This window comes from Platichthys flesus, chromosome 5 (assembly GCF_949316205.1).
Source record: "Platichthys flesus chromosome 5, fPlaFle2.1, whole genome shotgun sequence".
Taxonomy (NCBI): domain Eukaryota; kingdom Metazoa; phylum Chordata; class Actinopteri; order Pleuronectiformes; family Pleuronectidae; genus Platichthys; species Platichthys flesus.
Window position 1 is genome coordinate 17,392,098 of NC_084949.1, and position 72,089 is coordinate 17,464,186.

The 72,089-nt window shown below is 42.1% G+C and overlaps 2 protein-coding genes across 2 annotated transcripts in view; both read left to right on the top strand.

Annotated features, from left to right (window-relative positions):
- LOC133953533 (2-hydroxyacylsphingosine 1-beta-galactosyltransferase-like) overlaps positions 1-6,353 on the top strand; it is a 10,535-nt gene extending 4,182 nt beyond the window's left edge. Inside the window, exons 3-5 of the mRNA XM_062387468.1 lie at positions 3,689-3,765; positions 4,614-4,833; positions 5,153-6,353. Coding sequence (XP_062243452.1) covers positions 3,689-3,765; positions 4,614-4,833; positions 5,153-5,534 — 679 coding nt within the window. The 3' untranslated portion in view covers positions 5,535-6,353. The remainder of the gene's footprint in view (positions 1-3,688; positions 3,766-4,613; positions 4,834-5,152) is intronic.
- Positions 6,354-13,074: 6,721 nt separating this feature from the next.
- LOC133953662 (2-hydroxyacylsphingosine 1-beta-galactosyltransferase-like) lies at positions 13,075-33,302 on the top strand. Its single transcript, XM_062387698.1, has 6 exons — positions 13,075-13,262; positions 19,624-20,456; positions 24,038-24,180; positions 27,690-27,766; positions 28,880-29,099; positions 29,729-33,302. Exons 2-6 carry the CDS (start codon positions 19,626-19,628, stop codon positions 30,108-30,110), a joined length of 1,653 nt encoding a protein of 550 aa, XP_062243682.1. The 5' UTR covers positions 13,075-13,262; positions 19,624-19,625; the 3' UTR covers positions 30,111-33,302.
- The last annotated feature ends 38,787 nt before the right edge of the window (positions 33,303-72,089 follow it).

The following is a 72,089-nucleotide window of genomic DNA, read 5'->3' on the forward strand; positions in this document are numbered from 1 at the left end:
TTACTTTGAAGCACTTGTCATACAGCTGTCATCGGATCAAATTAAAATTTAGATGGGTGTCATCAAAACAAGATGGCGATCTAAAATTTCAACTTTTCTTCATACCGTGTGACCGAGGTGTGGCGGAGAAGTTTGATTGCACGCCATCAAAACACGGGCCTCTGTATCTTGGACATATTTGGTCCAATCGAGTCCAAACTACACACATAAAACGAGAGGCGCGACCTGAAGACATCTACAAAGACACCATGACTCAAATCATAGCACCACCTGCTGGCTACAGGAAGTGAAGCATTTATCCTTGCCGCAGTGCGCAAACACATGCAATGCGGAGACGAGCGCTTGGTCATCGAACGCTCTCTCTTCACCGACCGCAACAGATTTGAAATTGCCTGTGCTCGGGTGCTTAGTGCTACAACGTAGCCCTAGTTATTATTATTATCATCTCATATCATTTAGCTGAAGCTTTTATCCCAAACTACTTCTAATTAGTGCATTCAACACACTCACTATGTGGGTATGTAGCCAGACAGATAAGTTGCAAGTTAAACACACTTAAGAAAGAAAACAGTTTCTACTGAAAATAACTGGGAAACTAAAAGATCTATTCAGAATGAGATACTAAAAGTTATGTTTAGATAAAAGATTACAACAATTACATTTCTTTGTGCATAGCAAGGAAACTAAAAGTATGAAAATGAAAAGTAGCTGTCTCTCACATTTCTTACATTGTAATTCATGCTAAGATGAGTCCACAAGTATAAAAGTAAAATGATTATGTACAAAAAAAATTGCCAAAAAAATGATCTTTTTTTGGCAAATGCCTGGCTCGAGCTCGGAAATGTCCCTGTTTGTAACTGTGAATAAAACAGACCAGAGAGAAACAACGGGCATATGTTCCCCAACTAAGTGGGGAACATCTGCCTTAGGGTAAAGAGAAGAAAAGGAAGAAAGAAGCCTAATAAAAAAGAGGATAAAATGGAGCCAAGTAGAGTCACTTTAGTCAAGTATTTCTTTCCCAATTGTCTTTATTTACTGAATGATCCATGTGTCAGAGCTGCAAAAAAAAATAACATGAAACCTTTTTTAATCCTATGGTTAAAATCATTGGACAGTTTAATATCTTAATCATGACGTTGGTATTATTATGTTGTTATGTTAGTCAATGAACTGTTTTCATTTAAGAAATCTGGTCACCTTATTTCTAATGTATTTCTACAGTATTAGCCTCAGAGAGTAGCCTGACGCTGTCAGACTCACAATTCTAGTTCGAATGTGAGTCTGAGACCGCTCAGTCTGAGTCTGAGACCGCTCAATTGGATAGACCTAAAACCAATCAGAGCAACGTAGTATGTGACGTATGTTAAGCAACGCATTGTGAGTTATTTACTAATGCCGGGTTCACACCAGACGCTGAAGCGATGCCGAAGCGACCCTTCAGCGCAGCGTCAAGCCTTAAATAACTGCTGGCTCCCATCCACTCCCATGTTAAAACTTTGTGCGGGTCACACCGGAGGCTGAAACGCCGCCCTGCGCCAAGGCTGCCTCGCACCGTGCAGCGATCGTTTCGGCGTCGAGTCTATTTTTTGCGCTTGACTCGAGTGTATCGCACCAGAAAAACGATCTTAAACTATATAGATGACATATTTTATATGATATAAATGATCATATATGCATCCCATACTTTGAAGTCCCCTACTGTTGTCCTGGAGTTTTAATTTGAACAATGATATTATTAAATGTCCCCCTCTGCCCATCCACTACAGCCACACAAGCAGTGATACAGATAAAAAGAGAGAGAGGGGGGGCTACGTATTCTCCACATAGGCTTGAGTGGATAATACGTAATTTACCCCAGTCACCCGACATTTAACCGAGCAAATAGGGATTAGCGCGCTGCTTTGGCGTCGCCTCCACGTTCTGTGTTCCTCTTTCAAAATGAATGCGCTGTCGATGTCTTCTAAAACAGACTCAATGGCAGCATCTACACATCTCAGCTCTCCAGTGGTAGGCATGTTTGTTGAAAACGAATTCAACCCAAGGGCACTTTGATGACGTGGTTGATTAAGGTACCGTTGATCATCTGTCCATCATCGTATAAAGCCCGCCCTGCCAATCTGATTGGTCCGGATGATTTTGAACCGGGCATAAATTCTCCCCAACGGAGTGACTCCAGACCGAACTTCCCGACCTCAAATGTTGTGGGCGGGGCTAAGTTTGTCTGGCATCCAGGCTACTCAGAGAGAGTATTAGCACTGAACCTGGCAAGAAAGCGACTTGCCATTTAATGTTGAATACGCTGGCAACCTGTCCAGGATGTACCCCACTGCTTGTCCAATGTCGGCTGTGATTGGCTCTGGCGCCCCCTGCGACCTTTCGGAGGATGAGCGGTGGAGATCTCAACACCACCTGAAGATTAACCTTGACAAAACCGAACTTCTTTTCCTTCCAGGGAAAGACTCTCCCATCCACGACCTGACTATTAACTTTGACAACTCTGTGTTAACCCCCACTCCGACGGCTAGGAACCTGGGCGTAACACTCGACAGCCAACTCTCCCTTACTGCCAACATTTCTGCAACAACACGGTCCTGTAGATTCATGCTGTACAACATCAGGAGAATACGCCCCCTTCTCACTCAGAAGGCGGTGCAGGTTCTGGTCCAGGCTTTGATCATCTCACGTCTAGATTACTGTAACTCGCTCCTGGCAGGTCTACCTGCTACTGCCATCCGACCTTTGCAGCTCATCCAGAATGCAGCAGCTCGACTGGTTTTTAACCAACCTAAATTCACTCACACTACTCCTCTCCTCCGCTCCCTTCACTGGTTACCAGTGGCTGCTCTCATCCGGTTCAAAACACTAGTACTTGCGTACCATGCTGTGAACGGATCCGGTCCAGTCTACATCCAGGACATGGTCAAACGTTACACCCCACCCCGTTCACTCCGCTCTGCTTCTGCCAATCAGCTCGTTGCTCCCTCACTGCGAGCTAAACAATCATCAAAAACACGACTGTTTTCCGTCCTGGCTCCTAAATGGTGGAATGAGCTCCCCATTGACATCCGGACATCAGAAAGTCTACACATCTTCCGCCGAAAACTAAAAACATACCTCTTCCGACTTTACCTTGAATAAATAAAAAAAAAAAAAAAAAAAAAACACTAACAACTTTTTGAAACTAGCACTTTAGTAGCACTTAAATGGCACTTACTTATAGCACTTTGTAGTTTTGCTTTATTTGAAGAAATTGTATTTTCTTGATTCTTGTCGTCCTTGGTATGTACCCTCGGGTTTGAATGCACTTATTGTAAGTCGCTTTGGATAAAAGCGTCAGCTAAATGAAATGTAATGTAATGTAATGTAGATAATGGATGGATGGGTGGATTGATTGTTGAAGTTAAGCTGGCCTTTTTATATGGTGTAATAGAGAATACGTTTCAACTCACCCAATGAGAGTGCTGTTGTTACCGCCAGGGAAAGGTCCTTTCTGCGAGTCCTCTTTTTAGTATTGAATGATTCAGTTTGACTTATAAGGTGTAATAGAAAATAAGTTTCAAAATCAAAGAATGCAACTCACAAAGTGTATTAGTTTCACACTGTGATGAAAACAGGATCAGGTAAAAATACATATAAACAGTCACAGCTTTCTGTTTCTCTTTCATTCATTGTTTCCTGTGATCCTCAGATTGTCTGGAGTTCCACCCAGTAACCTTGGCAACAACACCAAGCTTGTGGACTGGATGCCTCAGAACGACTTATTGGGTGAGCACATTAAGAAAGCAACATGTGACAGGAAGTTCTCCTATCATCCGTCAAACTCACTCATTTTACAAATACTGAAAACGTCTGTGTCACTAATAGACATTTTTAAGATGCGGGTCACCTCAAATTTATCTTTTCACATATGTCTGCTGTGGCTCCTCCTACCACAGGGGGTGTACTGGAGTTAAACGGACCATGGATATGTTACATGACATATCAACATATCTTGTGAGCTATTTTAAATCATAGACGAGTTTAAACGAGTTTACGGACTGCTAGAAATATGTGGATTTCTGTACTTCAGTAAATCATACTGAAACTATATAAATGGAGTGATACCACCCCAATTCATTCTGTGTTTGTTGACAAATTTTGGTAGGGATCTGGAAATTCTTTTCTGTTTCTTTAACATTGTGCGAACATTCTCGTGGATTTCTCAGAGAGCAATGTATTTTAATAATCTGATGGTAAAGGGAGTGATTTTTTTGAGTGTGTGCAATTTGCATAAACCAAATATTAATTCCAGATCTATTTGATTTGAATGTGGTTTCATATGGGGATTGTTGGGCCCTGGCAGAGGTACGCATTCGATTGTGTGCCATTATGGTTTGAACATTTCATTTTATTGGGTTTTGGGTGAATTCATTTTTTTAAATAAATATATAAATAGACATAGAGGAAGTAAATTATTTTAATTTAAAATTGTTCTTTCACAAACACACTTACTGAGGCTTCACCTTCATGAATTGCGGAGAGACAAACTTACTAGTCTAAAAACTAATGTCAAAATGAAACTATTCATAACCAAACACACAAAATAACCACCCTCATGCTTCCGGTCAATCTAGGCCACGCAAACACAAGGGCCTTCCTGAGCCACGGCGGCCTGAACAGCATCTACGAGGCCATGTACCACGGTGTGCCAGTGGTGGGCGTGCCCCTGTTCGGAGACCACTATGACACCATGACTCGTGTGGCAGCCAAAGGTATGGGTGTCATGCTACACTGGAAGTACATGACCGAGGAAGACCTCTATACAGCCTTGAACAGTGTCATCAAAGAAACCAGGTGAGAAGTGAATGTCATAAAGTTCGAAAACCTTATCAAAGCATGGACACGTATACGATATTTGGTTAATTCCTGATATAGTTGTGTCCACTAGAGAAGCCATTCCCAAACTTAAGAAGGGCGCAGTCCAATTTGAAAACTGGCTTACTTACGAATCTGAAACTTTATTTATTTTCTGATGACCTCTCACGGCCCACCTGCAGTGGCTTCACGGCCCACCTGGGGGCCACAGCCCACACTTTGTGAATGACTGCTCTAGAGTATAGATATAGTCCAATGAGACATCTAACTCTTGTTTCCCTTCTCTGTACCGACGCAGGTACCGCCAACAAGCGCGTCTTCTCTCCAACATTCACAAAGACCAGCCAGGCCACCCCGTGACCAGAGCAGCCTACTGGATCAGCTACCTCATCCGTCACAACGGTGCAAGCCACCTGCGCCCCGCCGCATACGAGGTGTCCCTCTACCAGTACTTCCTACTGGACGTGATTGTCACCGTAGCATCTGCCTTGGCTCTGAGCATCTTCGCCATCCAGAAGTTGGCACAGTTGTTGAGAGGAAAAGTGGAGGACCAGGGCAGAGGAGGCGGTAACACCAGGGATGATGCTAGCATGGCGAAAGGACATTGCCATAATGGCCGCATGGCCGACGGGAAACACAAACGCAATGGCTCCTTGAAAAACGAGAAGAAGATGAATTAACTTACCGCATCAAAGTCTAAAAATATAATATATTAAAAAAAAATTAAAAACAAACACAAGAGGGTGTTGGAGAATGCACAATGCAATGTGTGTGGGGACTGTTTGAATTTTAGCTTGTCTGTGTGTGTGAGTCTGTGAAGATGGCAATATAACTGTACTATAAACACATGCAGGAGGGTGGGGGCAGGAGCAGTTAGGACCAGATATATGGCCTTCACACATTGATTTATAATAACCGTTGCTGCTTGGTGTTCATCTTGAAGTTAGTAAGCATGTGTGCGTCACATTGCTGTACAGTCTCACACCTGTCTTAATAAGAGGTCTGATAGGAACCGCTGCCTGTTGTGGGAACTGTGAATCTGTGACACTGTACTTGAACTTATTCTCATTTCTAACTTTTTATATTAAAGCATAACTCCCTTAGATTTATTCAACATCACAGAGAGTTCAAGCAGCTGCTTAAGGTTCTAGAGGGAAGATAGAAAGGCGTTATCTTGTCTGGGAAATGTGCACTTTTACTCAAACAGAACATTCAGCCGATAAAGCAGGAACACAATATTCTTTACTCCAATGAACAACAACACCCTCAAACAAGGCATCAGCTGAGTCAAGGCTTGTGTATGAAACACAAAACTAAAGCTGTCATGAAGTGAAGATTTGCCTGGTGGCTGTCAGAGGGGGGCCTGACTGGTAGCGGCTGCTCGTCATTTCCTGATTCAAGTGCCAAGAGGCTGGAACTACCCCTGCGCACCATCAAGGAAGAACCAAGTCTCGACTTCCCTTCATTATTGACCAATCAAATGATACCTACTGTAATAAAATATTTCAACCGCCGACCGTGCGGTGCGACTCTTTATTGTTCGGTGCTGCTAAAGGGCCGAGGCTGTGCGTTGGGTGCCAATTGCTTTACTGTAACTTTTCATAGCTTCTTAATAAACACTTGATTGAACCAAACCGCGACCAGCTCTTCTCATATTTTGGTTAAGAGAACACAACAGTGTGCGGGGGGGCAGATGCATAAACAAATGGATCGCTGTTAGAGAAGAAGCATCCATTTGTCTTAAACCAAACACAGTATGGGGCTAGTCTCTCCAACCCCACCTACCCGAAAAGTGGTGTGCATTCCCTTAACTCTCTGTGTGTGCGTATGTTTGTGTGTGTGTGTGTTTTCCGCTCTGTCAACTTTTACGTCAGTTGGGAGTAGACCTGTCCCCTACTCCCAGGCTGCCTCCCAGAGATGATTCAAGCTAATAAAACAACAGCTTTCTTTACTTCACAGTATGTGTGTGTGTTAATGGAATTGTGATGCATTTCTGTTAATAAATGAGTTGTTGGATGAATAAAACTATCAATTAAACCCTCTTCACATTCATTACAGGATACTGAAAACAGGCATTTCTGTTGATCTGGAAAATACAGTACATACACACTTGCACACACACAAGGCCTGTAGTGCAGACGGTGGAATAATGTGGCTCAGCACAATACTTTGCTGAGGAAAGCTAATTATCTCCCTGATTATTAAGATATATTACAAAGCAGTAGCAGTTTAGTAGCAAAGAGAGTTGGATTCCAGAAAGAACGTTTTTCCAACAATATAGAAATTTAACAGACAGACAGAGAGACGGAGAGAAAGAGAGATCGATAGATAGATAGACAGAAAGGGTGGTAGGTAAGAAGGTAGATAAATGAAGAGAGACACCCAATTTAACTTTTGTTAATCAAAATTTATGACTGGCACCACTGCAACTCCTATCATACACATGTTATACCACGACATGCTGCTTCTATCATGCACATAGGGTGGGTGTGGCTGAGGGGGTAGAGCGGACGTTCCCTTACCAGCAGGTCGTGGGTTTGATCCCAGTTAATTTTTAAGGCAAGGCTGGCAGCAAGATGGCCGGGGTCATCTCCAAGTTAAATATTCTGAGTAGGGGCTGCAAGGAGAAGTTGGCTGAGCTTGAGACAATTTAAAAGGAGATTGTGGCCTAGGCAGCAGAGCTGAGAAGATAGAGGTTTATGTAGTGTTGGGGTGGGATGTTTAATTTTCTTCTATGGCCTTTTTTTTTAAACATACTTTTTTCTCTATCCTGAAAGAACTTTTATTGAACTCATTCTTGGTAACTGTTTGACAAACAAAAGCATCTCTATTGACTAGAAGGCTCAGTTTTTTCTGATTCTATTTGTTACTATTTTGGACCTGTTTGTTTTTCCAACTGCTGTAAGTCCAAAGATTCAGTCTTTGCCTCAGTGCAGGGCCAGCTAGCTGTCGCCTGCATTCCTTCTCAACCAGGTCTACAGACACATGCAAACACACAGTTCTGTGAACTGTTATGTTCAGTCATTGTTATGTTGAACATGAATACATTTACTTTGCAAGTAATTCTGGGACTTATTTCTTCTTTCATATAATTTTCCTTCATACTTTTTTGCCAGTATGGCCGTGAAATAGTACAATTTAACTTGTTAAAACTTGTAGGAACCCTGTATGTAGCATCTGGTATTAGGGTAACCTCTGGTTTGATCTCTATACTGACCATGGCAGTACCCTCCTCTTGGTCTGAACGGAGGGGAACCCTGTCCCCACTGAACGTAGCTGGGTGGTTGGGGCTTTGGGGCGTCTGCAGTGGTTTTCATAGCCTGTGCTACTGCCTCTAATAATTCCAAATGTAATCCTGACACGGCCAACATTTTATTAAGGGGCTTGTTTTTCTTGTTGCCGTTGATGCCGTGCCTATTCTCTGCCAGTTGGGTATGGAAGTAAATCTGTGTCATCGGGATTTGAAACAAAAAAGACATTGAATTTCTAGCACTGAATATTTATGCATGGAAATTATGTATTTGAATGTTTTTCAAGGTTTAAAATTCAACCGCACAAAAAGCGAATGTCGCTCACCCAGCTCTCTCTCTCTCTCCCTCCACTGTCTCTCTCTCCTGTTACTACATGTGTTAAAGCAAATGCACGAAAAGCCAAATCAAATCAGAAATACGTAGACCACTTCTTTTTAACTCGCATACATATTTATTTTCATCAATGCTGCCTACCACACAATCAAATCCGAACATCCCTTCCTCTCTTTGGAAAAGACGGTCGCTCGGTGTCGACGTCGGGACACAATATTGCTCTGATGTTGCATGTCGAAGGTGAGTTAGCTTCAGCGTTGTCAGAGCTGTCAAAGCGTCTTGGTGTAACGTGTCTCCCACATACCTGGGACACCGTTCTCCACCGGCGGCGTGAGGGCGGAGGACGGGCACGGCTGGGCTGGGGAACTTTATTTTGAAAGGTTTCCCGGCCCTGTCAGCTGTTTTAAGATATAATATATTTTAATTTTTGGGCTCGGCGCAGTTTTTGGCACCCCCGTCTGAGTGGCTCCCTAGGCAACTGCCTATGTCGCCTGTAGGAAAGACCGGCCCTGTCCTTACTGTTTCGGCTGTAGCTTCAGCGTTGTCAGAGCTGTCAAAGCGTCTTGGTGTGACGTGTCTTAAAACAGATGAGGGTTACAGCTGACAGTGGAGCGAGAGAGAGAGAGAGCTGGGTGAGCGACATTCACTTTTAACGGGAGAGAGAGCGGCGCACCGCGCTGTTAAAGCTCGTCTACAGCAGATAAACACAAACAAGTCAGGGAGGGATCATAAAATAATTCAATATATTATTTTTCCTATTAAATAGTGGCCCATCCAAAATTGAAATCCTGGCGTTACCCATGCCAGTCACTGGCCCGTTCGGAAAAAAAAAAATCCGAACGTCATCTTGTTTAAGTTCCACTTAGTTTATGTCCAATAAAGTCCGTGAATGTACACGTCAGCTGTCTGAAACAAACTACACCGATGGCATATAGAAGAGTTTAAACACTCACCGAAGCACCTCGTTGCTTGACGCACGCTCCCGATCTTGAATCGATTGCTCCTCCTTGGATCCCCGGATGTTGCAGTTGAATTTTTTGAGGTTGAATTTTTGAGGTTGAATTTTTTGAGTTGAATTTTAAACGTTGAAAAACATTCAAATACATAATTTCCATGGATAAATATTCAGTGCTAGAAATTCAATGTCTGTTTTGTTTCAAATCCCGATGACACAGATTTACTTCCATAGTTGGGCCTTTAATAGCTGTCTAGTGAGATTCTTGTCCTCGCCCGCCTCAGTTTTTCCTGTCGCCGATATTTGGTGAGATTATATGTCACGGTGCGTCTCCAGTCTAGATCGGTCCGGGTGTCCAGGTTAAGGACGTCTTCTAGGTTTTGTTGACTGTTCCAGGAAGCCTACTCACCACCTGGCGGCGCCAGAGAACAAGGGTCTGGTCTGATGCATTTCATCAGTAGACTTTAACCCAGAGACATCTGTATGATACTTGACATAATATGAGCATTTTCTTTCTTCAAGACTTGTGTATTACACACATTACCACATATAAGTGTATAAACATGCACACACGTAATCATTTTATGTATATATAGCACAATAGCACTTTCTTTTGACTCAACTCAACAATGTAATCAGCACATCAATGATTATTCCTTGAAAACAACTCTGAAAATGTGGGATTCATTGTCTATAAACTTTGGTATGTTAATGATGCATTACCCATTAATTGACAGATGTTTTGTGTGGAATCACTGTTTTTTTCCTGTATCTTAACTGCGATACACTGGCTTGTGATGCAATACTACAACTTGGCCACTAGGGAGCAGGAGAGAGCATTTGGGGAAGCAGTCTCATCACATTTTATGTTCACAAGAAAAAAGATAAAAGAAAAACAATCGGTCTGTCTCCGAGTGCAGTCCATCTATTTGTCTGTAGAGCCGTGCAGCTTGAAGCAGTTCACATTCCCTGTTTAATTCAGTTCTTTCTTTAGCTACAACAGCTAGTATTTATTCATTTTTAATCCATTATGATTAATTATCTGTCCCCATCGAAGGCATCCATCAAATCATTGTGCTGTCACTTTTATTGCATTTCTCTGCACAATCTAAACTTCCACTGCTTCCTCATCGTTTCCCGCTTTTTTCCTGATATCTCGTTGTTTGCAGTCTTCCTGCCAGTTCTCCCTCTAGGCTCTCTCAACAGTTTTTTTACTTCTCTCAGAATATTCAAGTCTTAGCACCCCCACTCACACTCACACACACACACACACACACACACACACACACACACACACACACACACACACACACACACACACACACACACACACACACACACACACTGTGGCCGCCGCAATTCTCCATGGGAGAGTTGTGTCACGCTCTGTAGATTGGGTGTCCCAGGGTGATTAACTATTGATATTGAGCTCAGGTAACACACCTGATATCTGGGGGTTGGGACAAGGAGAAAGGAAGGGAGGGGGGAAGGGAGGAGGAGAACAGTAAAGGAAGAGCCAGGTGGTGGCTGGGGGCATGGAACAGAGAGAAATAGAGGCTGAGGGGCAAATAAGGAAAGAGACACATGACGAGCGAGAGTGAACGCAGGAGCCAAAATGGCTGCATGTACTGCTTGGTCCGTCCACACCCTTCTTGGATTGGACGACTCAGTGGATGCTGAGGCCCAGTGGCCAGCAGCCGTGTGGCATATAACTGTTAATGTGCTGACTCAGAGCATAGCTGAGGAAATGGGATTGTGAGGGCAGTGAATGTATCGAGAGAGATAACCAGTGTGTGAGTGTGTGTGTGTGTGTGTGTGGGGGGGGGGGGCAGATGCATAAACAAATGGATCGCTGTTAGAGAAGAAGCATCTGTTTGTCTAAAACCACACACAGTATGGGGCTCGGCAGTCCAACCCCCACCTACCCCCAAATTTGTGTGAATTCCCTTAACTCTGTATGTGTGTGTGTGTGTGTGTTTGTGTGTGTGTAAACACAGCCACTTCTTGGCGACAGTCAAATCTTGGTATCAGCACAATCACAATGAACCCCCTCTTTACATTCTTTATGTCCATCACTGGCAGTGTTTTGATGCCTGATAAGCATCAGTGCTCTGTCGACTTTTACGTCAGTTGGGAGTTGACCCATCCCCCATTCCCAGGCTGCATCCCGGAGGGGATTTCAAACTAATAACACACAAGGTTTCTTTGCTTCATAGTGTGTGAATGTCGGTGTGTGTGTGTGTGTGTGTGTTATTCAAATAGTGATGCATTTCTGTTAATAAATGAGTTGTTGGATGAATAAAGACTAAACTATCAATCAAACCCTCTTCACATTCATTACAGGATACTGAAAACGGGCGTTTTTTGTGGATCTGGAAAATACAGTACATACACACTTGCACACACACAAGGCCTGTAGTGCAGATGGTGGAATAATGTGGCTCAGCACAACACTTTGCTGAGGAAAGCTAATAATCTCCCTGATTATTAAGATATATTACAACACAGTTTTTGCCAAAGCGGTTTAGTAGAAAAGAGAGGTGGATTCCAGAAGGAAGGTTTTTAGAACACTATAGAAATTTATCAGACAGACAGAGAGACGGACAGAAAGATAGATAGATAGATAGATAGATAGATAGATAGATAGATAGATAGATAGATAGACAGACAGGCTGGAAGGTAGGAAGATAGATAAATAAAGACAGAAACACAAATGAACTGTTGCTAATCGCCATTTATGAAAGGTTTGTCCTATAATACACATGTTCTCCCACAACATGCTGCTTCTATCATGCACATAAGTTTGGTGTGGCTGAGGGGGTAGAGCGGTCATTCCCTAACCAGCAAGTCGCTGGTTTGATACCAGTCTTTCTACACTGGTTGTCCTGGTGTCCTTTGGCAAGATACTGAACCAAAAATTGCCCATCATAGAATAAATGAGATGGCCACCCGTCTTGTATCAAATAGCAGATAGATTTAAAAAGATTCAGGAAAATGTATAAGATGACGTCTCGCTTTTAAATCATTTTAAACGGACTATCTTTGAGTTCCGGTCTGTTCCTTTGGAACTAATCGATGAATCACTTCATAGGTAATCAGAGCATTTTAAGAATACAGATTATCAGACAAGCATTTCATCTTTCAAAATCTATACACGAAGATCAGATTTTTATATATTTACTTTACAGACAAACAGACGGACAGATTGACAGATAGATAGATAGATATAAATAGATAGACAGGTGAACATTTACAGTATGACTGCCTTACTATGAAATACAGAGGGATTATATAAATCCTATATCAGATATAACTATAGCATCAGCAAATGCCAATAATACACAATCTATTACACGAGACCTCACAATTGGAAATTGTGAAACCGGCGTTTTGGACGTGAGACCTTTTAATAATTAAAGACTCCTCAGACTTTGGAGAATTTGAATGAGAAGACAATTTAAATCGCTCAATTCAATGCCTGAGAATGTGAATTTGGATCCAGCAGGTAAATGTCCTCCCTCGTCGACCCGCCTGCTGACAGTGTAAACACGGATGAAGAACTCAGGTGAAGCGAGGGCACTCCTCTCTCCCTCTCCCTCCCTCCCTCTCTCTGCCACTCCCTTTCTTTCCATCTCGTAACTGCAGCATGTCCCGCCTCCTCTCCCCAGCAGTGACTCTCTCTCTCGCTCACACACACGCACGCACGAACGCGCAAACACACGCACACTCTGCCCTGTCCTCTACACTCGGCCCGAGGATAACTTCTTTCTTTTCCCCTGCACGGCCCCTCGTCACCTCACCTGGAAGACAGGAGCAGGGCTACTTCACTTCACTTCACCTCCAACTTCAACTTCAACTTCTCCGCAGAGGTAAGAAGACGAATCTCCACCTGCTCCACATCCGGGACGCAACCGTGTGTCAGGTGGGACAACAGGTGCAGAGCGAACACCACCGGGCTTTCACTCGAGTCCAACGCACCTTTCTGCCGCCTTCACTCCCGCGGGTGTACTTTCATCGCAGAAGTTGACGCGAGAAGTGTCGAGTCAAACCTTCTGCGTTGTTTTCTGTGAAAGCTCAGGTGCGAGCGTCGAAAAGCGCCCGAGACAAGTGAAAACTAAGGTGGCTGGTGTTGCGTTCACGTCCTCCACGAAATTGTCAACATTCATTCTGGCATTGGAAGACTTATTTTTCTCAACTTCTTACGTCGCAATACCAATATCCTCAAACCTTTTATTTGAAATACCTATTAATTCCTCTAGATACTAAGAATGTCCTTAGGACTCTGTAATATGTATAATTTACCATGAGACGTGCCCTAGATAATAAATGTGTTGCTTTGAAAGCACTGTTGTGAAACCATATCTTCTGAGTTATGGCTTTTTATTATCAGGGTAATTTGAGGTATGAACATTAAAACACACACTTTATGGTTCTGCTACCCTTACTAATGTCAAAGTCCACACGTGCAATGGGATTTTATTGTATGACCTGAGAGCTGATGTGGACTACACCCCAAAAGCCTATTTGACTTGATTGCAGTAGTCGTGTCAGGGCTAAAAACAATCACCTGATGTTTCAAAATGTTTTGTACCTGCAGGTGACAGGTACATGAGGAACTCCTCCTCTCGGCATGCCAGCGTCACTCTGAGTTGCATTTGAATTGAGTCATTCATTCATTCATTCCCTCATAAATTCTTTGTGGTTTCGCTCACCCACTCAAAAAGTCTCTTATTTGTCATGAGGTGTGCCTTCGCCCAACCTTATGATAAGGAATAAAAGGATAAATCCCCATGCCCTGAGGAGACCAGTCCAACTTGAAAGAAACGTGTACTCAGGTATTACAGTTTGCTCATGTTAATATCCTAACAGTTATTTTCTTCAGGTGAATAAATTGTGCAATAATCGCCTTTTTAGATTTCCGTTGAGTGGTTACAGTTCCAATTTGTTTTCATTTTTTTTTCATTTTAATAACTTTAAATTTTTTAACAATGTCTTCAGTGGTGTTTCATTATGCAGAAGACACACGAAAAGTTTTACAAACACTAAAATATACTTAGTAACATAGTTCCCATAAACTTCTCTCCAGTTTAAAGTTGTTGTTGGTTTCTCCTTCAATATTCGTTAAGTGTAGCAATACCCTTTCACATTCCTTGATCCTCATTACATTTTAACCTTGTTTCAGGTATATTACTGTTATATTTATTCAATTTGACGGGGCTTACACAATGCTGCATCAACACCTATAATGAAGTGACTTTACATTAGTGTTGGCTTCTTGTTTCTGAGATTCCACGTAATAATGTTTCTGAAACCAAGACTTAAACCATGATACAAATGTGTTCAATCCCATGTGACACTTCATGGTCTGCATGGTCCTATCCCAAAAGTGCAGCCTGTTCAGCTCACAGTACTTAAGGGACATTTGTATATTTTGTAAATAACCCACCTATTGTTTTCCAACAGCATGTGTGAAGTGACTGTTTTGGTCCAATCATGATTTAGCAAAGCCTGCTGGGATAAAAGTTAGCTCAGCATGATTATTCCAAGATGGATAATAACACTCACACACCCACCAACCCACTGAAATCAGCAGTGTGGGGACATTTTGGTAATTCCTCGCGCCTCCAACAAAAGGAAACACAAAAAAGAAGTAGGCCTATTAATCAAACATTAATGACATCAAACTCCTAATGCTCACAGCTTGAGTCTTCCAGTGTAGAATGAAAAGATAAGAACATATAATAGAGACAGACCAACCCTAAGGCAATTTGTATTTCATATAAAGTTTAATAAAGATTCATTCAGTGATTTGAAAATGATATGTGGCTTTAGATAATATTTTCATCTTTAATACTTTAATTCTCCTTTATCAGGATTGCTATAATTCCCAGCTGAGGTATAGTTGTATCTAATTTTAGCAACAAAATTACCTCATCTACAAAGAGATTTACTTTGTGATCTCTGTTGTCATTTTTAACTCCCATATGTCTGTTAGCTGAAAAGGCTATTGCTAATGTTTATATGGCTAGAATAAAGGGATGACAATTTTGTATAGCAGCTGTTTACTGTTGGAGAGGCAGAGCCTGTTCGACCTGTTCTTGTGGTTTAATGGTTGTAGTGTGGAAGAGCTAGTTTCTGAGGGAGTACTATCAAAGGCAAGAGGAGAACGTAAAGGTGTAATGAATGGAGTTGTACTGAACATGGAATTTGGTTTGGTCTGTAATCGGCCTTGGTTGAGTTAATGTTGGTGGACGGTGTCCTTCATGCTGAATACCTATAAACTGATGTCCAATCCCATATAACCCAGTATGTGTCAGGTTTGCTCGGGATTGTAACAGCCCTGGGTAGAAAAGGTTTATTTTACAAGGAAACACATTTGACCAGAAACGTGTGAGTGGACGAGTGAGAAGTGTTTTCTCACCACATTACATGGAGACACAAGACTTACACTGTCGCCTGTGTATACACTTTGTGTCAAATGCTGACAAAGCGTTAAGAGATAAGGGCATGTCAGAGAGACCATGTTGCTATGATAAACAGCTCCTCATGTATACTGAAGTAAAGTACAACGAAGGATTAGAGTTAACCTCTGTAGAATAATTGTACCTTTTTCACACTGAAACTCTGAGATAAGTTATTTGTAGAAATCTATCTACCAGTAATGTGTTGTAATATTATGTAGCTGTTGGAGTTTGACTTCTGATCAGTTCCATAGTACAGTTAATGACGTTACAGGTATTTGTAGTTTATCCGTCCCTGAGCTGTACCGTATGATCTGGCCTTTTGGTTTGTCTTTCTTAAGGCCGGTGCATGCCTCTGCGTTTTCACGGGCCCGCAAGCGCAAGAGCCCTTCCGGGCCCCTTACGTGCTTATGTATCCCTTCTTACGTGCTTACGTGCGTCGCCCAATTTTTTGAACTATAGACAAATCTTCGTAAGCCTCACGCAGCCCGCAAGGCTGTGATTGGTCTGCTAACTACATCCTTTACGGAGTCGCATTTCCGGTTTCATGCCCCATAATACCGTCAGAAACAACGGAAGATTTAGAAGAACGAATATGGACAAAATAGAAGAGCGTTTGGCAGAAGAGATTCCGAAAGTATGACCACTTGCATAACCCGTAACTGACTGGCGGATTTGTCCGCATGAAAAAAGCCAAGAGGATCCGCAGTGGCGATGTAAATAAACAGTCGACGAAGAAGAAAGAAGGTCGTCTTCGACACAACACATTACTCCGCCTAATGTTCTGGTGGGGAATTGCTTTGTAACACGCAACGCTTGGATAAGCATGAATGACAACGCATCCTTGGCAACAGCGGCGTGAAAAGCTGCAGACGCAGTTGCAGAAGCATGCGCTGGCCTTCTTTTTTTTAACCTTGCTTAGCTAGTTCTACCATGTTGGAACCTTTTGCAACAAATAACAAAAATCTTTCTCAGTGCATTTGCAACATAAGAGGCAAAAATAAACAGCTTGGACCATCTTGTGTTTGACCTCGTATCAGCTTCTTGGAAGCTACATCTCTCCTCTCAACAGGGTGCACTAGGCTAATGAACCCCTACTGTGGTAGCAGCATGATTGCTCCTCCTGCTGTGCTAAATCAAGAGAAATGTTGCTCTAGATTATGGAATAAGAGAACAATAATCACTTTATCATGACTGTAATGTGTCACTCTAAATGGACTCACATTTCTTTGTGGAAACAATAATTGGTCTGATATTCAATTATACACAACTCAAAGCTGCAACAAAAGCCAATTAATTTGAGATGATAACGGGGATATGATCAGAGTTTATAATTCGATTTTTTTGTGTCAAAAGTGGGAGTTGGTTACGCAGAAAATGCAAATGGCTTCAGTCATGCTGTGTCGATCTTAATCTAAGGAAAATATAACCTCCACTCGTCTGTCAGGTAGATTTTAATAAATTATTCGAGTCTTTGCTGCAATTTGTAATGTGGCCTTTATAAATTTAGATGCAATTGTTGGCGTTTGATCTGTCGATATAAAATGGGCCACATCAAAACAGGACATAAAAATCCCTATCACAATATTTACAACACATTACCCAAATCTCAGAATGGTTTCCATAATAAATAAAAAATAAAAAGAATAGAATGTCAAATTGATGTACAATGGAGTTAAGTGCATTTTGTGGTTGTACAAAGTTGTCATGGTGCTACCTCTGGATATTTGTTTTGCATATATTAGCATTGTTAAATGATTCTTGATGAACTCCACATGATTCAGAGAAACTGAAGCTGTGTAACATTGAAAACAGTGGATGCAGTTTTGAATAAAACAAAAACAGTACTGATTGCTTTTGAATGTGTAGTATGAAAATATTGTGGCAGAGACTTATACACAATGTCGATTCATTAGTGTTATTATACCCAATATTTGCGTAAATAAACTAATTGTAATAAGGATAGTAGAATGTTTCATATCATATAACCTTATTGACTTGTTGATTTATTATTAACTGCCACTTGTTGAACGTTTGATGATTGGATACCTTTTTCCTTAAAATGTCTTTCAAACTGTTTTTTCCTCATGTTTTAAACATCCGAGTGATTTTATTTGTCATCCCCTCTTTATCTTCACCCATTGTCTCGTGTCCTTCACTTCTCTCAATCCAGATAACTTCCCCCGCACTCCCTGTGCGCAAGGTAACCAGACCCCATTGTTAGTAACTTAAGTCATGAAACATCCCAGTCCTCAGTAGACAGTGGTTGGTTTCTATAGATACCGTCAACAGTCTGGGCCGAGAAGTGTTTGTAACGCTATCCTCGGGACAATGCTAAACTAAATGGTGGCCACACTGAGTCCTCTTTCTATCAGGCCGCAGCTGTTTGCCAAGAGAAACTCCATATTGTGGAAAAACAGGTGGTTGATAGACAATAAAATCCTGTGTAGATGCTATCAGGGGAGAGAATATGGGCAGCGTCATGTGTTAAAAGTAATGCTAACGACACAAAGAGACAATACTCATCGGATGATGAAACAGGAAGCCAGAGATATTGTGTGGGGCTGACAGGAAAAACAACCTCTAATACAAGTGAGGGTGAAAGGTTGCTGCAGGCTGTCGCAGTGAACAGTGGACGGGAGGCAGGATACATGAACAGGTCATGAGTATGAAACTGAGACGTAGACATGTCACACACACACCTGTAGGTATATTACAGCATTTGGCCGTATTTTATACATTGCTTCCTGAGTTCTATTATGTTCCAATCCAACTCCAAGCTCACTCTTGGAGTGAAATTCATATTTTATATTTTCATCCAAAGGTCAGAACCACCTGTGCAGTGGAAAGTACAAATAAGTCATTGTGGATATAAATAAAATGGATATTTCATAAAGAGGTTTGCAGGGTTGAATATTAATCCATTTGAGAGGGAGAGTGAGTGTAGGCATATAGGACACAGGCAATGACGCGATTCTAGGATACCGAGATAATGGTGCTTTGTGTTCCTGTTTGTGAAAAGAGCGGCTGGAGGTTTAGAATGACGTTGGTGATACCCACTCCATGTCAGTGACGGCTTCACAGTTAGGACGGTGGCATGAAAGGTTAATTTAGAGTAAATGTAAAGTATGTACGTTAAGGTAAAGTACTGAGATAAAAACATGTAGGGCTATAGACAATCAGTTGGTCAAATGCAATCGTACAAATCGATTGGTTGCAGGGGACAGTAGGTTAACCACATTTTTGCACTTTTATTAACCTAAATGCATTTTGAATAACCATTAAAAGCTTGTAGTTGTAGTATTTTAAGTTATTTCACCTAAATACATTGAAATATGATATTTACGACATGTTACTCAAATCAAAGCCTCAAGCATTTCAAACTAAGTTGATGGAGAATGTTAACACAGATGATAACAGAGTAAGTTGTCTTACTGTTTTTAGTCGATGTGCCATGTTGGGTTTTGAGCTGTGATATGGTGCAAGCTGCTTTCTGAAAGTTTACACTCGACATGGTTTGTAATCTGTTTTTAAAAATGTAGCCACCCAGTGACTTATTTGACATGGTGTCAATTGGTTTGGAGTCGACTCCAAATAAGATCACTAAAAGTTAAATAAAGTAGAAATCTACAAAAACTACCTATGCACCATGTGTGATATATGACACATTTATCCCACCAATAATAATTTGGGTTGTTGCAGCATTATGAAACCTTTGTCCTCTGCTTTTATTTTCATCCTAACATTTCTCATTTCTGTATCATTTCAGCCATGTTACTACCTTCTCCTCTACTCCTCCTCATGCTGGGTCTCCTCTCATGGAGTCCCTGTGCATCGTGCGCTAAAGTGATCGTGGTCCCGCCCATCATGTTTGAATCTCACCTCTACATCTTCAAGACTCTGGCCACGGCTCTGCAGCAGGAAGGCCATGAGAGCCATTTCCTAGTTTCCGAAGGCCGTGAGGTTTCCCCATCTCCTCACTACCACCTACAGCGCTATCCAGGGATCTTTAACAGCAGCACGGCTGACAGTTTCCTCCAGTCCAAGGTCACTAACATCTTCTCGGGCCGTCTGACGTTTCTGGAGCTGTTTGACATTCTTGACCACTACTCTCAGAACTGTGATGCTGTAGTTGGCAATGCTGAGGTGATGAAGCGGCTCAAGGAGGCCAAGTTTGACCTGCTGCTGGTGGACCCTAATGAGATGTGCGGTTTTGTGATTGCTCATATCCTTGGCGTGCAGTATGCTGTGTTCAGCACAGGTCTGTGGTACCCTGCTGAGGTCGGGGCCCCGGCCCCTCTATCATACGTCCCTGAATTCAACTCGCTGCTGACCGACCGCATGTCTCTGCTGCAGAGGATCACAAACACAGTCGTTTACCTGGTGCAGCGCTTTGGAGTCCAATATATTGCATTACCCAAGTATGACCGGATAATGAAGAAGCATGGGGTGACGCCTCAAGTAGCCATGGCGGACTTGGTGCAGGGCAGCCAGCTATGGATGCTGTGCACTGACATGGCGCTGGAATTCCCCAGGCCCACCCTGCCACATGTGGTATACATAGGAGGCATCCTAACCCAGCCCCCCAACCCACTGCCACAGGTCAGTACTGATACACACAGACAGCTGATAAGCACGTGATGAGATAGATAAAGACAAACAGAAAGCGTTGTTGTGTATAGCAGTTGTTTCGTGTACAAAAGGACATATAGAGTTTAACTTCGGAGAATCTTTGTGTCCTAGACAGAAGAAGTAGGAGTGGGCGATACGGATAAAATCCTTCACACTGTATATACTTTAATATCATGTTATCATTGAACATGATGTGAAGTTAGTGCATTTTCTGGAAGGTAAATGACAGCAGTGTCTGCCATCGGGCACATCCATCAAATTAAAAGCCATCACGATTCACAAAGTCATATAAAATCCCAATGTGGCCATAAATCAGTCCTGTTCACTGATATGAAACATTTCTCACAGTGGTTTAATACACCAGCAGATGTAAAGGGACTGTTACTGCAGTATAAAGCATATGGCAAAAATGTTTGATGGGCAACAGATTTATATCATCTTGTCATAGATAGTAAATCGTCATATCATCCAACTCTCCGACAGAGTCAGTGCACTTGTGTCTGAGCTGTTAACACTCACATTGACTCGAACTTGGATAAAGGGTTTGTGTGTCACAAGTTCTGCAATACAATGTCTAATAATGCAACAGAGTTTGACTATGACATTATGCAAATGTATGGACCCATGGGAATGTAAAGCCATATTGTTCCGCTTCACACTGGTTTGGGATAAGTTGTAGGATATAGTATAGCACATGTTTTCCGATGTAATACAGAGGTTTTTCACTTCGTTATACACATTGGGAAATTTGTTTTTTTTCCACATTTTCTTGGCTCACTGGTTTTTCATCTTTTCTTGTAACTCCGCTAGGGTGGTTATGTTTTCACCTCTGTTCATTTGTCTGTTGGTTTGTTTGTCTATAAGCAAGAATACCAAGAAACTACTGAACGGTGTTTCTCCAGACTTTCTGCGTCTGGTCCCCTGGTATGAAGTCTACCGACAGTCAGGAAGTCATGTGTTAACAGAGCAGGAGATCCTCAGCTGAAGAGCGGAGAACCTCTTGCTGCTTTGTTCTTGTATGAAAGCAAAACTTCTCGAAAAAGTCTGGACCCAATTCTCTGGAGTTCTTTCAGAGGTCGTGTGTGAATTTTGGTTCAGTTTGATTGGATGTAGGGGGACTGATGGGCCTTGCTGGAGGTATAAGCTCTACTGAACTGCCATTGTAGTTTCATATTGTTGAGTGTTTTTTTTTTTTATATCATTGTGTCTCCTATCACTTGGTATCTGTTATTATCACATCTTGCCACAAAGGGAGCCTTCATAGATGAAGCTGGGGTGAGGATGGGTTTGGGTTGAATGGGCCGAGAGCAGAGGCGGATGGTGACGGGGTTTGGTCCAGCATTCAAATGCCGAGGGCGCGGGCCGGTGGCATCTACTGTGGAGGATTTTGGAATGCCACTCCAACCAATAGGGAGCATTGTGCAGCCTTGTGTGGAGGGAGTTATAATGGAAGTGGAGGGAGAACGAGGCCATTGTTCTTGGCAAAGCGCTGGGGACACTGAGAGTCTTTTATGGGGTCACTGAGGCTGCGTTGTAGGGACAGTAGGGTCGTGCTGCTGGCACACAGAGCCCAGTGTGCCCCTTAGGATGCTCCGTGCCAGGGCCGGCCTTAGCTGCCGCAGCTGGACCATTGCCCCCCCCCCACCCTCTCTATTTGTTTCTATCTCTCCAACATTGCCACTCTCTGATCAGTCCCACCCTCTGTGAGTCCTTGCATCCTTACTTAAATACCAAAGAACTGCTGCCATGGAAAATGCACATGTTCGCAGACATGACTTTGACTTCTCTGTAACATCACTGACCTGACGATCAGCTAATGTCAGGCTGACATGCCCCCTGTACGCATACTCTTCACCTTGTCCCAAGAAGCAGGTTTACCAGCCAAGAACAACACACTGGAGGAGGAGGAGGACAGTATTGTCTTAAGTTTTGCAATGTCGCTAGTTTTTTACAGCCCCTCTGGAGATTTCAGTTTGTTGAAACCAACAAGAACCACAAGTTTCCTGTTTCTCCTTATAGTCTATTTTTTGACACCAGTGGAAAGCAGGAGGACCCAATGCAGGAGCCAGGTTAAGGGCAAACAACCAAAAATGTCCTGTAATGAAGGCTGAATAAGGCAAGCTACAAACAAAGTTAAATAATATGCATGCCAACAACATGGTCAAATGGAGGACTGTTAAAGAAAGCTGGTGAAGTCAGTGACGTGTGACGATTAAAAGTAACTAGAACATGCTCTTACGTTTTCTCAGAGCATCACGAAAGACATACATTTACCTTCATTTTATTGAGGTGGCTGTTTACTTGGCTGGATTCTGGTAAGAGAGGAACATTATGTTACGGATGTGGGTGACTTTTTTTATTATTATTATTATTTATCAGTTGCTCTGTGACTCTTTTTCTGGCTCTTGAGGACTTTTATGATGTTTTATGATCATCAGGGTTCTGATTTCAATCTGACCTCCCAACAAGTCAATCAAATTGCAGAGTTGTTATCTGATCTCTTGGGAGAATACAATCCTTCTTGACCTCATGTACAGACATGAATTATAAAAACATATGCAGCAGGAATATAATTTAAACACAATACATTAACATTGTCATCATATTAACTGAAGGGTAAATTTAGCCAAACATAAATGTAAACTACTCTATTGTTGTTTTTTGTTTGAAAGAAGGATTTACTCTTGTTCACAAAGAGGAAACCCTACTGACCTGCATACTCACATTGGAGAAATAAGGTCATGTAAAGCTGGATTTTCACCACCGGGACTTTGTCCAGTTACTAGTGTCTTTTTACAGTGGAACAATGGTCTGCATTTGGCCTGAACGTGGCTCATGAACCATCTGGACTATCAATATTGTTCATTAATTTTATGAGCCTTGAAGTTGTGACATTTGACAGTTGCATCCGACACTAGACTGTGTCCTGCATGATAAATTGTTACAAATTTCCTGCATTTGAATTTAAGAGGTCTGCATTGAAATATTTTTAGAAGTGGTTCCTCCTGGAAATTGCATATATGGACTGTATAGTCTCAGTTTATTTGTTCATTGGTTAATTTATGCAGCAGAGGTCACTGAGGGTCATGGGATCATCCCATATTTAGCTGAAAACCTGTAAATCATTTACAAAATTAGTGTGAGATAAAGATTAATACAACAAAGCAATAAAGTTTATGTGAGCGGCCTGTTTTTATTTTTTTATGTCTCAGTGCTTTGTAGTGTTTTTTTTCCCATCGATGCAGTTAAAACTAGAATGGCACTCAGTATAGGCTGAACAATCCCACACAAAAGGGAAGTGGTATGAATACCTATATTATTTATTTGTCATGAACCATCATCCTAAATTGTGGAAGATAAACATCAAGGCATTATTCTCTGAAAAAAAGAAACCCACCTTAATCCACCAACAAACAGACACGCGTGAAAACATAACCTCCTTGGTGGATGTAATTATCTGAGAATTTCAGCTCTTAAATTGCAATCAGCAGTTATCTACAATTTGTATTTTAGCAATCCTACAAAAAGGCTTCTCTCTTCTCATATTTCAGGATTTCGAGGCTTGGGTCAATGACACAGCGGAGCATGGCTTTGTGGTCGTGTCGTTTGGAGCTGGAGTCAAATACCTATCCCATGACATCGCTCACAAACTGGCAGGAGCCCTCGCCAGGCTGCCCCAGCGTGTCGTCTGGAGGTACAGTATTTTCTCTCTCACTTTCACTCACACAGTACATGTCTTATAAGCTTGACAAATGTGATCCTCCGAAGGTGCAGAGGTTCTAGTTTTAGATTTTTCCTCAACTCAGCAATAAGGAGACTCTGGATGTCAGAGCACTCACTGTGTTTACATCACGTGTTGTATGGACCCGCCCTAAATCAGCTCTATGGGCCAAAGTCCATATTCCCACCTCACATTTGCTTCAGTGTATTATCTCAGGTTATCAGCCTGATCAAACATCTGAGTAATGGATCCTGACCTTTGAGAGACTTATTTGCTCTTCTAAAGGAGACTGATAATCTCCAGATGAAAACAGATTGTGATGGCGTCACATATCTAATGAATGTAGACATTTTTGAATGATTACCAAGGTCACATGAAACTAGTGATTTATGCAGCACGGTTTGTTTTAGCCATGGGAAAGGAAAATACAAATGTGAAAAAGGGAAACAATGTAAACATAGTTCTGTTGACAGACAGGCATTTTGTTCCATTAGACTGGAACCTGGACCTGGGAGAATAAACTGATTCGATTTTGGTGATCAAGGTCACTGTTACCCTACTATAAAATGTGTTTGCATTGTGAACACAGTATCTCAAGAGAACCTTGAGGAAATTTCTTAAAATTTGCTCAGCATATTCACTTGGACTCCTAGATGAACTGATTCGAATTTGGAATTTCGCTGACCTTAGGCTCTTGTGATTATATGATGATATAATGATACTAGGTTCACCCATAGCGAATTTCATTACATTTGGTTCAAATTCACTTGGACACAAAGATGAACTGAAAGGATTTTGGAGGTCAAAGGTAAATTTAAAAAAAAAAATGTTGGCCTCGCATCTTCAGCCTTGAGAGAATTATTTCAAATTTGGAACAGATGTTCACGGATTAACTGATGAGATTTAGGCTCAAAATTCAAATGTCAATGTCTCGGTGATCTCACAAAACATGTTTCTGGCCTCTTGAACATGATATCTTGAGCCTGACTTAAGGGAATTTCTTCACATTTTAACCAATTTTCACTTGGACTCAAAGATGAACTGACTGATTGTCAGTGGTCAAAGGTAACACGGGTCAGCAGTGGGAAAACAACCACAAGATTTTTATTTGTAGTTCAACTGTAATGCTCTTCTTGATATTGTGTTGTATTTTAGCTACAATAAGCTGAAGTTGTGGGTTTTTGCCATCACAGAATAAATGCAGATGTGTTCAGGATGAGATAATAACAAGGTATTCATCACACTGTGTTCCTTCCCAGTGAGGGAGATAGGTGTTCTGGAAATCTTATCTACTAGTAATCATTGACACGGAGTCCCACAGCAATCCTCCATTGTCTGTGGCCTTAGCTGGACAAATGCTACAAGAGTAAAAATAAATGTGATGTTTTTTACTCCATGAACCTGTTAATCTTTAACTCTTCTTTCAGCATATTTGAGTTTGTGATTCGATGACCACACTCACACACATTATTTTACAAGTCATTTCTATCTCATAAATATTTTAAAGAAAAGTTGATTCATCATCCAAACTGTCACAGATTGTATTAATCATCTTATTGGCCACTATAATCGTTATACACTGTGTAGTTTGAACTGTTCTGGAATGTCTTGTGTATAACTCTGCAGGAACAGAGCCTTTGGTGTTGAATATATATGCACATTGTTTCCAAGTCTGACTTTTCTATAGGTCATTATGTAGATCAGTGGTAATGGTTAACATGCTTCTGTGTGCAGAGGTTGATGGCTGGTGCATAATATCACATTTACACAACTCACCAAAAGGTGCAGAAACCTTTCACAAGCTGTCTTTGTGTTTATGAACGGGTCAGCATAGTTAAAGTTTTTGTGACTTTAGTTGATTGAACATTACCCCTTTGTATTTTATTTTACTGTTTATATTTTAACTTGTTTAAAACTTGTTTTATTTATCTTTGCTTAATTAAATGTTCACATGACGCAGTTTCAGCTTGAGGTAACCGCTTTTCTTTTTATATTATTTTTAGTTTTCACCTTTTTAATAAAAAAGGTTTTTATATCGTCCTAATGAAAACCTGATGCTGAAAATTCAATATTGGTCAGAAGGTTTTACATTTTGCCTTTAATTTCAGTTGACTAGTGGTTATTCAAGACGAATTTATCTCATTATTTTTCATTAAATCATCTAATCATCGTTATCTAATTTCCACATTACTGCTGTGGTGTGATATTATAATAGCAGACTGTATTTGACAGTTACATGGATAAAACAAATGCAGGCCAGCAGTAAATCCTCCCGTAATGAGGATTGTAACGATTAGTTTTTATTGAATGTGTTTTAAGATGATAGTGATTTAATTTAATGATCATTAAGGAGGCTGCGTTTCTAGGAGCTGTTGTTGAACTATGCTGGGTTATACTCAGAAGTGTATTTGTGATTTTATTGCATGGAAGAGGTTATGAAACACGTGGGGTTGTATAAAGGTGGCGATTGAGGATGCATGGGGTGTAACTTCAAAAGGAGCTTAGCATGCGAGAAGCAGCAAGTTACAGTCTTTAAGAGTTTGGAAAACTCTGTGAAATTTAGTGGCTGGCACTCAGACAGAGAATTGGGTGGAATCACTGGAGGTACTTAAGAGGATCAGACTGTGGTTGTAGTGTCTGCTTGGATGTGGGCGGCTGTCAAAACGCTCGCCATGGTTGCAGCAATCTGGGTGAAAAGGACTATGTGTGATAACGAGGATGTATCCTTTGGCCTTCAACGTGTGGTTAATAATTTGTGAAAATTTACATATTAAGTATATTAAATTTCAAAGGCAAATGAAACGCACACTGTGTTCTCAAGCGCTGACCTTTCGCGGGGAGCGATCGGATAATGATGCTTCTCATGTACGTACCTGACCCGCTCTGCAGGTGAGGGGGAGACCACCATCTGAGACCTTTGGCCATAAGAAGGAGACTTTTGTGAGTCCCAAAAGTGTGACATTTAATGCTAATGTGGCTTCCACTGGGAGGATGCAAAAGGAAGAGGGCTGATGAAGGACGGAGAGCAGGCCAAATGAATCTTGTCATTGATAATTGGCTGAATGAATGTGGGCTTTGATTGGCAGGACAGTGAATTGGTGCTTTGTTGGACAGAGAAAGAGAGATGAAAGAGTCTGGGTGAGAGACAGAGACGGACTTAAATGGGGGTCGTAATGTAGAATGCATATGTAGTGTACGCTGCGTCTGTCTGAGAATGCTTCCACACACACAACCACAAAAAAGACTTACGATTTTATTCTTGGAAGATATCCTGTTTGAATTCAACCTTTGTTCACTTTCTCTACCATGGTAATGCTTGACTCAACTGCCTCATTTGACCATATGAGAATACATGGTCTTGTGCACACATTTTGTTTTATTATTATTATTTAACACTGTACATGTTTATTCTACCCTCACTATGTGGGTATGTATCACATCTTTCTGTTTCTCTTTCATTCATTGTTTCCTTTGTTCCTCAGATTCTCTGGAGTTCCACCCAGTAACCTTGGCAACAACACCAAGCTTGTGGACTGGATGCCTCAGAACGACTTATTGGGTGAGCACATTAAGAAAGCAACATGTGACGGGAAGTTCTCCTATCGTCCGTCAAACTCACTCATTTTACAATTCATTGTACCGGAGCATTTAAGGTGAAATGTATTTTTCAGCTCTTGCGAAACCTTTGGTATGAGCCCATGATGCTATTATTGAACATAGCACATTTCCTCATACGTCTGGCCACAGACATGATTTGACACATTATTGATCTATGGGGTTTATTCTCATGCAAGATGCTCCTCTGGGGTGTGGCAGTGGAGGTGCACCTAGTTATTAACCACAGAAGCGAGTAGAATGTGGCTGTGTGAGCCACTATGTGCCAGTCAGGAATGTACAACCTTACAGATATAAGTCCTTTATTAGTCCCACAATGGGGAAATTTGTAATGTTACAGCAGCAGAAGACAGCACATTAGTAGCATGCACTAGTTGGGTGAAGGAGTATAAAGAAATAGAAGTATACAACAATATATATAATTGAGCTTAAACCGGTATATACAGTGTGAATAAATATATCATGAGTCAGAATCTGTACAGTAAATAGATGGCACATAACGGTTTATACTGCAGAGAAAGTATAGTATATATATAAATATATATCGACAGCTAGCATTGTATTCTGCAGCAGTGTAACAGCATGTGGTGCGCCAAGCATCAAATACTGAAAACTTCTGTCTGACTTTCTGTTGTGTCACTAATAGACATTTTAAAGCTGAGAGATTTTTCAACATTCTCGTGGATTTCTCAGAGAATAATGTATTTAAATAATCTGATGGTAAAGGGAGTGTGCAATTTGCATAAACCAAATATAAATTCCAGATCTGTTTGATTTGTTTGTGGTTTCATATGGGGACTGTTGGGCCCTGGCTGAGATACGCACTCTATTGAGTGCCATTCTGTTTTGAACATTACATTTTACTGGGTGAATTTCATTTTTTTAAATATACATATAAATAGATATAGAGGAAGTACATTTTTTTTATTTAAATTGTTTTCTCTCACAAACACACTGACTGAGGCTTCACCATAATAGTCTAAAAACTAATGTCAAAATGAAACTATTCATAACCAAACGCACAAAATAACCACCCTCATGCTTCCGGTCAATCTAGGCCACACAAACACAAGGGCCTTCCTGAGCCACGGCGGCCTGAACAGCATCTACGAGGCCATGTACCACGGTGTGCCAGTGGTGGGCGTGCCCCTGTTCGGAGACCACTATGACACCATGACTCGTGTGGCAGCCAAAGGTATGGGTGTCATGCTACACTGGAAGTACATGACCGAGGAAGACCTCTATACAGCCTTGAACAGCGTCATCAAAGAAACCAGGTGAGAAGTGAATGTCATAAAGTTCAAATCCTTATTAAATCATGGACACGTAAAAAACCATTCAACACTGATTAATGTTAGACCTGATCACGCAACTCACTGATGAGGGTTTCATGTGTTCTCTTTTCAGTGACAGTACTTTTAGTTCATGTGCTTTAATAAAATAGTTACTAAGGAAATCCACTTTTTGGCGTTTCTGTTGTGCTCATGAGAGATGGAAAGTTAAGCATCTATATTTCCATGGCATCTGCTGATGACGAAGGTCATATATGATTAAAAGCTCTAAACTAAAGCTGATATCCTGTATTACGTAATTTGAGAAGTTGTTGCACTCAAAATACCGATCTCTGATATTTTTGCTCAAACGTTGATCATTCCTGGATTAAAAACTTATATGATGGGCAATTTTGACTGAAATATCTCTTACTCCTGCCTGGAGCTGCAGTCACGTTTGTGAAGGTGTCATTCTTTTTCACTGCCATCTGGTGCCTATCTCTGGAAAACACAATTAAACTTTTCTGGCCCTTTTTCGATATTCGGTTAATTCCTGATATAATTTTGCCCTCTAGAGTATAGATAAAGTACAATGAGACATCTTACTCTTGTTTCCCTTCTCTGTACCGACGCAGGTACCGCCAGCAAGCGCGTCGTCTCTCCAACATTCACAAAGACCAGCCAGGCCACCCCGTGACCAGAGCAGCCTACTGGATCAGCTACCTCATCCGTCACAACGGTGCAAGCCACCTGCGCTCTGCCGTGTACGAGGTTTCCCCCTACCAGTACTTCCTGCTGGACGTGATAGTCACCGTAGCAGCGGCCTTGGCTCTGAGCGTCTACGCCCTCAAGAAGGTGGCACGGTTGTTGAGAGGGAAAGTGGAGGACCAGGGCAGAGGAGGCGGTAACACCAGGGATGATGCTAGCATGGCCAACGGACATTGCCATAAGGAGAGCCTGGCCAACGGGAAACACAAACGCAATGGCTCCTTGAAAACCGAGAAGAAGATGAATTAACGTTTGGAGTGGCCAAGAGGGACGAGGAAGAAGTTGCCCTCAGGACTCAGCTCTAGGTTTGGTTTAGTGATTTTGTACAAGCTTGAAAAGAAAGCTGTTCTTAGGTCTGCGTCAAGAGGCAACTGCTACTCCAAGCGAGAGGGTGTTGGAGAATGCACAACGCAATGTGTGTGGGGACAGAACAAGGCATTGGGTGCTCAGAATCTGTGTGTGTTTGTGTGTGTGTGTGTGTGTGTGTAGGTGTATTTGTACGTGTGCACTGAGGCGAACTTAACAAGAACTCATAACAACAGCAGCTAGCGCAACGCAAAACCAAATTGGAAAGTCAATGAGGATGAAGCACAGGAAAGACACATCGGAGGACGTTGTTTCTACATGTGTGTGTCTCCTCTCCTGCGTGTTCTCTGTCGTCTTCCTGCCTGAAGGGGGGTTCAAACCTGAGCACCAACCCCTCACCCTCAGAACAAAAGCACGAAATATTTAGGATTGAATGTTTTGAACTGGACAAACTCTGCTTCAAAGTGTGTAAATACAGGATAAACCTATTTATTACTGTAAAGATTTTCTTTTTAAATGTGGACCTTTCTTCTTTTAAGTTATTACATGTGTTAGTGGTGTGATAGCATGGTTGTAGACACTCCCTCTGCTAAGCCAATATACACACAACACTGTGTCCCTCATATTAGAGAAACATACAGGGTAAAGAGCAGCAGTTGTGTAACGCCTGAGCCACACTGGGTGTGTGTGCAGCACATGGCGGCTGTGTCGCTGATCTGTCGTCCACACAGGGAGTATGACTGCTGCATGCCTTCTGCGGAGCTGCTACGTGTTTAGGTACCTTCTGATTCTTTTACTTTGAAACGGGTACAGGAAGTGTTGCAAATATTGATATATTTGTGACATATTCGTCAGATAGACATTTTAAATGTGGTGAAAGATTGTTTTTATGTCTAATTTGCTTTGAACCGTGGTTGGTACGCAGAGAAAATAGGCCCCAACTTTTGAGAAGAGCGGCTCACACGCAGGAGATTTGTGTCTGAGGTTGCTTCATACACCTGCGCGGTCGGCAGCTGTAACCATCCACAGAATCACCGCAGCTTTGTTTTTCTTTTTAAAACCAATCAGGTGAATATATTTGTTGAGTTTCCCTTTTCACATGATAGTGCCAACATGGGACTGTTTGTGTCCACTGATCTCTGTTTGGCTTATCAGTGTGAAAAGGGCCATCATGTTATGATCAAAAATATATTATTATAATGACAATAACCCTCTGCTGATACTGTGGATGGGCAGGGCTCAGCTGCTCAGGTGATCAGGGCTGAGTCAGAGAATCATTGATTTTTTTTATCACTTGCCTCGTCAGTTCTTCGCCTTAATTCTTCCCCCCTTATCTATTTATTGATAAGTAAGCATTCATTACTCTGGATTGCCATTTTTAGTGCGACACTTGACTTTGTACATCAAACCTCTGTGATCGTTTGTCTTGAGTGCTAGTTTTAAACGACACTGTTCACTCAGCTCTTCTCTCCTGTAAGGTAAAGTCCGATATATCTCGTTCAGGTTCATGTGCAAACTAGGTATATAGTCCAATTTAGCTTATGAATAATTATATTAACTTTGAATGCGAATGATTCACATTCTGTATGTGGCCTTTTATAATGCAGATGTTTGTGTATGCAGTATGTTTGAATACCAATATGTTTGTTTATTTGTTTTTTCAATGCTCATGCTTTCCGATCACTGTACAGCTTTAGCCAGAGTATGGATGTAAGCAGAAGAAGTATGTTTTATCCCACTTAGAGTCATGTTAAAACAATTACTGGCATTTTAAGCTCTCTCTGAATTCAATTCATCATGCAACAGATCCACTTGCATGTCCGTGATAAGGATTCTTTGTTATTTTCTTTCAATAAGACTGATCTGGAACATATCTTTACGTGTAAGCTCACCACACATATGTTTTACTCTTGTTTCTTGGCCAGTTTGAAGCAGCCATATCTATTCATTCCAAATGCAGATGGTGGAAGTGTGTAAGAGAAAAGATCATCCATGCTGCGATATTCTCTTGAACCAGGGAGATCAACTTACAGGGAAAACAAGAAGGGTATGTGGAGTGTGTGGAGATTCAGGTATCGTGGTTATAATTACATTTCAAAAAAGCAGGGGCTCATGTACACTCATGCATCCATCCATCTGCTCTACCACTTATACTTAAAGGGATGAAGGGGGGGTGCAGCCAATCTCAGCTGACACTGGGCGAGTGACGGGGTAAATCCTGGACTGGTCGCTCAGGGGATTGGGATGTAAAAATCTCATGACCGTTTCGCTTCCAGTCGGACAGTTTGTGAAACAACGAGGCCAGACGTGCTGTTCCAGACACATACTTTTCACATTTGCAAATTGCAAATTCCAACCTCCTTTAGTTTTTACTTGCAAAACCCTATTCACCCACCTAATAACACCTCAGGTGTAAACAATGAGAGTGATGTAAATTTGGAGGTATCAGAGGAGATCGAGTTAACCTGTCCAAAGTTTTCACAAATCCTGTACGATATTTGAGAAAAGCTTGGTTATCCTCCTTTTCCTGTGAGCTACGCTAACACCTGCACAGCCCAACCCCAAACTTGCTTATGAGACTTTTATACTTGAATCATCAGCTTTCGTCATCGTCGTCAATTTATAAGCTGTTGGGTATTTGGGGGTGTGCCGGTGTTTCACAAGCTATGACCAGGGTTAGGAGAGAAAATAAAAAAAAGAGTTGTGAATATATATATATATTTTTTAATTGTTTCAGTATTAATGTTGCTATAGCCCTCCTAGTTAAATCCTTTCCGTCCTTTAATTCCCTCTTACGTCTCTGTGGTCACTCTGCAGTCTGTCATGTCTGTGTTTCAGTTTGAACACGTTCTTCGTTGTCCGTCTTCAAATGTCCACTCGTTTGTTCCATTTGTCCACCCCTGTTTTCTTACCCTCAACTTCCTGGTGTGGGCTGTTGTCTTTCTCGTCTGGTCTTTGACTTCTTCCGTCCCCTATTCGATATCTCTGCTAGTTATGTTTTTAGTTCGTTTAACTTTTATTTGAAAAATACGTTAAGTCCTCCATTTTTCTTGCATGTGTGTCCATGTTGTACATAGAACAATGTAAACAAAAATACTAATGCTGAATAAAAATGACATATTTTGTTTGCATGAATTGAAACTCTTTTCTTGAAAAATATGTGCTATCGAGCTTTTCAAAAACATAAAATCGAATTCAGTTGGTAAAACGATGAATGAAAAGTAGAGTAAAAAAGTGAGAATCACAGAGGTATGTTCCCTCAACATAGTGTAACTTGTGTTGATAAGTGCCTGTTGCATGTTATCAGTACCACTCTACCATGGATGAGCACATGCGCTCCTCACAGGTTTGGAGACCCGATAAGACCCGATGTTGATTAAAGCACTCGATCATGCCGTCTCCGTTTGATAGGGCATGTATAGGTTTTCTGTCGGAAATTGTTACCAGGCAGCAAGAGGTTTTTTTTGTAGGTATCAGATGGTCGAATCATCTTAAGTAGCAAGCTGCACACACACATGCACACAAGCTGTGCGGACAGATAGGGTTATCTAATGCTGTATGTTCTCACTGAGTGAGGCTGGGGTAACAAAACACCCGGCCTGGTACCCTGCCTCGCTTACTGGCCCTCTTAATTATTCACACCGCCTGCAGGAGCCTGCAGACCTGTCTCTCTCTCACACACACACACACACACACACACACACACAAACACACACACAGTCAAAGGCATCTGCAGGTATGTTTAATTCACGCTCTTGAAGTTGTTATCTGTTGATGTCGCTGGTGGCCAAACTGGGCACCATTCTGTTCACCGGGACAGGAAGTGCCTCGGGGGGGGAGGCCTCTGCTGATGTGGAATGTGATATCACAGAGAGCACACAGTGGACATCATTCATGACATCCTGCATTCATTCTCCGCCATGCACCACTCCCTCTCCTCAGACCTTGTAAGTGCCTATTATTTACCTCTCCTCTCCCCCTCAAAGGACAATCATCAGCAGCAATTATCCACTTTTTGCTGAACTAAGTGGGCTCGCTGCATTAAGTAAGTGGGAGTCCTCCCACTCCAGATCCCAGTGATGGAAGGAGTAAGGAGTTTGACAACAGGGTGTGCTCCGAGCGTCTGCACGGCCTTTATGTGAAAGTCTTTATGAAAGGATACAGCGTGGGGGGGTTGCATGTGTGCTTTTCGTGTGTGTGTGTGTGTGTGTGTGTATGTGTGTGTGGGTGTGGGTGTGTGTGTGTGCCACTTTTGAAATTGTTGACTTAGCTTCTTTTAAGCTTGAATGAGCGATGGTCAACCCTCGGTGTTTATTCATCGCTGTCACAGAACATTTATTCCAAGCGGCTCTGCCCAAGGATCTGCCCAGATATAAACAGATCATGTTCCTATGCAATTTAGGAATTAACAAAGTCTCCCTCTGCTGAATCAACCCCCAGCTAAACTGACTTCGACAACACACATAATGGTAAAAGACAAAGATCAATGGTTTTCCTGGGAAATTCCAGATTAATTCCAGGAACGTCTGTTTGGGTGTGGAATGCAAAACGTTCTTATCAGCCTCATTCTTGTGTAGTCTGAAGGTCCAATTTAAACATGTGTTACGTTCAATATGAAAAAAAAAAAGGTAGGATGAACACAAAGTTTTCAAATTTCACGCTGCACCATAGACCGATTATAAAAAAAAAAAGCTCTGCACACAAAGTCCAACACAGAAACAGTAAAAAGTGACAGTATATTGTAGACCTGTTTGAGCAGGACTTACTTGTGACTTGGACTAATTCTGAGGCCAAACAGGCGGGTTTAGATCAGGCACTGTACAAATAAAATTAAGATTAACTAAGGTGCTGAGATCATTGTGTTTTCTTAATAACAAAGTGTTGTTTGATTGTCCTAACACGGGAACAATCACATCTTTACTTTTGAACCATGTTGCTGCAAAACCATGTGAAAAATAACAACCTCCTTCCCTTGAGCAAAAATAGCCCCGGTCGGTCCTCACACATATTTCGGGATATGGTTCGTCTTATTACGGCAGCAGCGAGGTGCTACCTTGTGCGCGGTGTGTACTTTGCTCTTTAAGCTAAAAATATTTGCTTTTTCTTCAGAGAGCTCTCTCGCTGCGTGTAGCCTTGTCACACTCAAGAGTAGGAGCCAGGGAACAAGTGTAGCCTTGGCGCACATAATGAGAGGACTCCTCTGTGGAAGACTCGGCTAAGGGCTTTCCTTTGGTCCTCCTTTGCTTTATTCTTTTTTTCAGCCCAGCCAGAGGTAGAGAGCAGGATCAGCCGTGTGTTTCAAGTTCTGAAAGGTTAGGATCAATACGACCGAGGGCAGCATCTGTGTAACAAGTATCACAAGATGTGTGTCTGTACAGCGGGAGAAGGACATTACCCTGCAGGTTACTCTCATGTCCAGTAGAGGGTAGTAGTATTCCATAATCAAGTGCTCTGGTTGCTCTGTATCTGTCTGAGCTGGTCTCCATAAGCCAACAGCTGACGAACCTGTTGGCTGAAGTTGGAAATGCAAAGTTCTTGTAACAGCCTAGAATTGTGTGTGTGTGTGTGTGTGTGTGTGTGTGTGTGTGTGTGTGTGTGTGTGTGTGTGTGTGTGTGTGTGTGTGTGTGTGTGTGTGTGTGTGTGTGTGTGTGTGTGTGTGTGTGTGTGTGTGTGTGTGTGTGTGTGTGTGCGTGCGTGCGTGCGTGCGTGCGTGCGTGCGTGCGTGCGTGCGTGTGTGTGTGAACGATTTCAAATGAAAGTTAAATGATCCGTGTGGAAAAACAGGGAGCACTCAGCAGCCTCAGAGTCAAGATGAAGCCAAAAACAGACGAGTGCAGGTAATAAATAACTGCAACAGGCAAAACATAATCTGGTATGTGCTATATTTGTTCGTACAGGCCCTACGTGTGCGCATATGTATTTGTATATGTGTGTGTGTGTGTGTCGGTGAGCTTAGGATAGATGGAGTCCTGTCACTGTGTCTCAATGGAGATAAGAGAAGCCTGACAGCGAGGGAGAGCGACTGACAGCTTTTACATCAATCATACTGACTTATAACGTTATGGGGGTTAGGAGAGGATATTAAGTCGGACCCAAATATAAATCAGTGTCATGTGGTTTGTATGTGGACAGCTGTTGTCAGTATGGCCTCACCTCTTGCTGTAATCTCTGAACTCCAATGACCACACGTAAACTTGCACGCAGACGCACACACACACACGCACACACACACTCGATGCACTGACACACAAGCGGACAGATGCCAGTGTGTGTCACCCATCTCTAAGTGCCTGGACAACGCCCAAAGGAGAGCGTTGGCCAAATGTTGTCCTGGCACAAAAATCAACATCTTACAGCTTCGCTCAGGTCTACTGTAATTCTCTCTTTCATCCATATTACTTTTACTGTATCTTCCTTCTCTACTCTCCCCCCCCCCCCCCTCTTCCTTTTCCATCCTCTCCCCACTGTATATCCACTCTTCGTTTCCACGCCTCCAAACACACCGTCCCAAAACCCGGGAGTCTCAGCGAGCCTGTAAGCCGATGCAGCGTATCTGTGAGGAATTGGGAATTCAATTGGAGAAAATCAGGCTTTTGAGTTTTCAGCCAGATATTTAATTATGGCTGTGAATTATGGCTGGGTCGCTGCGGGGCCACAGCGGAGAGGTAATGTGACTAAGCAAACAATAAATAAGCCCCAAACATAAACACAAAGTCAATGCCCTGCTTGATTAGAAAGGTAGCACCCACCCCTGCCCCCGCTAAACCTCCCATTCTTACTTTAGCCAGCAAAAAATACAAATACTCTACACTGTGTATGTGTAGAGAGGAAGAGTTGGGGGGGGGGGGGTGTAGTGGCATGATAGAAATCTAACCTCCACTGTGATTAGGTACTGACCTCACAGGCCTGCTGCCTTTGCTGATAAAGAATCAGAAAGAGGCACCGACGTTCCCCCACCCATCACTTATGTTTTGAAGTCAGTAAATCATTCGATCCTTATCAGATTTAGATTCATTTCGTTTCTCTCTTTTCTCTTTTGCTTTGGGTTTTCCTCGCTTTTGCGTTTTTCAATATTTCTGTCCGTTCCGTCCCCGAAAGCTGAAGAGAGAGAGATAATCTCGCTGTGATCTATTGCTCCCGCAATCTCTCTCTCTCTCTCTCTCTTTCTTTCTTCTTTCTATGCTCCACAAATGTTTTCTCCGAGGTAAGAAATAAAGTTCAAATGAAGTCAATTCTGCAATCGCCGAGTGCTCCATTGATGGTTTTGTAAAAGTTGTCCTTGGTTTAAAAAAAAAGAAGAAGAAGAAAGAAAGAACGACACAGGGTTGATGTTGTTTGCTGATTCATTTACAAAGACACGGAGTGAAGTAATCCATAATGGTTGGCATTCTGTGGAATACTCACATACACTGCTAATAATGTCAATACCTGTATCATTTAAATTGTCATTGCTGCTCCCTTCATCTCTGTCAGACATTATGTTTTGCATAAATACTTTGACATATCTCTCCATTTATGTCAGACACGGCCTTTTCTCATGAATCTTGTGAAATATTGTAATGTCGTCGCTCTGCTACACACGGCCTCCATTTCATTTCCGTCCTTGGAGAAGGATTCCTCACCTGCAGATCTTTCTGAGGTTTCTAAATTTGTTTCCCCAGTTAAAAGGTTGTTTTTTTCCTCACTCTTGTCGAGGGGGGTTTAAAGACAGAGGGTTGTTGCACCTTGTTGAGCTCTTTGACTATTTGTGATTTTTGAATGTGGGCTATATAACGCCAATTTTATATTATTCTTTGATTCTTTATTGAAGTAGAATAGCAGATAAACATGAGATAAAAACAACGGAAGTAAAAGTGTTACAACTATGATAGGAAGGCGGTACTTGATGATCCAAAATAAAACAAAATAAAAGATAATTCCCCTGAAATGCATAAAAAAAAAGTTATAAGCCTCTATTGAAAATATTTTTGTTCAAATATAGAGACTCAATTTTAAAATTTACGTAAATATTCACGTAAAATACAGATATCTGAAAAATTATAATAAAAGTACTTGCACATTTGATGTATTAATACTTTGTTACTTCCCTCCTCTGGTATGAAGTGATGACTGGTAATGTGCAGTCATGGAGAAGACACTGAGTGAAACTGACACTAATTTCATGAGCCACGCTCTCTGCTGCTGTCGTTTTCCTGAAGGCCTCATCTCATGTCAACTAACTGGGTTAGCAGCCTGCAGAGATCAGATACCTGCAGCGTCGAGCACTCATTTTGAAGACTGCAGGTTAAAGCTGGGGATAACATGGTTAACATCTCCTACACTGTGTATCTGCTGCATCTGTGTATCCGTGCACACGCGCGCATGTGCAGACAGACACTCCAACCCACCTCCATTGAGTCAGTCAGCGAGTTCTCCATCACCGCTCGTCCTCCGTCTCCGCGCCCGTTGCTCTTTGGTTGGTTGCAGGTTGATAGATGAGTCTCCCCTGAGCATCTCTGTTAGAGCGCCTCTCTATCAGGCTGCAGCCGCATGGGCCCTCACATTTGATTAGATCCCAATGGAAGCCAGTTGCTCCCTGTCATCACTCATAGAGCACGGGCCCGGGATGCGACGGAGACGACCGTTGGAGCGCATAGGCAGAGGAAGCCGTCCCGGCGCAAAGGGAAGGATAGAACGTGACCCGTGTGCAACTGTGTCTCACATGGGTGACGCTACACTCGGCTGGAGAGGAGAGAGAATGTGGCGTAGAGGGAGAGCGATAGTCATAAGGAGCAGACTGATATTTCCATTCTTCATGGGTTATATTCAGAACCAACGCCTCATCCCAGATTCTATCAATCAAATTGCCCACCCATTCATTTAAATTGCACCTGGATGAGTACGAGGACCATTACAGCTCTTCAAAACTCCAAAGCCTTCTGTCACTTCCACCCGGTCTGTCTCCCCATCTCTCTCTCTCTCTCTCTCTCTCTCTCTGCCTGTGTTCTTTCTACCTCTCTCTCGTTCATCCCTCATCTCCATCCGTTGGTATTTACATGTCAATGACTTCAGTGTAAGTGCCTTTTTCTCTTTTTTCTTTTTTTGTCTCCTATTTACATGTCAGTGGCTCTCGTTGCTTGATGGCGCTGCGTTGAAATGAAAGTAATTTGCTCTGTGACAGTCGGGCCATTTTACCAGCTATTACTCTCATCCATTCTGGTCAGTGAATACCGATGACAATGAAACCACGGAGCTGTGAAGACATTTTTCTAAGCTCTTGCGTCAGTGATGCTGGTGCGGCTTCATGTGGCGGCGGTCCGGGTCCTCTCAGTTCATTTTTTAATGACAGGGCAACATCTTTGTCTGTTTTACGTGGGTCCTGTTAAAGTACTGCATTCATTTGAATCTTTGTGCAAGTTAATTGCCGGGGTGCAAGGTGTCTGGTGAACGCTCCTTCATTCTGACTTCTCATCTCGGGAAGCGGTGGGAACAGCCGTGTTATTTTATCACTCCAAAGCTGCACGGTCACGACAGGCCACCGAGTCAGGTCTGCCATTCTTTATGAACCGAACAACAATGTGAAAACCATTACACTTCTAGGAAATTGCTTTGAAATCTATATAAAAAAAAGGCAATTTCAGCATCAAATCATGGCAGTTCCCAGCGAGGGCCTGGAGATAAGACTAAAACTGATGATGCAGTTTAAAAATAGAAGACTAATTTCTCTTTAATCAGAAGCATGGCCCGTGCCGACCAACAGTTTAAATCACTGTAGCAGAAGTGATTCGAGGAAAATTGTGGAGGATGGGGAAGAAGACATGGTGACGAGGGGGCGCAGCTGACGCTGCCTGGGTCAGAAGCTCATGTGTCTGGATGGATACACACACACACATACACACACAGACAGACACACACGTGAACAGCAACTCTCTGCTGTGTTGTTTTTAAGAGTTCCGTTGGCCATTAATGATTTATTCTTACAGGCAGGACAGACACACGACTGCTTATGACTGAAATATTGATGGAGTTGTATTAAATATTTATCGGGACGATTTCTGGAATAAAGTAGTTGACCTACTGTAGTCGGAGGTGAGGTACAGTGGTCCTACTATTATGTGCGGTGGATGGTGCGGCCATGCATGCTCACCTCTTTGGCTTTCACGGGGGGGGGGGGGGTATTGTGTGTGTGGCAACGGGCTTTGTTCACCTGTGTGTTCTCCTGCAGGACTGTGTGTCTGAGTGGTATTGTGAGTCCGTGACAAACACTCATCTGTTCCTCGAGTTATGAATGTATGAATGAGAGCGATGTGTTTATTCTTTAAACACTGCCCACAGATTGTGAGATAGTCAGCTGACAAAGTAGCCGCCAAGCCGCCATGCACAAGCCCTCCTTAGTGGAAACAACCTGCAGCCGCTTCTAACTCGGTTTGCGTTTGTGCTGCCTCCAGATGAATCTAATTTGGCACAGAGGAGTGGAAGTAGTTAGTGCGAATCATCGTGTGCTCCATGGATGGGCTAAACAAAGTGTTGGAGTAGAGACGTGGCGCACAATCACGCAACAAAATGTTGGTTTTGATGCAGCTAAAGAGTCCATTCACTGTATTTAGCTTGCACTGGATAAATTCATTAGCTCTGTCTGTAAAATACAGCTCATTCCCTCTCTTAACCTCCTCGTCTCCTTCCCTCGCACCTTTAAAGATTCATAAGCCTTCCGGTTGTCCTACATCCCTTTAAATATTCACCGTCTCTTCTCATCCCCGTGTTTCCTTTCAGTTAGTAAACCATCACAATGGGTTTCACCGCACACACTCCCGACTGTCCTCTCCCGACTCCTCACCTCGTCCTCACGCCTCATGCCCAAATTAGTGAGGCATCGGATTGAATTTTCACCCTCTCGTTTTTTTATCTTAACACGACCCTCTGCAGAGCGTTTGACGATCCCCGGGTTTTTATGGAGCGGTGATTGATAGATAAGGAGTTCGGCGGATGGGTTTGACTTGATGCTGGAGGCAAAGGAGACAGTAATACATGCTAATGACTCGCAAAAATTAGGCCCCAGAGGTGCACAGAGAGGTTTGGGCGACGAAAAAAAAATGTCCAACTACAGCATGTTTCAAAGAAGGACAAAGAACAGAGGGTTTTTCCTTTTTTTTCTCAAGCGTTAAGGCCTCAGCTAAGTTTGCTGGCTTGGACGGCTTTGTCCTTCACGTGGGTCAAGAGGACAGGGAGGCAAGGAGGGGCGGGGTGAATTGATAGTATCTCCCTCCTCAAGGGATGGAGGACAGGCTGAGGGGATAGAGACCTAAGCGCTGCGAGGAAATGGAAAGATGGAGGGATGGAGATAGGAGTGAGAGGAGGAGAGAGGCTATAGAGTGGGGGATATATTGGCGAGGGGCAGAGATAGAAATGAGGGGAGGGGAGAATGAGAGGGGTGTGTTTCTATTTGACAGATAGGATGGTGAAGACTTATTTATCCAGCAGCTCTGATTAGGTTTGTTTACCTTCACATTTTACCTCGAACAGGCGAAGGGCGTTTAACACACAGGATGGATACATGTTTTTTTTTTCTGCTTCAAAGAATCTTTCCTAAGCTTCGTGTCATAGTGATTCAGTTGCATTGTGGGCCACAGGGTGAATACCTGAGTTTAGATGGCAGATGAACAGAGTTAGGGCTATAAAGAGATTAGCCATAATCTATGAAAGCAGGGGGGCTTTGAGTAACATAAAGCACCGTGGAAGACTGCAGCATTTGGATTGTCTGTGTGTGTGCCTGTGTGTGTGAGAGAAAGAGAGTGTGTCTGTGTTGTCAGATATTACCTATTTGTGGAGTCGCATTAATGCGGGCTTGTGAAGGCATGTTGAAAGTACAGGTTCAGGTTGGTGTTCGGTTTGAGTTAAGGTTAGGATACAGGTTAAGGTTATTCAGGTTAGTGAACTCTAAATGTTTTGTATTTATTTAACATTATTTTAGTCTTGATAACCTTTTTTAGTTTTTTTGTCCTTAGCCACAGTCAACCCTTAGTTCAGGTTCAGGTTTGGCAAGTTTAGTAATGGCTGAGGTGGTTTGCTGAGAGGAACGATGGGAGGGGGTGGGATGTATCAGTTGCATACTTTCAGAGTGTAGCCTGCGCTTGCTTTTCAAGGATTACCGACCCTAGCTTTAAGGTGAGGACATGTTTTAGGGTTTAGGGTTTAGGTTAATGTTAGGTTTTAATAATATCCCCTCCAGTCATGGAGACGTGACTGTTCGGATGTGCGTGTGTGTGTGTGTGTGTGTGTGTCACTAAATGATGAGGTTGATTCCCAAGCCGCCAGCTAATGGCTTCCATAGATTTATTGACAGCACCAGGGGTACTTTGTTTTAGACTCGCGAGACAAGTTGCAATATGTCAGCTACTCAACCAGCCCGCAGACATCAGACTCTCCACCTGATCCGTCTGCACGGCTGTCAGGATACACATGATGAGGAATGAAAATGAGAAACACAGGGGGCGAGAGGAAACCTAAAAAGATGTCGGCTAATGTGAGAGACAGAAAGGCATTATCGGTCAAGTGCAACCACAACTGGTGTTTAGTGGTCAGTTCCACCGTGGGATATTTGATATGCCTCTCTATGACCACCTGTGAAATCACAGCGACGGACATTCGAAGCCTTTAGGCAGAGTACTCTCTCCAACAATAGTGTTTTCATAACCAGCCAACTGGGAGGGAATCTAAAGAAAGAGGCAGCTCCACTAATCAATAGCAGAGGGCGGACCAGTGTCAAACGGCAAATAAACAAACAAGCCATTATACTGACATAGAAACACACACCGGGGTGCATGCAAAAAGCAGCGATGCACAAAGGGACCGTATTGGTGCATGCATGGTAACAACAACATTAGCGTGCATGATTGTATTCAAGCCGTGGAACAGAAACCAACTCATTCCTATTCACAACAAATCTCTCCACTGTAACTGGGTGTGAATGTGTGTGAACCGCTCATATGCAAACAGGCTAATGACATGAGTGTGTCAGCATGCTACATTTATCATATAGGTGCGTGTGTGTGTGTGTGTTTGTGTGTGTGTGTGTGTGTGCGTGTGTGTGTGTGTGTGTGTGTGTGTGTGTGTGTGTGTGTGTTTCTGTGTGTGTGTGTGTGTGTGTCTGTGTCTGTGTGTGTGTGTTCGTTCCTGTGCAGGCAAAGGTGGTGGAAAACAAAGGTAAAAGAAGGGAACAGAGGAGAGAGCGAGGCTGTCGTCAACACTGATATTACTGTATTGATCAAACTCTCATATCTGGTGGCAGTTAAATGGCCCAGGGGCGTGACTCTGTCTGTGACTGTGTTAAAGTGATCTGTGCATCATCTGTTGTGTATGCATGCGTGCATTTATCCGTGCGTGTCCATTTCTCCCTCTCTCTCTCTCTCTCTCTGTCAACAAATTGTGTTTTGTATGTGTGTGCGTGCATGCGTGTGTGTGTGTGTGTGTTGAAGTTTGTTCTGGGCAGGGCCAGTGACAGAGCGAGAGAGAAGGAGAGGTGCTATTGATTTTTTTTCGCCCAGCCATGCCAGAGAAAGATCTGTTTGGGTGGAACTGTGATTACCTCCCTTTCTCACCCCTCTCTCCCCAGACTCTCGCTCTCCATCTCTCTCTCTCACCCCCCTTTACTCTTCCACTTAGCATACATGCAGTATCTGTCTATCCGTCCGAGGCCCAAACAAAGCGCGTGATGTGCTCTCACTGTCGTCTATTTCTGGATGCCAGCACGTCTGGGGGAGAGTCTGTCTCAAACTTTTTGTGTATCCTAGAAATGGTGTGTTTATATTCTAAGTATACCACCGCACTTGCCACATAGGGATATTGTGTGTTTGTGTGCGCCCGCAATTGTATGCACGTTTTGGGTCTGTGTGTGTGCACTTTCGAAAACAATGACAATAGCATCTGAGGTTTTAAAAGATTTAGGAGTGAATCAGTTGCCTGGTTACCAGGGTCTGTTTGTTGGATACCAGTTTGCATGCACACACACACACACACACACACACACACACACACACACACACATGCATGCATGTATGCGCAATACTTTCTCCCATGTGAAAGTATTTTCCATTTTCAGCAGGCATCGACATGATGCAAAACTTGCTCCATTTCCTTTGCCAAACTTAATCCTGACGGCTCAGTACTAGTGGACTCTGTGGCGCGCTCTGAACCCATCAGCAATTGTGCTTCTGGCTGTCTGTCTGTCTGTCTGCACATCTGTCTCCATGCTCTCCAGCCTGTCAGTCGTCCCCTTGGCCTGTTAGGAGGGAACAGACGGCTGCACAAAGGCAATGTGTTTCTCAGCGTGCGCAGTGAGATAAACAGATAACTGATTAGTTGCAATAGAGGAAAAAGAGTCTTAGCGTCATCATTACGAGGGAGAGAGGGACCAGGATTAAGAGACTGGCATTGTGTCTAATAGATTATTCCGTGTGTGTGTACATGCGTGCACTTGTATGTGTGCATGTGTTGGCTTTTTTTCTCATTACAGGATTAAAGAGCATCTGGTTCAATGTTCCTACCCAACCATGCCATTCAAAGTCACAGGGGAAATAATACACTGCTGTCTCATGTGCGCGACATGCTTTGCTGTGTGTGTGTGTGTGTGTTTGTGTGTGTGTGTGTGTGTGTGTCCATCTGCATCTATGTACAGTGTGTCTGTGTGTGTGTGTGTGCACATGGCCGATACATGACAGTGTGTGCCTGCCGACTGGGAGATCAGATATGGAGTTGAACACAGGCAAGAATGAAATTGGGGTGTCTAGAGGCTGTGTCACTGAGAGTGGAGAAGCTTGTATTGTGGGATCTGTCTGTGAAAAACTCTTGACTCAAATCTATTTCTGGTTATATAATGAAAGGTGGACTGCAAGGGGCTTAGCTGGATTTGGTGGTGGTGCGCACACGTCCCAGAAAGTGACGGGAGAGTTAGAGAGAAACGGAGAGAGAGAACCAGGATTAAGACTAGATAGGTACAGGTTGGTAGGTAAGGAGTTGAAATTATAGGTAGGTAGGTAGGTAGTTGGGTAGGTAGGAGGTCAGTAGGTAGGAGGTTGGATAAATAGATAGATAGATAGATAGATAGATAGACTAACAGATAGATAGATAGATAGATAGACTAATAGATAGATAGATACACGAATAGATAGATAGATAGATAGATAGATAGATAGATAGATAGATAGATAGATAGACAAATAGATAGATAGATAGATAGATAGATAGATAGATAGATAGATAGATAGTTAGTTAGATCGATAGATAGATAGATAGATTGATTGATAGATAGATAGATTGATAGATAGATAGATAGATAGATAGATAGATAGATAGATAGATAGATAGATAGATAGTTAGATAGAATAACAGATAGATAGATAGATAGATAGATAGACTAATAGATAGATAGATAGATAGATAGATAGATAGATAGATAGAATAACAGATAGATAGATAGACTAATAGATAGATAGATAGATAGATAGATAGATAGATAGATAGACTAATAGATAGATAGATAGATAGATAGATAGATAGATAGATAGATAGATAGATAGATAGATAGATAGATAGATAGATAGATAGATAGACTAACAGATAGATAGACAGATGCTCACACTGGAACTCAGCAGTTATTCTTCTGCATGGACAATTAAAGTACTAATGTCTTTACAGATTTTCTGTCTAATTGACCAATAGTGGGATGTGGCAACACAGCGTTGAAGCGATTGACACTGTGAGCTCATTTATCCATCTCTGAGGTAATGGCCTCAATCTCTGGTCTCCTTTTTTCTTTCTATGGTCACTGTCTGTCTAAAACGCAGATAAGCTGCATTTTTTACAGCTCAATGCAAAGGAGTGTGAACGCTGCTCTCCTATCTCAAAAGGAGAATTCAGAAAGAGCTCTAAGGATATTGCGGAGTGAAAGTGCAGTTGTAATTGGACACAGACAATTGCAAATTGTCACTACAGGTGCAGATTGAGGGAAAAATAGCTGCCATAACTTCACACTTTCAACCTGAGTTAAATTATTCATGCTAGCCCACAACATTTAGTCTTTTATATCATGCACATGCACAAGCTCAGTTAGACACAGGTGGTACACTGCACCATACGCCCCGGGACATAGAAAAGTGTCTGTGCATTACATACATGATGAAACTCCCACAATGCAAGGCTTTGGCTTTAATAGAGGTGTTAATAAGTGTTATGCGACACAAAACCTGTCAGTAATGACACAATGCTGGTGATTTATTTAGGCGTCACATATTTCAATTTACTGCTCCCTGTAAAGCAAATGTGTCGACACTCTTCAAGGAGCAGAGGAGGAGTAAATGAAGGAGTCACCACAGCCTCCACGTCATCTATCTGCAGCTTCAGACTTTTATTTCTATTGTGACATTGCACCAAGAGGCAGTTCTGAACACTTCGTTCCAGTGAGGAGCAAATTTATGATTTAACACCACTGTTAGCAATTTAGATTTTGAATAGTTTAAAAACTCCCCCCCCCCTTTTAGTTTAGAATAAAGGACAAGATGATCTTGTGTATATTAGTATAAAATCAATTAATATATTGTTTATAGCCCACAATAATGCTTTTCTAAGGGTTTGATCATGTAGAGTATTTGTAACATATATAACCCCAGTTAAAACTTTCATAATCTGTTTATAAACAATTAGTGAATAACATAAGTCATCACTTTGGACAATATATGGTCACAAGTTTTAAACATGGGTACAACCAGTGTTAAAATTACATGTATGATATAATATAATGAACATGTATATAATAAATAATGAAATAATACAAATAGATAAGATAAGAAAGGATAAGACATTTATTTAATTGAGTAATGTGGATGATTATGCGAAGATGTATTGTGTAATTGTACAATAAATACAAGGACATGTATTTGTAAACTGTTTGCAGTAGGTGGCGGCTGGGGTTACAGCGGTCGTCCTCTTCCCCAGAAGGTCGGCGGTTCTATCCTCGTTGGTCCTCTGGCATTATTTCGTTTATTACTGTCTATGTAATTTCCAAAATAATATTTTTTGCAAAATGGTGATGCAGAAAACAAAAGGAAATAAATAAATATAGACCCAAGAGGTGTGGGTTGAAGCAATAGCTTATTACGCCTACCTTTTATACACAGAATTTATTTAACTGGCAGAAAAGCTAAGGTAAGTATAAAAATATTTTTTCAAACATAATAATACAAATTACACCTTGATATTGTTTTTTCTTATCAAAATATTTCCAAAAAAATGAACTTGCACTGTGAGCAATATATTCTGTGTGTCGTGTTGTCAACCATTCATCATCTGATCTATAACTGTGATTATAATATAATGGTTATAATAAATGTAATAGTAAACACTAACACAAAATTAGTTCACAACCTTTATAAACTGTTCACTAACGTTATCAATTTGTAATAATTAGATGAATAAAAGTACAAATAAAACCCTGGGATGCAATAAAAAGGTGTTTGTATCTAATTCACTTCGATTTTCATTCAACCGAAACATTACTCAGGCAAAAAGAGTGCTTATCTTGATCATATCAATTGTATTTTTCATTTGTGACTGACTGACCAATTAACTGTAATTGTGATTTTGATGATGGTGCTCGGCTAATGTGCGTTTATGTATTTCTGTGTGTTTATGTGTGTGTGTTTATTGCCTTTGCCCCTAATAATCAGCGCCCATCAGTTGTACCTAATGGAGATAGATTATCAAGCAGAGACGTGATTGTCCTCAGCGAACGCCTGCTCTTTGTGTGCTTGTGTGTGTGTGTGTGTGTGTGTGTGTGTGATAGAATAAAAACCCCAATAACAGTCTGCTCGGCAACTAGAGCCACCACTGTTATGTCACCTGCCCCCTCGATAAGGAGGGTGTGTTTCAGGAGACACAGAGGTTAAGCACACTCATTTATTTATTTTTCTCTGTGTGTACTCGCTTGTGTGTTTATATTATGCACATTGTGACTATAATTAGCCACAACTGTGCTTACTGGCACTAACTCTGCATTTATTCCCCAAACAAACTCGACTTTAACAGCATCTGTACGGGCTTCTTCCACTGTGCGCCCGGAGGTAGAGTAAAGAGTTTGCCAGCAGCTGCAGGAGAAGGTTTTAATCCCTCAGAGACACCTATATTATCCTCGCCGCTCGGGGTAAAATATCAGCTACATACTAATATTCCTCCTCTGCCTTCCCTCCTTCAAATGTGTCCTTGCAATCCTCCCCAGGATACCTCTTGGCCTTTTTGTATCTTGGAAATGTTTCAGGCGGAGTCAGCCGAGCGAAATTACCACATCAAAAGGTGACAAAACTGCAGATCGCATTAATTCAACAGGAGCAATACCATGTGTAGCGGCATTGATAGGCCTAAACAAACTCCTTGCACATGCTATAATCCCCATACCGCCAAGGTGACTCAAACGCGTTTAAACCAATTTTACTTTCATTAAGTGTCACTCAAAATGGATGAGAGCTCTCCCCCTACAGAGCGCTGTCGCAGACTTTAACGTAGAGATACACACGTGCAAAACACTGGAAACCCTTGATTAACTATTCCACGCTCCGACAGTGGTACGAGTAGAGAGAGACATATTCATGAGGCTACAGACTTAAAATAGATTAAAACACTTCTATTACATGCTCGTCAGATGACAGCACAGCTGCATAAGTTGGCATTAGTTGCAAATGCATTTTAAGGAGATTCTACCTTCTCTAGCAAAAGAGTCAAAGAAGGTTTGTACGATTTCTGCCGACTATTTAAGATTTTTGCACATAAAACCGAGCCCTTGCATATAAAACAAGTGCGTAGAACAATCTCCGCAGGAGCAAAATCATACTCAGGAGCAAACATGGTCCACGTACAGCTGCCAGCTGGTCAGAGACGAGCGCAAACTCGCCCTTTGCTACATGTTCACAACTGCTCAACAGCAGTCGATTGGTCACTTTGAACACTCCCACAGTCCTCAGCCTATCTCTGATCTTCTAACCCCCTTCGTGGCGGCAGAATGATCAAGACTGTGGCGGGAAAATATCGGAGTTGGAGAAAAAGACGAACTTTGAGCCAGCCAGCTCGATAATACCTGTAATACAAGTAAATAGTGCATAAACAACATACAACAAAGGCTTTTCATTTTGAAAGCAGATGTAGATTTGATCTGCAAATTCTAAAGTTGCTAAAGAGAAATGATGGGGATGACCTATCAAAGGAGAGGAGCTTAAGCCATCGTCCCAAAATTCCACTTGATGAGCTGGCAGCTGTCGGAGGGTGTTGTTCGTGGATATTGCTATTTGCGCTTGCAGTGTAGAAAAGCTCCCTGGCCAGTGTTCTGCTCTCTCGGATAATGTTCTGTGCCCTCATATATGCTCGGTTGTGGTTTTAAGACAAAATAAATGCCATAAAATGTCAATACCAGAGCAGGAGATGCTCATTCTTGTACTTTTTGTTTCCGTATTTTAATCAAAATTTTTACATTAGCTTTGAAGGGTGCGTGTAGAAAAATGTAATGGAAATGCCCTCCATTGTAATTTGGAGTGCTCGTGCCATTTGAAGGTCAACTGAAACGACAACAAGCACGTTCTCTTCTCTCAAAGGGAACAAAATACTTGAAATACTCAAATAGCAGCCGTCCTGCTTCTCGTTCCATCTTCTCCTTTCTTCTATTGATTGCCAGCTGTCTTCTGCGTAGTCAGACTTGCTGATGACCTTTTAAATATTGTGTGCGTGGGTGTGTGTGTGTGTGTGTGTGTGTGTGTGTTGCAGTGTATGTGCCATTTTCTGTGTGTGTGTGTTTGTGTGTGTGTGTGTGTCATTACCTCTGTGTCCAGCTGCAGCATGTGCTCTCTTTGTGTTCTGTCATGTTATCATATTTTCTCCCGCTCTCCTCATCGATTACCTGTCGTCAGGCTGAGAAGTGGACTTTTGTTTCGCCGAGTTAACAAATAGTCTGCGCTCTCTCGCTCTTGCTCTCCGTCCCTGTCTCTTGTCTTTCATTTTCCATCTCTATTTTGTTTGTCTCTCTTAGTTCCAAACCACAAGATGTCAATCTTACCTGCTTTTCTTCATCTGTCCGGACGTTCACATATTCAGATATTGTTGTGTTCCATTTTTTTGTTGTGCTTCTCTTCACCTTAAAGGTTGTCACACGAGTTTACTAAATACATCTTAATACCGTCTTCTTTTCAGGGCCATATACTCATATCCAACCTCCTGGAAAGTCAAATCAAATAAGACCTGTCGTAACATATCATGTTATGCATGACATTGTTCGTTTACGTCTGTGTGTGTGTGTGTGTGTGTGTGTGTCTGCGCACTTCCATGTGTGTTTGCGATGTTGGCGCTACGCACGGCTGAGCATGGGCCGGTTCCCTCGCTGGGATGCTAAACAGCAGAACAAGAGAAGGTTAGGCAGGAAGGTCAACAGGCTAGAGTGAGGGAGATATCCATCACAGACACCAATACGTTCACGTGGACACTGTGGCTATTTGTTTTTATTTCTATGGAGAAGAAGACAGTTCCTGCAGGTATAAGCTGGCAGCCTGCCTGGGGCCAACTTGACACATCCTCTGCAGACATTTTGAGGAGAGCAGAGAGACCCGTGGTAAACAAACTGACTGGGCAAATCAGCTTGAAAGTTGTTTGCTTCGTTGCAAAGGCAAGCTTATATATTCCTTCAGCTATAATATATGTGTATCTATACTATATATTTTTCAACCCTTTTAGGTCAAGACATAATAGTGAGATTATCGTGGATTATGCTCTCTTTGGATTGTACTCCCATTATTTTACCAATTAGCAACAAGACGATAAATAATCGCCCTTACTTGACAACAACCTGAGTGGCACCATCTGTCTGCTTTAGAGATAAATGCTAGCTCATATTCCATTTATATATATATACTCAATCTTTGAACATATCAATCCAAGTTATCCTTGACTATAATGATATGATTTAGACACATTATGGCATCAAAGTTTCCTGGAACTGTGTGTGCCCCTGTTGATTGTCATTCTATAATATACAGAACAGGAAGTTAGCAAGTGAATAACTTGTCTGAGCACAGTCTGGTAGAGACTGATCTGTGTTCACCAACAGCGAAAGTGAAAGTGAGATGAGCGTCTTGCAAAAATGGTAAAACAAATCTAATCATCAGTTTTCCAGAGCCCAAGCTGACATTTTTTAATAGTCTTACAGTTTTAAATCCACCAATATTTGTGATAGTATCTAAAAACTACAATATTTCACATTTGTGAAGGCGGAACCACTTGAGTGTTTCACATTTAGGGAGGTTCTCACTCTTACCTTGTTTGGTAAGAGTAAGAACCTTACCAAACAAGGTGACTCGACCATCTGTCTTTTCAATTAAGTGCAAACCATTTCAAGTCCATTCAGTATACTTACATGCACGTATAAGTATGAGTACATAGAAGCAGCAAACATAAGTGATGACAACAGGGCAGATTTATGTCATTCACACGTCTTTAGTCTTTCATTTCTGCAATGGTTCGAACCATGATCCAGAGTTTCAGTTATCAACAACTAGTTGATAAACCAATAATCTAATTTCTAATAAGTCTTTTGTACATTTTTAGAATACATTTTTTTCTGCCAGGTTATTTTAAAGGCTAAAATTATCTTCCTCAGTCCACCCTCTCTTCTATAAATTTTCCCTCTCCCGCTGTCAAGTGACTCGCTCTATCCCCCATCTCTTGGCAGTGTCTCTTTCCACCTCCCTCCCTGATGCTCTGTCACTACACCTCTTCTGGGTTTTTATACCCATCTCTGCCGCTATTCTCCTCTCGACTTCACCTCCTGTCTCTTCTGCTTCTAACACCTCTTGTCATTATGGCTAACTCCTGCTATGACAAGCCACGGCTTGATCTATTTCTATATCTCCTCTTTGACAAGTGTTACATATACTAACCAACTGCTCATATTCGTGTGTGTGTGTATAAAATTGTTGGTTGAAACGTCAGCATTAATATTCACATGTACAGCACATTGACAAGGGTGTTGATGAGGTGGATATGTTGAAATGACAGCAGACTGGTCCTTGAAATGGGTGAGACTTTTATCAGCTAAAAGGAGACAACCAACATCACCAAATTAAAATAAAACTCTGGTACCTTATTAAATCTGGGCTGATTGTGAAGGTCATATCAACACTGTTATCTTCCTTTAGATAAGTTCTGACTTTTCTCCCGGAAATGGCTATGATTACATAAGCTTTTAATAGTGAGATGTGATTAATTCTTGTGTTTAGCTCCAGATCACCTCAAGACATGTTTACCCATATCAGTCTTCACTGAGGGTGGGCGCAGGTCAGAGGGGCTAGCTCTCCTCCCATAGTCACGAATCCTTCCTCAGGTATTGAACATGGTGCCCTGTAGTTAATGATTATGTGGACTTTTCTGAGTTGGAGTGAGACTGACCTATTGCTTTTACAAGTATCCATCGAAGCTGGTGGGAGCGCTTTATGCCTACATGTATTCTTTAAGTCTCGAACAAGAATCCATCACTTATTAGTTTTTCTTCAGACTCCTGTTGTTCGTCTGTCTCAACAATGAAATTGTCCATCTTAGAGTCTATATGTAGCATTTTGGCTTTAGGGCCTGAAAAAATTACCTTTTGGATCAGTCTCAGTATTGGAATCAGCATTTTTTCCAGATGCGCAGTCGCTGTTTACAGGAAGAAAAACGTCTAAAATGTACAATTTGTTACCTGCTCTGCATCAAGGAACAGACAGCAAAATGTCAGTGATGAAAGCTGGTGAACAGAGTGAGGCATTTAAGTCAAGTCAATTTTATTTATAGTGCCAAGTCATACCAGAAGTTACCTCAGGGCTGCTGCACACTTGAGGATAATCAGCCGATTTTAGACCCGATTTGCCCCTTCGGACAATTGCGGGGGTGTTCCCGACTGAAGGTCAGTCAGTGCTCATACTTCAAATTATTCTGAAGTTTGATGGTTTTCAAAATAATCATTAATATTAAACGTTTAATTCAATAGGAGCCTCCCCGATCAATCCCAACTTCAACCCTAACCCTCTAGTCCAGAAGGTGGCGGTGATGCACCTAAAAGGTGTTTACGAAACGGCCATTTTCTGTCTCTGGAATCACCACTGACAAACTGTTTCCTGAAAACAACAAGTGTGTTTCAAATAAATCTGTCGTTATGTCTGTGGTCCCCCACATTTAAAAAAATCAGTTAAAGATTTGAAAATCCTCCATTGTGCACCAGCATTCAGGGCTTTTCCAGCACGTGTCAAGAACATAGCACAATGTTTCTACAATGATTGTAGCAGTGGGTCTTGAGCCGGATCATGGGGACAGTAGGAGGTTTGCAATCACAGAGCAGACTCGACAGTTCCAGAGGCAGAAATACCTGCAGGAAGCGACAGGAGAGAGAGAAAGAGAGAGAGAGAGAGAGAAGGGAAGATGGTGATAAACAGCCCACACATCCCTGAGGAGCCAAAAGTTTAGTGAATATTGGACTTGTTGGAAACTTGACTCTACATGAATGGATGTGTCCTCTTGCCCTGTGCATGTTTTTCAACACATTTACTATCAAATCTTGAAGGTGATAATTTGTCAGTGGTGCTAAATGACAGCAGGTTTGTTGAACAATCGGGTGTGAACTGTGCGCTTGAATAGTTTTGGTCACTGATAAACTGTGATATCTAAACATTTTTTAATTATTCTTGTAGGTTTTAATGCCTCAATGCCGACAAACGGTAACAGTCGGGGGTATAATGTTTATAGGTTGCCCATCCCACTCTGTCCTTCTGTTCATCCCACTCTTGTGAACACGATATCTCACGAACGCCTCAAGTACATTCATGCAAAGTTCTGTCAAATGTTCAGCTTGACTCAAGGACGAATTTAATTAATTCTGATGTACAAAGGTCAAATTTCAAGGTCAGAGTGACCTCACAAGTCAATTGTTGTTATTTTAATAATACCTCAAGATTATCTTTTCAAAGTTGGCACAAATGTTCACTTAGAATACTGGATTAACTTATTACATTTTCAAAAGTCAAGGTAAAAGTGGCCTCACTAAACATGTTTTTTGGACTCTTGAACATGATATCCCAAGTCTAACTCAGGAAATGTCTTCAAATTTTGACCAGTTGTCACTTAGACTCGAAGATTAGCTCATCTGTTTAGAAATAACTTAAAATGGAAATAAGTCTGTTTCAGACCTAATTTGATCTTGTCAGACGCTAATGTGTCACATTAATGCTCCTTTGACAGATGCAGTGTTTAAAAACTTGCTGGCACATTCATGGTGTGATGCTCACCATTGTGATGCTGTGGAATATTAGAAAACATCGGAAGGTGGTAAGTTAGAAAGTTAGAAAGTAAAATGTTGGAACAAAGCCTATATCCTCCTCTGGTGTTCCCAGCGAAACCCACTGCTGATTGATCTCCATAAATCTGGCAGCTTTTTGAGGTCAACAACTTTGGTGTAAGTTTGTGTTGGTGGAGGCTATAACACATTTATGTCTTTGCTGTTCTCTCTGTGGGGTCATCAAACACACTGGAGACCTTGATGTATTAAGTGTCTATATGTGTGTGTGTGTGTGTGTGTGTGTGTGTGTCTTTGTGAGTGTTCAAGTGAGAGTTAACTCAGGACCCCTGTCTGTGCCAGCCAAAGGATAGCGTGGTTTTCTTTTTTGACCTCCCTTGTACCCTTCCCTCAGGGGCAAACGATCCAATCAGAGGATAAGCCTATTTCCAGACCCTGCCCCTGGGAGCAGGAAAGATCCAATCAGATAAGGGTTCATCTCAGATCAGAACCAACAGGGTAGGTGGATAAGGGCCACACAGACACACAACCATTAAAAGAAAGAGGGAAAAGAAACAGACAAACATAAAAATGTGTACACAATTCATGGACAGGGAACATTTTACTTGTCATATGATGAGTAAATAATCCACAGTGTGTTCTTTAAACACACGTGGAAAGTTTGTGTTAAAGGGCAGAGTGGCCTCCGGGTTCTGACTGCAGCAGAGCCCCTCGCTGATAATTCAAGCAAAGTGTTTCAGCTAGTCGTACATAAAGCTATTCCAATGAGAGAATTAAGAAAACACTCAGTCTGATTAAAACAAGCTAAAAATGAAATGCAGCAGTATTGGCTGGAACATACAAACGGGGAAGAGGGTAAATATTCTGGAGCTGATACTTTGATGCCTTGATGCCTTTTCTTAATTAAACAGTCTTTATGCCTTTTTGATTGCCATTTCCTCCATCCCCATAAATGTCTCTCATTAAGTTCCTCTTGCATGTAGCGGGTTGCACGTTCATCATCTGCGTGTGTGTGTCTGTCTGTGTGTCTGTGTGTGTGGGCTGTGGACTGGTGTCTTTGTGTGCCTCGTGGTGCAATAGTCACCAATGTCACTTTCATATGGGCGTGCTACTCCTCACTCTGTCTAATGCTTTGAAGATGCAGGGAGACTTTAATTCCCTTTTTGCTCAAAGTGACACCCAAATATGTGGGAGAAGGCACATATACCCAAACGCTCGGCGCTGACATGCTTCATTTGCATCCAGCGTCTGGCCCTACAGGAACAGTTGTGATCTATGAAGCAGCTCCTTCCGTTTAATTGCTTTGTTGCCCAGAGGAGGGGATGATTGTGCATGCTGCAACATGCCTAAGTGATTGTCTTGTTGCACATCAATATTTGTGTGGGTGAAAGTATGTGTACGGAATGGGCTTAGGTGTGTGGGTATATGTGTGTGTGTGAGAGGGAGAGAGAGTGAGAGAGATGTTGCTGTTGGAGGCTTTTACTTCTTTATCCATACTGTAGCTGCCTCCTGTCAAAGAACTGCTCATCCCCCTGAAGTGCAATGTGGGCGAGGTAGAGAATTTTTTTTTGTTACCATACAGATGTTGTTGGATATGTATGCTCCTTATGTAAAAAAATAAAAAAAGGTGACTGCTGTATATTGAGTTTTAATGTGTATTTGCATCCCTGTCAGTGTGTGTTTTGGTGTGTGTGTTTTAGCGTGTGTGTGTGTGTGTGTTACATTGCTATGGGCAATAAATGTCCTTTATCACTGTCAAAATGTCAAATAAGTTATCAACACCACCCGGCCTACTGCTGTGACATCTATGCCCACACTCACACGCACACACACGTCAGCAGCAGCAACATTATTACTCAGACCAGGGACATGCACAGGATGTCAGAGGGGCAGGAACCCAAAGTCATGCAGGCAATTTTCACAAAATTATTTATTAAATGTTCTGAACGTCTGCAGTTATTAGTTTTGAAACAACTTCAATGGATATTAAATTGAAACAATAATAATGAATAGGGGCAGGTAACAGACTTCAGGCCGGGACTCATATTAACTCTTGATATTTGAGTGAACAACTTCATTTTTCATGGTGAAATTTGCTGCTGTTTGAACCTCCCCCCATTTTTCACAGTAAGTAATCATCAACAAGTAATGATCATTATAATCATTATTTACATATAATTATTATTACTCAATTCAGCCTTATTTGTACAAATCAAAGCATTTATAATCTCTAGAAATGTTTTACAAGGGTAAGACCTTCAAAATAGTATAGAGGAACCCAATTTATCAGCTCAACCCACTTATTATTATATATTTTACAATGAAAAAAAATAAAGTCAGTCAGTTCAGCAGTCTCAGGCATGTGTTTGTTTTCAATAAAGTCATTTTAATATCACTGTAAGAGTGTCACAATGCAGTCATTCTGTCTGCTGCTACGGCAGGAAACAGGAGGTCTATAGCGTTGGGAGCATCGCCAAGGGGCAACAATCTCCGCAACTGATACTTTTATTTTTATTTTCTTTTATATTTACTGGCAGCCAGGGCAAGCAGTGTGCAAACCATAGGGTGCAAATAAGAATTTATTTATTTAAAAACAAACGTATACACACATATTTTGCAGAAAAAAGCAGGTCCTCTCTATGAGGAAAAATGACAAGTGTTCAAGTCCCCATTGAGTTCTCTCTCTCTCTCTCGCTCTCTCTCTCTCTCTCTCTCTCTCTCTTTCTCTCTCTCTCTCTCTCTCTATATATATATTTATATATAAAATCTGGCACGTATATATATATATATATACGTGCCAGATTCAGATACACAAACTCAACTGAAATAACACTGTAAATTGTATTAATGCAAATGAGACAAATTTGGCATTCGAACAATATGCACCATTTGTTGTAGCTATGTTTCGGTGTATGTGTGTGTGTGTGTTTGTGCACTTGCCTCTCTGTTTACGTGTGTGTACTGTAAGCATTAATGCTCCTGGCACTTATTCATCATCAGTTCAAAATTGTTCTCCAGTATAAATGTAGATTTTCACCTCTGTGACACACAAACACTCACTCAGCTGTATTGACTGGTGTCTTACTCAGAAAGCCTGGGGCAGTTGAGTGGGTTGGATCCCCCCCCCCCCCCCCCCCCAAAAAAAAAGAAGAAAACTCTCTCTTGTAATTTGTAATGGCTACTGTTGACAGTGATACAATGAATTAATTAGCAGTAGCAAAATAAAAAGGAATTGTCCTGATATTAGACAGATTTAAAACAAAAACGGAAAAAAGAGGGTGTTCTCAAAGACATGAAAAATCCCTCACAGGCATAAAAACCAGTATAAATCTCTGCTACAGTTCTTGTCTTAAGAAAAACTTCCTTGTCTAGTACACAAACCAAAGCTGTGAAATACTTCTGATAAACAACTATCATGTTTTGATTTTTTGTCATAGTGACCATGCAAGCAATAGGCAGCACAGACAGGAAAAAAAACCTATGACTCTGCAGCACAGCGGTGGTGCTGTGGTTTAATTAATTTCTGACTACAGTCGTAATGATGCAGCCTCTGAAGGACGACCTGAGGACATTCAGGGAAACTGGAGGACAGGAGAGTTTGTCTGTGTGTCTGTTTTTACCCTCATCATTTATCAAATATTATCCTCCACGACTCGCGCTGTTGTTAGTCTTATTCATGTTTTGGCCTTTTTACTTAACTACGTTTTATATTTTAAAGGAAAATGTATTATTCTAAACCACTAACTTTAACCCCTACCCTCCCCTCATAGGACTCATTCACACTGCTGCTGTTTTTAACCCCACCCTCACCCTAATTTACAGTTATCCTTGTTTGGACTTTGCATTGACTTTCATTCGTTGTGGACAGCCAAGCCAAAACCTTAAATTAACCATAGCCACAATTCACATCTTCTCACAAACCTTAACCTCAACATAGATAACAAAATGTTGCCTCATTAGGACCAGGCTCTGGTCCCGGTGAGGTCTACTGATCCTGACAAGATCAGCGTTTATGCCGGAAATGGTCCTAAAGAGGTAACAGAACGAATACACACACACACACACACACACACAAACACAAACAAGACAACCACTTCTCTGTCTCACTGTAACAAGCAGTGAAGCTATTAGGGAGTATTTTGTTCATAAACACCACCGGTCCCAGTTGTATGGTCATTAAAGTGAAGTAAATATAATAATGTAAGTAAGGTAATAATGGATTTTAAATAATGTAACAAGCATTTAACTGTACTTGAGGTGTCTCCTAAGGGAGGTAACTATAGTTGTTAGCCATATACCCACAAACACACACAACCATAGTTTATTTTCCACAACCACAACGTTTCTCACATTTGCATATCATATTTAACGTGCACAAAAATTGCAAGGGGAAAAACTGGGGTGATTGAACAGTGCATATCTTTCTCATTAAACCTATACCGCAGTTTGGCAGAAGTGCTAATAGGCCGGCTGCTTGAGATGTGTGTGCATTTGTTGGTTTATTCATCAGAAAACACTGCAGTGTAATTCATCTCTAATTAACACAGACCAGCGTCTCCATCTGTAGCTCCATGCTCATCACTGCGAAACCACAGAATTACATGGAATTAGAAAGCAGCACCAAACACAAAGCAATAAAGGTCATTTTCACTTTAGTTTTTCTTGCTCCCCTGGTTGCATTCTCTAACCCTCCATGCCATCAAAACCACATTAATTGACACCAATAAGGAAAAGGATGTTCACCAAGGCACAGCAGCATCTAACCTGGGTTCAGCCCGGTCCAGGAGCAGGTTCTTCAAACCCGGGGTGGACTGCGTACCCCGCAGATAAAGGTTAAAGAAATCTAAATCAAATCAATATTTAGTGTGACCAGCCCTTGCCCCGTTCTCTCAGGTCCTCCTGCACGCAGTTTCTCAAGGAACTTGACAGGTAAATGGTTCCAAGCATCTTCAATTTTCAGTCTGTATCAGTGTCTTCTGTCTCTTCGTGTGATCCTAGACTGACACTGAGAGCGTTGTCACCTGAAAGTCTGAGCCAAGGTTGACGTCTTTGTGACATTCAACTGCTTGTTTTTCACATTGTGAGGTAGGGAACGGACAAATTACTTTTGTATGGCATATGTATGTTCTATTATCAACTACATCTGCCTATACTTGGGTCTTCTAGGTTTGTATACACTAGCTTGAATGAATCTCTGTGGAGACACCAAGAAAACTTCCGCGACCACTAGGGAGAGCGTGGCCCAGGGGATAGAGTGGGTGCTCTGCAACAAGAAGGTTGCTGGATCGAATCCCACTCTATCCCATCTGCATGCCTAAGTGTCCTTTGCAAGATGCTGAACCCCTAAAATAGCCCCTCATAAAAGCTGAGTGTTCTAAAAATGTAAGTCGCTTTGGATAAAAGCGTCAGCTAAATGACATGTAATGTAATATTTTCTCGTTTAAAGTTGTCTCAACTTCCTGCAGAATGAGAGTCCAAAGGTTCAAACTATCCCAAAAAGTTTAGACTCCAGCTCCACTTCCTCCCAATGCTCAGCTTCTCACCACATCTGCTGCTCCTCAGCCGATCGTCAACCAGTATATATAGACCTGCTCACACACACTTCCCTGCCACAGTGTCTCTGTACCTTCTGTCCATATTATCACATGTCACACGTGTTCACACCGGTTTGGACTATTCTGAAACGTCTGAAGGTGTGACAGCCACAGAAGATGATGAGATCGGAGCTCTGCGGGGATCAGAACATCTGTTTGCAGTCTCGTTTTTAATTCACTAGAGGTAAAAATCTCCGCACAATAATGGACGTTACACCTCAATGATCAGACTCGGTTCATTGCAAAGTTTCACAGAAAAGGAATTTGCTTGGTGTGTTTTGTGAACGCATAAATATAAAAAAAGGGGAAAAATTTAAAAAATAGATATTAATGAAGCGTATGCTGCAGTATGATAGTTATTGGAAGATGCAACTGTCACAGCTACACGTGGAGACATGTAAGCCCAGTGGGAATAAGGTTAAAATTGCTTTGATGTTCAACCCTCATTGTGAATTTACACAGGTTAAAGTCCGGTAAGCTTTACTAGCTCATGACTCCCTGTTGACTTCACTTAACTGTACTTGGCCCCATTGTGTCTCCTTTTAGGTCCCTCCTTCATGTGATGCTCTTTAAGGATACGAGTCAAACTACCAGATTGATTTGTTAGTCTTTAAGACACAGGAATGAACTTAGCATAGCTACGGGTTGATAATTTAAGATCTTGGTGGAAACCAAGTGTGAAAGTGGTTTCCTCAGTACGCCACAGTATCACAGAAAGCTTCAGGTTTTTAATATCTGCTTTCCTCATGAATGTATGTGTTTGATGTGAGTACATTAATGAATTAGAAAGCTCTTCATTATTGCAGTGATGCAAAATCAATGTGATACGAGCCTGAATATTTAGCAGGCGAATGAGCTGTGAAGATTTGGACACACACACACACCTTTCCCCTCTGCGTTCCACACATGTATAATTATCAAGCACTGTGGATCGTGCTCTCTGTCATTGTGTTGATTAATTTATATATCTCACCATTTTGTGTGTGTGTGTGTGTGTTTGTGTGTGTCTTGGTGCACACATTTGAATTCAGAATTGAACTACTACAAGTCTGGCTCGGTGAAGGTTATTTTCCATTTCCATGAATGGAACGTGGTCCCTCTGAGTTGTAAAACAAATGGATGGAAATTGCTAATTAGTCCCATGTAGTGGTGTAATAGCAAACGAGGCAGATTCACGATAATGGCCCAAACCGCTGATAGCGGAGGAACATCTATGATTTAAATATATAGGTCAGATCAGGTCTCATTAGCAGTTCATACCAAGGGCCTAACTCTCTGGGGAATAGTAACATGTTTATGGATGAGGTTTGCCGCATCTACGTTGCAATGTTGCTGCAACATAGCATGGCCTGGTGTCCAGCTGCTCGCGTAAGTGTGACATGGGTAAATTAATGACGAAGTGATACAGCCGGGGCGGTGGTAAATAAATTAGGCCTCACGAGCGAGCTTCCTATGGGATTTCCGACTTCACAAGGACGGGGACAAGAAAGGGACGGAGGCAGAGAGGAGTGAAGGCAATTCAAGAGGAGTGGACCACACGGAGGTTGACAAGCAGAAACAGTTTTGAGATCTTTATTTCTCTTCTTTCTTGCTCTCTCTGTTTCTCCATGAACTTATTTCTTCTTCTCATTTCTCTCTTTTCTTTCTTTCTTTGTCCTTGTCCGACACTCGTCCTTTGAATAATTATTTTCTGTCTGGCCCGGCTCTGAGTCTTTGAAAATGAGGGAGGGAAGAACAAGAGATGGAGATGGAAGATGATGGCTCACAGAATGTAGATACAATTTAAAAAGGATGGGATACGATTTCAGTAATAGAATTTGACCTCAGATCTCTTTCTCTCTTTGCCCCTCTCTCTCTCTGTATCGTTGCGGCTCGCTATCATGTTGTGTTGTCACTGGGATGGGTTAAACTCAGGGCTAATCCATCTCGCTCCTCGGAGGACACACGCACACAAATAACATAATCTGACATCGCTTTGCCTCTTGCGCACTCTGAAATTCAGATGAAGATGCCTACAGCTTAGAATGGCAGGTCTCTCCGCATGTGAGTGTTGGTCCTTACTCTGCCAAAGGAACAATAAAAATAACACTTGGGTTGTGCACACACAGACAAGGTGACTTACAACGTCTAAAACACTGTGCTGCACACACACACACACACACACACACACACACACACACTATGCACGCCGCACTGTCTTTTAGGGGGCCACCTGGATGGTCAGTGTCATTTAAAAGTGATTTGACTCACGCGGTGACACTGCTGTTCCTGCTCTCCATAATCCTGAACGACAGAACTCCTCCCTCTTTCACTGATTCTTCCACTTTTCTCCTCTGTTGACATTTTAATTCGGAGGTCTGTATAGTTTTTCACTAGCTATGCTATAAACAACAGAGTGAAGAGCTGGGAACAATTTTAAATCATGAATTTTGTAAAAATGTCCCCTATACATTGTTGAGCACTACATGGAAATAGATTAGTATTTATGTTGCTTTTCTAGTTCTGATGACAACAAATAGGCATTTACATTACTGTTATTTCAGCCATCACACACACACATTCATATAGAGCATCTATGGGCAATTTTGAGATCAGCATCTTGCCCAAGGACACCTCTGGGTGCGGAATGGGGAAGACTGGGACTGAACCACCGACCTTTCTTGTAGATCCAGTTGTGTCCCTCAAGACTGTGTGGATACTGTAGTTCACTGTAATCTGTTAGTAAATACCCAAACACTTATTTGTCCCCAAAACACTTAATAAATATATATCATATATAACACTCTATAAATATATTATCATCAACAATCATCTGAAGTGTATTGTATTGTCTGGTGAAGCAAATGATGTGAACCATACAGCTGCTGGAGATTATTCCTCCCAACAACTGTCCTTTCTTTACCCCCTCGGACAATCCCCACCGGATCCATATACTGTAAGTTACTGACTTCATAAACTTTTATTTGAGCTAAATATAATGTTAGTTTAGACCTTTCATGTTTCAGTACAGCAACAAAACAAAAAACATTTACCGCAGCACACAGCTCCTGGACATTAAATCAGAGAGAGGGTAACACTGCATGCACATTTTAATAAAAAGATGTATGTATATTTTAAATAAGAAAATATCCCTGAACCTGTATATGGCCCCATTTTGCATCTTAGGTAACCAATTGAATCTTCCTCTACCAAAAAAACTAACAGTATTGAAGCATTGATTAAATTCCTCTGTTGTGTAGGCGGCAGAATATAAAAAACTCTTATACTCCAGTAGTGCAACAAAATGTAATGTTATCAACCGTCACTAACTCATAGTTTTTTCATTTTACATGATCATGCGTTAACATTGGTGGGAAATACTATAAACAAGTGAGCGGATATTTAAGAGGACTGGTTTTAATATGCTTATTGTATTTAATGCATTTGATTTTGTCCACTCAGTCTTATTCAGGCATTTTCCATGCAGAGCTGAAGATGTTGGCTTTTCAGTTGGAAGCTTTTTTCAGTGGTACATTCAGAAACACACCCACACCGGGAACCAGTGCATCAGCTGAATGTGCTAGTTTACCACCATTAAACCAGCATCCATGTCATCCTCTTTCATCCTTTTATCCCACTTGTCCATCGACTCCCAAAGCAGTGGCCAAGAATTTCCCTCTAACTGGAGCAGAAAATTCTTACTGTCTGCCTTATAGCCCTTGTCCCCCCCCCTCCCCTTTACCCCACACCCCCCAAAACTGCACACACTCTTCTACTTGCCCTTGCCCTTTAGAGCTGTGGGTGTGTGTGTGTATGTGTGATCTTGTACAGATATCTTTGTGAGGACCAGTCTGAGCTTACAACCTACGGAGGACATTTTGGGAAAGTGAGGACATTTTGGCCGGACCTCAGTTTTCTGACCCACCTTTAATGGACTGTTTGGGGGTTAAGGCTTGGTTTTAGGGTAAGGGTTAAAATACGGTTTAGAGTTAGGGTTTAGCATTTAGTTGTGATGGTTAAGGTTAGGGTAAGGGGCTTGGGAATGCATTGTGCCAATGAGTGTCCTCACAAAGATAGAAGTACAAACAACTGTGTGTGTGTGTGTGTGTGTGTGTGTGTGTGTGTGTGTGTGTGTGTGTGTGTGTGTGCGTGTGTGTGTGTTTGTGAGTGTATGTGTGTGTGTGCTTAAGGGTGTGTATTTATAAGTGAGAAGAGTGAGGAAGAGAAATGAGGACATATGGCTGTGAATTCCCTGAGACCCAACCTAAAACACTGCAGTATTCAAAACATAAATCACCAGATTGCTGAAACACACAGAAAAACTCTACCCTCACGTTTATGCATCCTTGTGTGTGTACACACAAACACCTACACACACACACACACACACACACACACTCACACACACACACACACACACACACACATACACACACCTGTACACAAGCCAGAGAGTATATCCTTACAAGCTCTCCGGTCACTGTGATGATAACACTTTCATTTGCATTTAAGTGCACACTTTTACACGTAGGGACATTATGTCATGCGTGTGTGTGTGTTCTTGTGTGCATGATTTGCATATCTCTGTACCATAATGGAGCTGCTCTACAAATCCAGCCCTCGAGCTCTGGTCCGCCCTACCATTCCCCCCCCTCCCTCCTCCTCTTTCTCCCACCGTCTCTCTTTCAAGTTCAGCGCGGGTTCTCTAATGCTATCACTCCAACCATATGGTGGGAGCATCAGTTAAATTGCTGCTGTTTCAGTTCTTCCTGGCTCGCGTACAGATCAAACACGCACATGCACTCACACTTGCACATACCCTACCTGGCCCGTGTGTGGATCCAAACAAAGCCATATGGCCGTTCTCTTTCTTCATTTGCTGTGTGTAACCCCGGTGCAGCTGAAGGACAAGAGGAACCAGCCACACCTGTCTATGCAGGGCACTGCACACAAGAGGGATAAAGAAACAGAGATTCACATCACAGAACTTTCTTTCTCACAGAGGCGGACACTGTGTCATCACTGGAGAAGTAGCTGGTTTAGCTGCACCTATTATTATTCAGGTAGAGCAGTGATTCCCAAACCAGGGTTCAGGACCTCTTGGGGGTTTGCAAGACACAAAGCTGAGGTTGTGAAATTATTTCCATTAATCAAATACACTTTAAAACCAATTAAAGTTGGCGTATTTTTAGCCATAATTGTGACAAAAGATAACAAAATAATGGTTCAATTCGAGATAAAACAATCAATCCATTCATTCTCTATCCTGATTAATCTGAGTCACGGGGGAGTTGGAGTCAATCCCAGATGATATTGGGTTTACTGCCCGGACAGGTTGTTAGTCCATTACAGGGCCAACATAAGCCTTTTTCCGACATGACCTCCGGGTAAAATCCGGAGAATTGGCAACGGAGTTTAACCAGAGTCTGCCTTTCAAACATGCACAGCGCACCGAAAGGTTTTCTGCACAGACGCGTTTGCAACATCAGTCCAATCCAGCGCGGGATCTCCGGCTGGTTTCACACATCGACGTCTCCTGGATTTCTACATCTCACTCACTACAACATTTGCGTTTACAAATGCACCTCCTCCTGGACAAAAATACGTAGTTCAGAGCATGTCTGAAAGCAAATAATGAGACAAACTACATTCCACTCACACATCAACACCTAAAGACACCTTAGACTCTCCAATTAAGCCGACCCCAATCTGCATGTCTTGAATTGTTGTCTGAGTACCAAGAGAAAACCCTTGTTAACTTGGGGTGAACATGCAAACTCTGCACAGAAAGCTGAATTCAACCAGGAACCTTCTGGCTTTGAGGCAGTGGCGCTAAACATCACACATCCATCCTTCAAGATAAAACTATGCAAATGAGGAATCCCCACATAAGCCCTGAGGTGATTAATCATAGCGTCAGTTGGAGCAGGTTAATTTATAGCACAAACTGATACAATGGTACATGTGCACAAAGGTCCTGAGTCTGGGGGTCAGAATTGAGACATGTGGGAACCCCTGAGCTTGAGGAGTAGACCAAAAAAACACCCTTACTTCTCTGTATTTCTTTAGCCTTGACATTTTCCCTGCTAAATAGTGTCGGGGGAGGGGGAGGACTTGTTTTGCTTGAATATATGAACTCAGGGAGGTGATTACTGGCAATAAAATTATTAATTGTGTCCCCCATAAAAACTGTGGAAGTCTTACATCATTTGTGTGATGCACGATCCAAACCTTTGTAGAAATGTGTCACTAGCTCGCAGGTTGTAGTTGTTTCCAGAACAAAAAAAGAGATTTTGAAAAGTGACCAGCTGCAGACGGGGTGGACAATGGTCTGAGAGACACACGTGGTCAGGCTTATTCCTGCAGCTGACATCCGGTGAGCCGGACTTAGTCAAACTAGATCATTGCCCTTGTGCAGGAAAGCCACTTAAAACTCCACCGCCAGCTTCACAGGATGAGAGGAGAGTGTGGGGAGATTAAATTATAAGATTGAATTAAATCCTTCATCTTATCAGCACTGCGGTGCAGCTGCAGATGCATTTTTATATAGTGCGGGCCTATCCGGTTTTACTGTTTGCATTTTACTCATGTAAAAAAGGTCAGAGGTGTACCTTAGAGGCCAGAGACTATCCAGAGACATCACTTCCAACTTCCTTATCCAATGCTTGTGTATGTGTGTGCGTGCATGTGTGTGTCTATTTTGTGGGAACATGACTGTGGATGTTTCCTCTCCTCCTAGCCATTAGAAGGGGCTCATATAACCAGCCACTGGGCCTTAGAGAGAAGCACTCTCTATAAATACACACCACTTAAGGGCCTGTGGGGGACTTGGTACACACACACTCACACACACACACAAACACACAAACACACACACACGTACATGCACCACACAAGCAGTACCTCTTTGACTACCTATTAAGCCTTCAAATTGATGTTTATGCTTTTGCTTAATAGGAACTTGCCAAAAAAACGATATGCCTCAATATTTGGCAAGGTCAAAAAAAAGGAATGCCAAGTGCCAAATATTCATCCCTAATGTCCCTCGTATTGCTTACCTTTATATCATACTGCATTTGTGTGTGACTTTGATTAACTTGATGAATAAAGTTTGTCATTCACATTGGACTTAGGGGAGCGGAAGGTAGCGCTTTTAGAGTTTGACTTTTTGTTCGGGAATGGGGTTAATAAGGTTGTTGCTCCCTTCCTACATCACTGTGTGGGCCTCAGAACATTCTGCTAGGATCGAGATAAAACTGTGGAACAGATGTCCCTGTTGTCCTTCCGCTGCGTGTGTGTGTGTGTGCATACGTTTGTGTGGATGTGTGTGAGCGTACAAGTCCTTTGCCATTAGTATTTTTACTCTTTTAGCACCTTGTTTTGGCAGCATGTTCGCTACTTTTATCTAGTGCCTCGGTAATGGCCAGAGAGCTATTACACACACACACACAAAAAAGACACACACACAAAACTCAAAGCCAAACCACTACTGCTACAACACACACACATACCGAGAAAGGGAGAGACACACACTTACTGGTGTAAGAGCAAACACACACACACACATCTGCATACACACTTTAAAGCTGAGTCCTTCCCGATGTCGATGGTCTTCAGAGATGCGTCGTCCTCTCTTCATCTGGCCCTTGTGGATCCCAGCCCCATTTCTACATCAGGTTGTCAAGCCTGCTCATCTCTTTTCCTGTCTGCCCATTTAGTGCATCCCAGTAGACTTGTCGACTGTCTGTCTGTTTTTTTTGCGCGGCCGACAGTCTGATAGTATGTAAGTCCATCTCGTCAAGGCCCACTCTTCCAAATAGGAGCTCCATGTGTTTATCTGTCTGTCCGACCAAACTCTCTGTCCATCTGCCTGTCCCACATATGCAGGCCAGTCTCTCTTTGCCCTCTCTGTCCCTCCATCTCTCTCTCCACTTAACGTTTTTTGTTGTTTATTCATCAGATAGTCCGTCTGCCCAGTAGTCTGTCATCGATCTGTCCATCTGCTGGTCCGACTGTGTGAGAAAGAGAAGAATCATAATGCGGTTTTTGCATCTAAATACAAAGGATGGCAATGAAGCAATTTCATGTTGTCTGTTCGTTCTGTGGAGACACAGGTTGTTTCGTGCTGAACACCCAGAACCATATCAACGGATGCTTCAAAAATCCATAAAATGATATATTTGATTCATTTATTTCGAAATGAGAGGAAGATTTAAATATCGTGGTGGGCATGTTTGGTTTCTGCTGCCATGCAGAAAATCCCAAAATAATAAAAAAGAATATGTTGAGAATACAATAAATTCTTGAATATTTGTAAATGTGAGTTGGTACAGCTGAAGTGAAGTCCAAAAACATTTATCACTACTTCTCTATTTGATTTCATAAGTAGATGCTCTGCTGTGAATCACAAGCTGCTCAGTGACACACAGGGAATTGTATTTTTGTACATATTTATATCAGTTTAATGTTCAATGATCTAAAATACATCCAGTCAACTATTCACCCCTCTCTCCCTCTGCTCGTCCTTATTCAAATCCCCTCATCCATTACCCCAATCCATTCATCCTTCTTCATTCATCCCTCACCTCCTACCCTCATCCATTCATCATCTTTCCCTCATCATCTTTCCATCATCCCCTCATCCTCCTTCCCTCATGCATTCAACCTCCTTCCCTTCCTCTCCCTTCCCTCATCCAATCATCGTCCTTCCCTTGTCCAGATCACTTCATTGTCCTTCCCTTATACCTGTACGCTCAACCCTTCCTCCTCATTCCCTCCCTCATCCCTTCTTATTAAGTCTGGTGTATACTTCTTGCACGTCTTGCTCTAGGTCTTGGGCGAGGTGGCTGTAATCAGCTCGGTTGGAATGATGCCTGCGACGGAACCTTCACACTTCTTCTTTCCTCTGACTGGTCACCATTCTATCCTTCCGCACCAGCTGAAGATGTAATATATGGATACATAATGAATCATATATTGTTGTAGCGCTGTTCTAGATAAAGCGACAACGGTTGAGTGAGACTTTAAGTTCGATGGGTTGTGAGATACACTGGGCAGCCAGAACAAGTAAATCAAGCCATTTGGACACAACGCCGTGGACACGACTGAGTCAGTTACATGTTTCAGACTGGCTGCTGTGCGGCTGACTATATGTGGCTGCCCCCTCCCACTCAGTGAACGCAGCTGACAACCCACAGTCACAATGAGCAGGAAGGACTGAAGATTCGCCTGGCTGCATTAGAGCTCTTCTCCATGAAGAGTAGTAATCTGCCCAGAAATTCAAGAGGTTCATCGCCAGGCTCGTTTGCAAAGAAAAAATTAAAACCACGTGCCAAAGGTAACAAATCCAGCGACACTGTTGTGTTTCCAAAGATACTCCATCGGGCTTTTTAACAAATGTTTGTCCATTTTCTAAGAAATGGTCGATAACACTGTACCTACAAAAATACAAAATAAAACGCTATACGACTCTTTACAGTGCTGGTTATTCCCACCATAAGTATTTGTGCTTGATTTGACTTTATTATATTTTAAGACCATTTTCAGTCTTGCATTTGGCTGTATTATTTTTGTGCAAACATTTCATTAGGGAAAAAAACAGATATCTTGCTGTCACTAAAGCATCTTCCTACCCACAAATACTACTCCGCTTGAGTAAAGGTCTATCCTATAAATAAAGAAAACCTGTGAATAAATGATAAGTAGTCCCCGATGCACTGTATATTTTCAATGTGGAGCTCGTTAATATAACGTCTGCATCCATAACACTTCCTGTGCATATAAATGTCTCAAAACAGACATTAAGGTCTGCAATTCAAAAATATCCTGCTCCAGCCGTTATCTGGCAGGTGGAGTTTAGAGACTCTCCTCAATACTTCTCCAGCTCGATCTCACACAGGAAGGATCTTGATTGCAAACAAACAAACAAACAAACATCGAATACGTAGTTAATGTAAACAAAAGATGATTTAGAGCGGTAGCTAAAACAAGGAAATAGTAAAAAAAGGAAATGTGGAAAAACCTATTTCAAAATTATTCATTATTTTTCAACTCAAAGTCAGATGATATTCAAAATGTATCCAAGTAACTGTGGAAATACGAATGTGCCCACAGCTTTACAAAAAGAGGGATGCTGACAGTTCATGGTGTCATCATTAGGTCATATTATCCAATGGAAGAAGCAGAAACTTAGTGAGAAGTACCAACATACAGTTTGCCCGTAAGCCTGTATTGATGTTTACAAAGTTAAAGTATTGTGTATACAGGCTGTGAGCAAAAATGCAGGTCAGACATATCCGAGCGGAGCCGTGGCACGGAGTGAACAGAAACAATTATAGCCCCGAGCAGAACATCGAGACGAGTCCAGGCCGCATTAATCCCCTTTTACATATTCGCATACTTATTCCCAGGGTCACAGGGGTGCTCGAGCTGATCCCACAGGGACGGCAGGGAAACACCTCAGACAGGCTGTTTACACACTGCAGGCTAATACTTAAACAGACAAACACATTCAAACCCAAGGGCGATCTTAAATCCTCACTTTCGCTGATATGTCGGCGAGAGAAACGAAGACATGAAGAACATGCAAACTTCACGTGAAGGGTTCAAACCTCGCTGTGAGCCCACACTGTTGACTCCGGTGCTGCAGATTCTGGTCACACATTCCCTCTTCTTTTAAGACAATTTAGATGAGGTCTGCTGTGGCAGGGAGGATTGTGCAGGGGGATGGAAGTCTGCACTGATGCACCTCAGGGTGCACCTCAGGGTGCACCTCAGGGGTCCGACACAGAGGTGCTATGAGGTGCTCTGAAACTGCATCAGCTCAGTTTAGAGAGGTGGGCACGGTGAGTTCCTCCAGGTAGATAGAGATAGCAACCGGTGCACAGCTTAACTGCATTACCTCTTGGAAAGAAATCTGCTTCTGCGTGCACACGTTTAGTTTATTTAATCCTCTCGTTGATCCATCCAGTTCAACAGATGGTAGAGTCTGAGATGCAGCCTGGAATCATTAGCAGCAATTTACGTTGTAAGTGCAACCTGGTGACTCACAAACACTCACAAAAAAACGATGCGCACACTTTGATCAGTGAGGCTGTGGGCTGGATTCAGAGTGTGTGAGGTTTTCTATCCCTGCTACCCCTTTGTTTGTCTGTGTGTGTATGTATGTGTGTGTGAGTGTGTGTGTGCACATGTGAGTGTTTTTTCTTTTTGTGCAAGCGGTGATCCATTATTCTGTCAGCTCCTTCCCATGATGCTTAACAGCAACGGGAACATTGTGTCTGGAGAAAATGACTTCATTCTTTGAAAGACAATACTGCCCCCTTCCTTTATATCCCTCAGACTATCTCCCTTGCTCTTATACTGTTATGGTCTATGCTGGAGATCCTCTTCATCTCTATCGGACCTACCTTTCAGGATCACCTCTGTTCTTCGTGTCTTCCATCTTTGACACTCTCCCGCTGAGACTGTCCTCTTTATAGATTCTCTATATTTGTCTTATTTCATCAAAAGCTCCGGTGATATGAATCTTCTGAATGAGGGATAATTGTAACGTGTCACACACAGTGTTCTTTCCTCTGTCTGAGTCATGCTCTCTCTCTCTCTCTCTCTCTCTCTCTCTCTCTCTCTCTCTCTCTCTCTCTAACACACACACACACACACACACACACAGTCATTTCTCATCGACTTCATTACATTGACTTACATTGATTTCCTGGAGACTATAATGTTACTAGCTGCCTAACCCTTACCGTAACCCTAATTGCAACGTTAACCCTAACCCTTCACAAATTGGGGTTTTCCCTTCCGAAGGTCGTAGAAGCTCGGTACCAATCGATCGGGCGTGCCCGCATTAGTGGGGGTAGCGCCTACTCGCAAGTCTCTACGACCTTCTTTTATCACTAACCCTTACACCGACACTAACCTTAACCTACACTTAACCTTAAAACATGTCCTCACCTTTTAATTTAATGATACATCCTACTGGTACTGGATTTTTGTCCCCAGAAGGAAGACAAGACCCA

Coding starts and splice junctions, on each gene's coding strand:
- LOC133953662 (XM_062387698.1), top strand. CDS start 19,626: ATGTTACTACCTTCTCCTCTACTCCTCCTCATGCTGGGTCTCCTCTCA. Junction 20,457..24,037: donor CCCCCAACCCACTGCCACAG/GTCAGTACTGAT, acceptor CTCATATTTCAG/GATTTCGAGGCTTGGGTCAA. Junction 24,181..27,689: donor CCCCAGCGTGTCGTCTGGAG/GTACAGTATTTT, acceptor TTTGTTCCTCAG/ATTCTCTGGAGTTCCACCCA.